Source organism: Rattus norvegicus, chromosome 1 (assembly GCF_036323735.1).
Source record: "Rattus norvegicus strain BN/NHsdMcwi chromosome 1, GRCr8, whole genome shotgun sequence".
NCBI classification, from domain to species: Eukaryota; Metazoa; Chordata; class Mammalia; order Rodentia; family Muridae; genus Rattus; species Rattus norvegicus.
The window spans coordinates 196688424-196760512 of NC_086019.1; the positions used below are offsets into that span (position 1 = coordinate 196688424).

The 72089-nt window shown below is 47.3% G+C and overlaps 1 non-coding gene and 2 pseudogenes across 1 annotated transcript; 2 read left to right on the forward strand and 1 right to left on the reverse strand.

Moving 5' to 3' along the window:
* Positions 1–18796: 18796 nt before the first annotated feature.
* Positions 18797–18877, reverse strand: Trnaa-agc75 (transfer RNA alanine (anticodon AGC) 75). Its single transcript has one exon. It is a non-coding gene; the product is annotated as a tRNA-Ala (tRNA).
* A 19470-nt stretch (positions 18878–38347) lies between these two features.
* Positions 38348–38901, forward strand: Cfl1-ps5 (cofilin 1, pseudogene 5; annotated as a pseudogene).
* Positions 38902–41265: 2364 nt separating this feature from the next.
* On the forward strand, positions 41266–41711 carry LOC108348522 (60S ribosomal protein L27 pseudogene; annotated as a pseudogene).
* The last annotated feature ends 30378 nt before the right edge of the window (positions 41712–72089 follow it).

Consider the following 72089-nt stretch of genomic DNA (forward strand, 5'->3'; position numbering starts at 1 on the left):
CTGAAGGAGGGAAGGGGACCCCCTCTTTATGGGGGGCTTGAGAGGAGGTGGTGGAGGGATAAGGAGGGGACTTGGAGAGCAGTAGGTACCCCTGGAGCCTGGGACTTCTTGTGTAATAAATGGGACAGTGACTGGTGGCAACCCTGGGACAGTCCTTGAAATTAATTCACAGGCAATCATGTTTAGGTCCACACCATACATGATTTATGCTCTCAAAAGAAGCCGGACAAAGAGTGTGGGTTTGTGATCCGAGGGTTCTGCACTCCCTCCCTGAATTTGGAAACTGAACTTCTACGTTCAGCTCCAGTCTGTTCCTCTGGAAGGAAAGGTCTCAACAGAACCTTTGAGATACAGGCAAAGAAGAGACCAGTGGGGGCCTGGCAGTGCCCTGGCTCTGTTTGTGTCCCCACTGGGCTTTCAGAGGACACCTGCCCACGGGTGCCACACTCCTGGACAGCTCTTCTGTCATCAGAACTGAGGCTCAGAGGCTGTTTAGGAAAGCAATGCCTATCTGCTTTAGCCAAGGGCAGACCAAGAAATGAAGTTGACCAATACGGGGGCTCTCTAGAGTCTTCTCCAAAGTACCTGACTCAGTGGTGATACAAATAAGAGAGAGATAGCTTCCTCCCACCCCAGCCATGAAGAGAACCCAGAGCATGATGAGAAGGACTGGATGTCAGTCTGAAGGAATACCCTAGATGGACAGACAGGCTTGTTGGGGTCATGGAGCAGCAAACGGCCCCATGGGGAAAGTAGTCTGCACACAGCAAGTGCCAGTGGGATCTCCCTGACAGGCCCCACTAGGGCAGAACTGGGGCGTCTAGGAAATGTCACTGTTCAGTCCACAGTGCAGAGCTGTAAACAATCCCAACAACAGTAATCATGGGCGCACTGTGTGCATGCTGTGTGCCAACCACACGCTCCTTTATGAGGTCACTATAACCTCTCCTAGACTGAAGTTCAGTGACATTAAGGGACTTGCCTTAGATCCAACAGGATATAGCAGGGACTATAGCTTGAATCTAGATCCTTTTTTTCTTAAACTTATTTTCTTTCGAATTATAAGTATACATACACATCTGTGTCGGGTACATGTGAGTGCTGCTGCCCGCCAAGTCCAAACAAAGATCACTGGATCCCTTGAAACAGGAGGAGTTACAGGTGCTTGTGAGTTGGCCAATGTGGGGCTAAGAATTTAACTCAAGCAAGAGCAGCAAGCGATTCTTGATCTCAGAGCCACCTCTCCAGCCCAGTGAATCCAGATTCTTAACCATTCTTTTTCCTGAGAGGGGAAAGAGGATTTCCAGCTAGGAGGAGGGTTATGAGCTGCGCTTGAAAATCGTTGCTGAATTATTCCCTCCTGGCAGCCCCACCGCAGGCAGCATTGGCAGGAAAGGTCCAGCTGGGCCGGCTGTAGAAGTCCTTGGCCAATCTAGGATTGCAGAGTGTGCTCCAACATCAACCACTCTCTATCCCACCCCAGCACATAGTAGGTATTCAGAAAATGGCTCTGGGATAAGCACATGGTCACATGGCTATTTTTTTTATTTTTCTTGGATATTTCATGCATTTACATTTCAAATGTTATCCCTTTCCCCCCTCTCCCATACCCCTCCTTCTGCTTCTGTACCCACCTCAGCACCCTGGCATTCCCCTACACTGGGGAAATGAGCCTTCACAGGACCAAGGGCTTTTCCTCCTATTGATACTGGACAATGCCGTCCTCTGCTACATACGTGGTTGGAGCCCAGGGTCCCCCATGTGTACTCATTGGTTGGTGGTTTAGCCCCTGGGAGCTCTGGTGGGGTCTGGTTCGTTGACATTGTTGTTCTTCCTATGGTGTTGCAAAGCCCTTCTGCTCCTTCAGTCTTTTCTCGACTCCTCCACTGGGGTCCCCGTGCTCAGTCCAATGGTGAGCTGCCACCATCCTCATCTGTATCAGTAGGGCCCTGGCAGTCACATGGCTGTTTCCCGTAGACTGAAAACAGCTCAGTGGAGCCCAGCTTTCCCCTTCAAGCGACGTTGAAAGAGAAAATGAGATTCTCCAAATATTCGCATGATTGTAATTCATCCTGAAATTGAAATGTGTTTTCCCAAATTACCCACTGTGGCTGCTTTCAAAGAAGCTACATTCTTGTAGACTTTAGCTTCAAGATAGAACATGTCAGATCCTGACAGTGAAAATGAAGGGTGCCCCTGGGATGCTTGACGGTAGCAGAGCTAACAGCTTATCCTCCCTGGGATAAGGCCCCAGTCAAAGAGGAGCCCCTGCTATGGGCTGGGAGAGCTCCCGCATGGCACCAGCCTCTGGGCCTCCCCAGGGCCCATCATTCTTACCATTAACCTGGGAATTGATTCAATAAATCTCATGACTTCTGATGTTCTGATACCCAGCGTGTGAGTCGATTGGACCCAGATAAAACATCTTATTCAAGCTCATATCACTCATGTGTTAAGAGATAGATAAACATGGGCTGGGGAGATGGCTCAGTGGGTAAAGTACTTGCTATGTAAACAAGTTCAATCCCTGGAACAGATCTGTAAATCCCAGAGGGACAGGCAGAGACCGGCAGATCCTGGGTCTTAACATCCAGCCCTGTTGGTAAACTGAGAACCACCCACATTCCAGAACCAGGTGCTCTCCCATCCCCAACTCCGCCTTCAGTGACTCAGTACGAGTGAGCCCATCATCCCTAACAGCCGATGCTGGTCAGATCATACACTTTTTCTATGTGCTTGGCACCTTTCCTCTTCCCTTTCTCCCCTCTCCCCTCACTTCCTCCCCTCTTATCCTCACTCAGGTGGCCTTTCACTCCCCCAACACCCATAAATTTCTTGCATGCTGTGTGGTGTGGGTTTTTGCAGCATTCCTGGGCCCTCTAGTTGCCAGGATACTATTTTGCCCTTACACATCCAACCAGACATAATCAGCCATCTCAGGCCAGTGAAAGACCTTGTCTCAAAAACAAGTAGATAGCACCTAAGGAACAATACCTAAGGTTGACATCTGGCCTCCACCATGCATGGACATATACCTGTCACCAGGGACCTAGGGTTGCCCCCTCTAGATAGCATTTAGCCCAACTGCAGGGATGATGGGTTGGGGACAGGAAGATGGTTGTGATATAGGTACTTAAGTGAGCATAAGCCTCAGACTTGGGGTGTGATAGAAGCTTAGGGAGGGTGTGGTGGGATAGTAACATTGGGCCAGGAGTAGGTACAGTCAAAGATGTCCCTCTGTCTAATTGCCACCTCTCTGGGGTGACCATCATCTTGCTTTGGTTAGGCCTTCTTCATCCCTAGTCTACGTGTTCCACTGGAGACAGGACTACATGGATGGAGAAAGTGTGCAGAGAAAGCTGAGACTGGATTCAGCATTGGCCTATGAGGAGGTCTAAGAGCAAAGCCAGAGACACACATCTGCCTTGGCTTAGAGGTGGACTCTACAGGGGCATACACTGAGAGCAAGGTGGGCTGGGCCTGTTGGGAGATAGATTCCTGAGTTCAGCCATCTCAGGAAGAAGTTCCACCCTGGTGGCAGGAGCAAAACTAAGATCTTGTTCCCAGGCCCCAGAACCCAACTCCTGTCCTGCTTCTTCAGATATTCTGTGCTCGTCTGTCAACCAGTAAAGAGGGAAGTTGTCATTGCCTAAGCTACTCCCCCAAGAAATTTGGGACACAGATAGGAATTGAAGTCTCTTTAAGCAGGGCCTTTGGCAGGCATGACAGAAAGTGAGAGGGGGCAGAGCCTTTACTCCAGCAACTGTGCCATGTACAAACAACAGTGCCTCTGACATTGTCATGGACTCAATCTGGTCACACTCTGCAGTGTGAACACCATGTAAGTCACCCTAACAGCCGAGAAAGGTGATGCTCTCAGAGTGCAGGGAGTCAGCTAATTTGAACCTCCTCCCTGAAGGATGTTTTTAAAGGATGGGATCACAAAGTGAGTGTCGGGGAGTGGGGTGGGCAGTTGCATTAACCAATCACATTTTGATGTAAGGGATTAAACAAAGAAGTTAAGATTGGTGACTTCGCCTTATCTGGGTCACCTGGTTTCAGGGTCCTTGACTCAGCTTCTTGGGGGAGTGGGGTTGCCCTACAGTAATGATGGGATCATTTAGGATGCATTCCTCCATCCTGTCCTCTCCAGGAACACTTTGCCTTAGTGTCTGCAGTAAGCCACACACAATAATGATGGGTGCTAAGAGGTACCACTGAAGACAAAACCTGTTGGGCAGCTGCAGTGGGGAGGGGCTGAGAGACCTTACGAATCTTGGAGATTTGTTTCTAAAAGTGGTGATTCCTCCTCCAAGACAGAATCTAAGATGCAGATAAATATCATCCTCCCTCCAAATGGATAAAGGTCCCTGGGAGAGACAGCCCCATCCTCTGACATCCCAAAAGGCCACCAGGGCCCACTCTCTCCCTGGTCCTCTGGAAGGTCTTCTAGTTGGTCCTATGGGATTTGTTCTTCATTAGTGCCCTCTGGTGGCGGGGTTCCTGCCCTGAGTCAAGAACTTTCTAGTATCCAGCACTTGCTTCCACACCAGGGGAGTTGGGGGAAGCTGGACAGTTTCTTTTTTTCAGACAAGGCAGTCGAGGAATTGAAAAGTGAAATGACTCCCCCAGGCAGACTTTGCCTGGTCTTGTTTCCTTCAATCAGGTAACTGGTAGATAATTTTTTAAAACGGGGGGAGGAAGGAGTGGAACTAGGCCGGGCTGGGATCTCCTCATGGACCAGAGTCTGGCTAGCTGAGCCTCCCTCAAGGGCAGAAATCAGAGATGGGTTGGCCTGGAAAATGTTACCTACTGTCCCCGAAGTGAGAGGACCCAGAGCTAAGAGGAGCAAGCAGCAAGGGAAGTGTACCCTATTTCAGGGTGACGAAGCCACTGGGAAGGAGCTCAGGGTACCCAGGTATACATAGTGTGAGCTACATAGATTCTGTGTCAAATACTTGGGAGGATCGTGTAGAACAAAAGCAGCGTAGTCAACCCAAAATGCAAATCACTCGCTAGCTTCTGCATTACCTGACAGCCTTCCTCCCACAGTGCTGTTGAGAGTTTAGGGTGAACTTGGTGCAAAACGTACTCCTTTTCCCACACAAGAGCCAGGTGGGAAAGTAGAAACATAAAAATCCAGAAAGCTCCACTAGGTAGGAGAATGGAGTTCAGATTGGAGCAGACTGGCCCTGTCTCTGGCATGTGATCCTAGCAGAGTACTTCTTCTACATCCGCCAAGCTTCTTCCAGACCCTTGGGAGAATCATTTCTTCAGGACAGACAGAAGCAAGGCCATGTTGCCTTGTGGTACCTACTAATACCAAGTGCATAGTAATAAGAGAGAGGCTGAATTTCCAGTGTTCTCTCTAGGGCTGGTGTTTTGTGTATACACATGCAAACAGGGTGTTCTAGAGCTGTGGGGTGTGTGTGTGTATGTGTGTGTGTGTCTGTGGAGAGAGAGAGAGAGAGAGAGAGAGAGAGAGAGAGAGGAGAGCAGCAACAAATTTGATTTAGACACCTAATTCCATTTAAAATGACTTTGGCCATAAATCTCCCACTCTTCCTGAAGCACATTTCAGTAGCATTGACATCCTGGGATAAGAAGTCCCCCCCTCATCCTGCAGGGTTAGCAGGAGTATGTGCACAGTGGAGGCACCCAGAGGCCCAGACAGACTAACAGTTCCCCCTTAAGCTTATGGAAGAACTGCCAGTAGCTGCTTACTGAGCTGGCTTCAGTCAGCCTTCTCAACAGCCCAGTGGCAGCCCTATATCAGTGTGAGCATCTGTGAGGTGTAGATCCCCAGGACAGCTCTCGATGCCACATTTCTGACTCTAAATAGAGCATACTGTTGGGTCTTGATGAATGACAAGGAGGCATGGTGGGGGTCATTCCCTTGGACAAGATTTCAGGGTGAAATCTGGAGCAAGCGTCCTGCCGCTGACCTGGAGTGAATGCTTGGTATACTTCCTAGATCCCCTACTTGCTGGGGCTCAAAATATGGTTAAGGCCAAAGCTCTGAGCCTAGGCATCAGGTTTGGAGCCTAGATTGGGCACTTACCAATGGGGAGCCCATGCCTCACTTGAGTAATAGATATAACAGAGATGAACATAGCAGGAAATTGTCACCGGAATGGCCTCAAGTCATCTACTGTCCAGGACCACAGGGTGATCAGTACAGCATGGAATGCTTTCTCCCCATATCCAGACAGTCTTAAAAAGTTACACACACACACACACACACACACACACACACACACACACACACACATACCACACCACACCACACCACACCTCACTTAGATATAGACACCTTACTTCCACACATAAAATCTCCCCCACCCAATGGGTCAAGTGGAGCTTTGACACAGGTGACTGGATGGTGCCACTGCACAGCCTCTAAAGCCGAGGTCAGAGTTCACATATTTGGACACTTCCCCACATCCCTGAACCCACTCTACCTCACTCACCAAGCTTAGCCCAGGATCTGAGAAGTACTTAGTCTCACACACTTGATAACATTAGCAACGCTGGTGGTACCACGTCTTGGGTTTATGACTGGCTCAAACTGTCCCTGTATCAAAGGGCTTTGAAGGAACCACCCTGGTAGCACATTGCTCCTGACACAGGGACATGGCAGAGACTCACTCCTAACTGCCTTGAACCACTTTCCATCCGGAAAACCTTTGAAACTAGCATTTAGATGTCAACCATCAGAGACCCAGCAGCCCTACAGCTCTTTGCCTCGATCCCTAGGAACAATAATAGAACAATGGCTGAACCTGGCTGCTTTTGGCTCTTCAAGTGTCCCTCCCTGCCCAGGTATGCCCTCCCTAGACCCCACCCTATAAGGTGGTGCTGGGCCACAGCACAGCAGGCAATTTCAAATCACCCCTGTAGTTTGTACCCCCAGTTCTCTAAAGTCAGGACTGCAGTCCTGGGGTCTCCTAGCCAGAGGAACTAAACCCTGGCAAGTGGAGGCTACAGTGGGGAGGGAGTCTAATCACTCAGGAGCACCATAAGATAAGAGGAAACAAAGGGCTTCATGCCCTCTGCTAGTGTCAGAAGGTCTGGGTGTTTGTGGCCAGCTAGGCAGGCAGGCCTGAGATCCAGGATCCAGTAAGACTAAGAAGAACCAGGTTGGAACCCCACTCAGCAGGAATTGCTGTGAACTGTAAATGGCAGCCCAGGGCTCACTAAAGAGCAGTCAGCAGGGAACCCGCCTGACTGGGCTGCCACTGTCTGCCCTTTCTCTCCAGCTAGCATCCAGTGAGAACCCTCGTGCCCTTTCTTCCACATTTTTGTGTCTAAGAGGTCATCAAGTCCCCTGAACCACTTATCCCAGAAACTTTCCCTATAGATGTTCAATTTCCACCAAAAGGTCCAAGACTAACCCAGCTGCTCTCTCACTTATTGGTCATATCTTGCAGGCCAGGGATCTAGGCAAGGCAGAGCTGGACAGTTCGTTGCTACCCTACAGTGTAGGGGCCCCAGTTGGTGGGACCCCCAAACTGGCATCTAACATCATCTAAACTGTTACCGTCAGTGAGGACCTTAGTAGATCCCCTGAGCATGAATATAAGGCCTCCCTAAAGCCTGGCTCCCTCCAGCGCGCAGTCACACGGGCACAACTATCTTTCTTGAGTGTCAAAGGGGAGTGTCCTGACTGACCCAGGGCGTAGCCTCTGCCAATTGATGCTTCTGCAGCAGTCTGTCCTGAAGGAGTTGTCCCAAACCCAAGGGGAGCAGACGTCAACACCACATCTTATTAGGAAGTGTCCAGGAATTTGTGGACATATTTCTGAGCCATCCATCAGCTCGGAAATGCCTCGGAGGTGCCATGCAGCCCTTGCCCTCCTGACTGCTTTCTCAGCCCAGCCACTTGCCTCCCAAAAGACTTGATTCTAGCCCAAAGGCTGGGAAAAACAAACTTGTGTCAGGCTGTCTGCCTCCAGCCCTGTCCTTCCAGGCCATCCATCACCAATAGGGAGGTTCACGGCAGCAGAAAATCAAGAAGCTCTTACCACAAAGCGGGAGGTAGGGTTTAACTACCTGAGGGGCAGCATGGGTTACTGTCCCTGTAGCGCCCTCTGCCTCTGCCCCAGTCACATTGCATACAAATTCTCCATGCCCTCTTGCTCTGTTGCCTCATGCTGGCTAGTACTCTGCTTTTGAAAGAACCCTAGAAAACTTGTATTCACCCTTCAAAACCCAGTTGCAATGTCACAGCCTCTGTAATGCCAGCCTTGTATCCATGTATGAGCACAATGCAGGTGTGGGCCGATGGTTCTTAATCTTGGCTGCATGATGGAATCTTGGCTCATGAAAAAGGAGGCCACTGGTCACTGTCTTAACTAACCCCAGCCTGGCTCTCTCTGGCTCAGTGCTTGCCTCTGTCACCTGTCCTCTCCAGTCACCTTCAATTCCAGGGCTGAAGGATTCGTGGAAAAACACATCCGCAACATGTAACCAAAACAACACCAAGCAATGGGGGGGCCTGCAGGACAGACACCTCCCAAAGAGGGGCGATTGTTAAGGCAGGCAAGGCTGCACTCTGGAGCAGAAGGCATTATTTCATGAGAACCAGGGAGCCCAGCCCCAAGCAGTGACAGCCAGAAGGACTTCTCCAGGCCATCTTGAAGCAGCAGAACTGAGGGGCTGCTCAAGCAAACCCCCACCTGCTAGGACTGCATAATCCTATGGCCTCTCCTCTGGCTCTACAAAAACCCAAGGTTCATGTCGGGGTCAGTTGACCCCTTCGCCCATGTGGCCACACTGAGTACATCTCCTCTCTGCTTCTCGCCATTGTGGTTTCTGTAATTGTCATATTGACACAGGCAGCAGAGTCAGCCTATTTGGACCACAGGAAGCAGGACTTTCGTTTCTAACATTTTGGTTGTAAAGGGGTGTGTTTTTTTAATCACATGCGTGTGATTGTTTGTCTGCATGTATGTATATGCACCACATACATGAAGTGCCCACAGAGGTCAGGAGATAACATTGGATCCCCTGGACCTGGATGGTTGTAAGTTGACATGTGGGTACTGGGAACCAAATCCAGGTCTTCTACAAGAGCAATGTGTTCTCCTAATCGCTGACCCATCTCTCCAGGCACAGGTGGAAATGTTTCACATAGACTGGTGACAAGGTGCCAAAATGTAACGGACTGCCTCAGGCGTTCAAACTCCCAAATCTCCCCCAGACGATTCTATGCACTGAGGCTAAGAGGCACTGCTATAGACCAGTGGCCCCACAGTGTCACATCTACCTGAGGAACTTCCAAGGTACACCTTTCCCCAGGATCTCCCGCTCAAGCCTATCCAATCAGAATCTCCAGGGGTAAGGTTCGGCTCATAGGCTGGGTACCTTGTAAAACTACCCCGGGGTGTCCCATCACGCTGCCAGGGTGGAGAAAACCAGAATGAATTCTAACTCCCACTTGAAAACATGACATTTGGACATAGCTCAGAGCTTCCATCTAACCTCCACCCTATAAATGACCTTTATCCCAGTGTGAACCAGGTCCGCAAGCCCGTGGTTTTACTGAGAATGTCACAAGAGACTCTCTGCTTCTAAAACTATTAAGTGAATGTGAAAGATGAATAACTTAAAGATTGATTCCATGCACATAATAGATGCTCAGTAAGTACTCATTGGATGAATTAATTAGTTAATCCATATACCTCTAATTCCACATGACACAAAATACTTCCTTCCCTCGGGAGAGTGAGTTCCTTGAAGGCAGGATGGGGACCCAGACCCAAGCCAAGACGGCCCAATGGACAAGTTGATGAGTCTGTGAACAACTGTGCAATTCCTCCTGGCTATCTTTCCAGTCTCCAGGTACGCAATGTGTTTCTAGATGAAAGGAAAAAAGGCTCGCACATCACTTCTGCTGGAAGGAAAGTGTCGGTACAACTTAATCATGTAACTCACTAATCAACTCGCCCAAGTTGTTATGCATGTTGGAGGCATTTCCATTACAGTGACCCAGAGGTCCTAGCTGCATATATACTGGGACTTCAGGCCCTTTTCACTGCCACTACAACACCCAGACTAGGTTTCCCTAAGGAGCACTGAAAGAATGTGGCCTCTGCTCTGGCATCAGAAAGAACAACAGATAGAATTGTAATAAACAGAACCACAGTCCTCGCCACCCTCCTACTGTGATTGCAGTGACCTGGTGCCCTGGTTGCAAGATTCCTCCTGCCTGGCTCGTCACCCCCATTCCTACAGCTGAAGCCCAGGGGATGCAACCCCACAGTATGGAGTGCCACAACCCTCCACACCGAGAGTGCTGGAGTCTGAAAGAGCAGGAGTCTGGACCCAACTCACCTCTTCTTAGCTGTGTGAGGGGGCAAACCAAGCCTGTGAGCCCCAGCTCAGATGACATTAGCGGTGGTGGCTGCTCCCAAAGCCATTATTCAGTGAGAATGAAATGCTGGCCATGGAGTCAAATGCCAGACCCAGCTTAAAGGAAACCTTGGGACATGGCAGGTGATGACACAGTCCGAGCCCTTTAGGCCTGGGGCTATTTTGGTATCCGAGCCACTCAGAATAAATATATTAGTTACATTTCTCACTGCTGTGACAAAATGCCTGACAGATGCAGCTTAAGGACAGGAGGGTTCGTTTCCCACTTGTGACTGGATAGCATGGCGTCAGGAGCAGGCAGCAGCTGGTCATGCTGCATCTGTAGTCTGAGAACGGGTGAGGGAAGCTGGTGTTCAGCTGGCCCTCTCCTTTTTCTGATTTAGTCCAGGACTGCAGTTCCCAGAATGGTAATGCCCACATTCAGGGTGAATCTTCACACCTCAATTAACTCAATCTAGAGGCTTGCTCACAGAGCAGTCTAGAAATTTGTTTCCATGGTGATCTTAAATTCCATCAAACTGACAATCAAGATTAAACAGCACAGGCTTGCTTATCATGCCAGGCCCTGGGTTTTGCGTCTGGAAAGTAATATCAGCTAAAGACCTCATCCTAAGATCGTGGCCATGTGCCCATACCAGCGGGACCAAGCCTGACGACTGCCTTCCACCACGCAGTCAGTCCGGCAGTCTCCACCCGCCTCACAGGATTCCAGCCTGTAACAACTGCTTATTATAACAGCCAAGAGCAATGTTCCCTCTGGCAAGGGTGTAACTGTGCCTGAGTGCTCACAGAGACTTAGAAATAGTTCTCTACACATAGACACAGGCCCCACAGAACCCTACACATGCTGTTCTGCTAGTCGGTGGAAAACATGTGGTCCAAAGGAACCCAAGTGTGAGAGCAAGTTCTCGGTAGCCCTGTGCCTGCCACAGCCAGGCTCCACCCATTGTGTGTTCTGCCTCCACTGAGGCTGGAAGGAAAGAGATTTGTATCCCCAGTCAGCATGCAGGGTAACCTTTCTCCACTAACAACCTTAACGGTCTCAGTACCCAAACACCTCACCCTGCAAGGAGGGAGGAAGAAGCCTGTGAGGTCTGTAGCTGTCCAGCATAAATGTATTGGCTTCTAAACTCACCACAACCATTTTTCCTCCTCTCTTCTACTCCTCCTCGGTCATAAAGTCACCTTTGGGTCCAAAGCAAGTTACCCTGGACCACTTCCAGGCCAAGCTGGAGATGAGGCTTTTTCCCATTAGCACTCACGAGTCCCGGTACAGATTAGTAAGAAGAGGGGACAGTCCTTCAATAGAGAGAACTCCTGGGTGCCACCATCTGCCCCATGCAGGTCTTTAAATGCAGAGGGGATCCATCTCCCAGTCAGCCCATGTGGGCAATGTAAATCTTCATCCCCAGGACCTTGGGCATGGCAGACATTCAGCAACTGGTGACCTTTTTAAAGCAGCTGGCTCAAGGGCTGATGAGATGGCTCAGTGGGTAGTGTTTTCTGTGCTAGCATGGCAACCTGAGTTCAGATCCTCAGATCCCACGTAAAGGCCAGGTTTTGCCACAAATACCTGTACTACTAGAACAGGGATGGGAGCGGCTGGAGAATCCCCAGGACCTGCTGGCCAGCTACTCTTGCTTGAGTTCCAGGTTCACTGAAAGACTTTGTCTAACAAAATAAGGTAGACATCAATAAAGGAAGACATCTGAAGTCAACCTCTGACCTTCACGCACGCAGGTACCTGTGTGCACATTCACACACATGTACCCTACATGAGTATTTTCACATGAAAAGAGATGTGGAGAGCCAACTCAGTCTTAACCAAGTTCATAGGCCCTCGGGAGAACGTTGGCAGTTCATGTCTGAAGACTGAAGATGAGGGTTTCGCTTGGGTGAGCCAGGGCCACTGTTCAAGCTCTGGGCCTGATGTGTAGAGCAAAAGTACCTGGAGCCATTTACCACCTCGCTGGGTGTCCTGGATGCACGGAGGCCACAACATGAAAACACTGGCATGCTTCACAAACCCCAGAGTTCTAGGCAGCAATTAACTACCACTAAGGCTCTTCCTTTGGGCCCTAGGAGGGTGAACTTGAACCTCCTGGGCCCTCAGAGGAGTAACTTAGAGCACCTGCTCTGAACATGCCAAGTTTCTGCCAGATCTTCTGGTTCATCTCCCAAGTTCATGAAGACCTGATGCCTGATTCACAGCATTGGTTGGTTCCAGTAAAACGACACTTCACATTGGCTTGAATATCAATGCATCTGGATGCTCCAAAGAATTGACTTGACCCCGTGTCTCTGTGCCCCTCCCCCTACCCTCCTTACTCCAATACTAACCCTCAGTGCATTTTGAGTGGCAGAGCAACATAGAGCTTCCTAACAGCTTCTCTCCTGAGGGCGGAGGCTGCCTGTGCTGTCATCAGAGGTCCGAGCTCATCTTCGTGAGGTTAAGATAACAGTGCGGTTTGTCCAGAGGCAGAGCCTGAGATGAGGGTGTGGTGCCTGCCAGGGACCATCTGACAGACAGGGGTAAAGTCAGGAAGTAGGAAGAAGAAGGGAAGGGCATGGACATGGAAGACAATATAGCAAGGCTTCCCTGTGTGGGTGGTGGGGCTGGGGCGCTGTGGAGGGAGCCTGTGCAGATGTGTTACTCTAGCCTGAGTCAGAGATGGGTCACTGGCCTGCCTATAAGGCAGAAGCTCTGGTAGAAACTTGGCATGTTCAGAAGAGCACCTCTGAGTTACTCTCCTGAGAGCCCAGGAGGTTCAAGTTCACCCTCCTAGAGCCCAAAGGAAGAGTGGTAGTGGTAGTACAATTCTGCCTAGAACTCGGGAGTTTGTAAAACATGCCAACATTTTCGTGTCATGGCACCCAGGACACCCAATGAGATGGCTTCAGATACTTTTGATCTACACATCAAATACCAAGAGCTTGAACAATGGCCCTGGCTCACACAGGTGGAGCTCTCACGAACTTTGCAGCTTGTGCTATCCAGAATAGCAGGTCCCAGAGACCCTGAGCACACAAGGAAAAGCTCCGGTGGGCAAGATCTACATAGACAGCCACTTGCACCTGCCAGCCTGAGGTAGGATGCTACCATCAGAGTCATGGATGAATGGGAGTTTCCATGGTAGATCCAAAAACAGGCAGATGAGGTCTGGTTCCCATCTCCTGCCACACCCTTCATAGTCAAAGCATGAGGGCAGAGTCCTCAACCATACAGGAATATGTGTTGGCTGCATATAACTGACAGATACTCTAATACCTCCCATCTCTGTCAACCTTGTCTTCCCAATAAGGATAGAAAGGAAAAGAGAGGGTAGGGTGGAGGAGAGGCCGTGGAAGTTAATGACTATCCCAGATGCCCAGATGGTCCTGAGATGGAAAAGAGCTTAATAGGTTAAAGGAGTGAGCACAGTCCATCCAGGACAGAGTGACTCAGAGTCAGAGGCAGGAGAAGGCAGTGGGAAAGCCTCGTGGCCATCACCCAGGAGCTGGCTGAGGCTGTCCTGGGAGTTTGGCTCACTTTACGTGTTAGGGAGCAGGGACCAAGCAGAGTCACATGCAAGTTTCACAGATCGGCTTCTGGCTATGTGAACGAGGTGGGAGGCAAGAGAGGACCCGTTATCAGTGAGAGACTGTTACTGCACCCAGGAGAGGAGTCCCAGGGGTCTCTTTTTGTTTTATACATTTTTAAATTTTATTTTGTTGTTGTTGTTTTTTTCTTTTGAGGCAAGAGCCCTCTCTGTGTACTAGTTTTATGTCAACTTGAAACGAACTAAAGTCATCTGAGAGATGACCCTATTTTCTCAATTGAGAAAATGACACCATAAGATTAGGCTTCAGGCAAGCCTGTAGAACATTTTTTTTAATTAGTAATGGATGGGGAGGGCCCAGCCCATTGCAGATGGTGCCACTTTGGAGCTGGTGGTCCGGGCTTCTGTAAGACTGAGCAAGCCAGTGAGTAGCGCCCCTCCACAGCCACTGCATCAGCTCCTGGCTCCAGGTTCCTGGCCGGCTTGAGTTCCTGCCCTTGCTGCCTTTAATGATGGGCTGTGTTATGAAACTCTGAGTTTCAGATTGCTTCCCGTGTCGTTTTTGGTCATGGTGGTTCGTTGCAGCAGCAGTAAGCCTAAGACACCATATAACCCAGATGAACCTCACATTTATAATCCCCCTAGTTCAGCATCCCCAGTGCTGGGATTACATGCCTGTGGCACCACACCCGACACACTAGTCATCTCTTAAAATAAAAAATACATTAACTTACAAACAAATAAATAAAAAGAAAAGCCGTGTCTCTTCCCAGGAAGAATAAGAGATCCCAAAAATACAGAGAAGGAAACACAGACCGAAAGGCAGAGGAACGGGATAGTGAGATTTGAGGGTCCAGGGTTTCTGGCTATGCCACTTCCTTAGTGGATGATTAACATGGGCTGCTCAACCTTTCAAAGCCATGGCTTCTTCCTCCAAAATCTTCTTCTATCATCACCATCACCACCACTATTATTACCACCATCATAATCAACATAATTACTGTTATCGTCACCATCGTCACCGTTCCCCCGTCACCAGCTGCTGCAGCAGCACAACCATCATTCATCACCTTTGCCGTCCCTGCTCTTGTTCTATCAGAGCCCATTCCACCCTGGGTTTGTCTCATAACAGTTCTGGCATCTGAGTGGGTGGGCCACCTCGCATCCTGGTCTTCAGTCCTTCTGCCAATCCACCTTCTCATCTGTGAGGTCTCTGGTCGAAAATTAAATACGACAATGTTCAAAAGCAGGGGAATTTGATCTTTAGAGTCACTAGAATACAAAGCTTTCTTCTCCCGTCCTCTCCCTCCCTCCCTCTCCTCACTGTGCTTTCTTTTGCACCTGATATCATTTTAAGTAAGGAAAAATGAAAACCTGTATCAGTAGTACGAATGTTGCCATCCATCATTATTATATTATGCCGTGCAATTTTAGATGTAAATAGAAGAACGTTTGCTTCATATGTAGAGTCATCAAAACCGCAGCTTGGATTTTATGGTTCGCACACGCAAATGTATTTACTAGAACAGTGAGATGAACAGCTCTTCTGCTCGCTGCTGTCTCTCATCAAGAGAATCAGATTCTACCGACACTCTCTCTGCCTTTGACCACTGATGCATACGGAAGGGCTGGAAGTATGGTTGACCCATCTCGCCTTTCTCTTCTGGACTCTGATCCTCACACTCCCAAGGAAGCAGATTTAGAAGAGTATGAAGGGCTCCCTGCTCCACTGAGTTGCTTGGAAAGTTACTTTCTGCCCTCCTTCTGCAATCGAAGCACATTCAGATCTGGATGGCAAGGTGGCCTCTTGGAGCTATCAGTGCCAGTTCAATTATACGGAAGCATCCTCACATTTACTGAGTGTCACTGAGTTTTCCCTCATCACGAGTCCACCAGGATTCTACGCTTGTGGAACAGGCCATCCAGAGATGATGTACAAATGAGAAGGTTATATGCAGGTAAGTCGGGAAGAAACAATGGACAGGTATGTTGCGTGAATGTGCTCCACTCATGTGCCTGCACCATGGTCCCATCAGACTTCAGTTAAAAGCACAGGTTCAAAGATAAGATTATTAAAATCACAAGCTGATGGCAAGATGAGGCTTTCCCGACCACAGGTCACAATCACTTTGTGATCGATTGCACGCACGGCGTACCCAGCAAGCATGGCGCACCCATGCCCTACCTCTACCAGGAAATGGACATAGCATTTCCATGGTGGGAGGGTGACATGAAAAGGAGCTGATAGAAATGCTTCACAACCCAACCCCCAGACCACATGAGGCCTTCATGATCTGCCAAGCCTGAAGAGTGAGCCGGGCCACCCTCGGCACAGCAAGCTGGAGGAGGAGCAGGCCTCATCTGCAGGAAGCTGGACAGCGTCAAGCTGATTGTGATTCCCGATGAGCTTGAATAACATGAAATCCGTTTTACTTGCAAAAATCAGAACTATGCTTACTAACCCAGCAAGCTCAAATCAAAATGTTTCCCTGAACAGACACTGGGCTATAAATCAACACTGTGTGATGGCTGTTGGCAGTCAACACCACCTGGGTGTGCTTCAAGCGCCCCTCTCCCTACTCCAAACTTCTGCCCAAAGAAATGGGTGTCATCACCTGTGCTGGGAATGAGATCACTCTGAAAGCCTGTATCTGGTGAGTGTTGGGGGCCAAACCATCACGCATTTCCATTTTGGAAAGCAATTTCCTGCCCTTATCTTTTCTTAGCCTGAAAGCAGATGGTCTCACAGGCATGGAACATGGGTTCAGGCTTCAGGACGCAGCCAGTCTGGGCTGGTAAAACAGAAGGACTCAGCTGTTTACAGCTCAGCTGGTAAAACAGAAAGGACTAAGGATGTAGCTCAGTTGGGAGGGTACTAGCCTCACATGTGGGATATCCTGTTGTTCAATTTCCAGCACTGCTTGATCTGGGTATGGTGGTACCAGCCAGAGGATTGGGAAGGCAAAGCTAGCCTTGGCTATATGAGATCCTATTCAGAAGAAGAGCAAGGGGGAGGGGGAGGGGGCCAAGGGGAAGGAGGAGGCAACAAGATCTAGAGGCCTAACTCGCCACTCACTGCCAGAAAAACTGGGCTCACTGATGACACAAAAGAAGCCGTCAAACATTGGGTACGCTTCCTCCAGCACGAGCAAGCGCCAACCGCTAAGAGGCCCACACAAAGGCCTTCACTCTGTTTCCGCCTTTGACTCTCACAGTCACAGCTTCCACTGTCTAAATCCTGGTGAACATCACTCCGCTAGAGGCTGAATAAGACAAAGGATAAAATGGTGACTGTATCTGTAGCACATGTGGTAAAGCCGAGGCTAGGAAGTTAAACAAACCCGTGTGTTTATGGTCACCTGGCAGAGCCAAGGATCACACCCAAGTCTGGTCCACCTCACAGCCTGGACACAAGCAATGGACACAAACGAGATCACACACACGTGACAGTACACTGTGAGCTTGGCTTTAGAACAACCATGGGAGCAGTAGCCACTTGCTCTCTAAATGGTGGCATTTCATGGGGCACTAGAGGGTGTCAGGGGAAGGAAGTGGCAGCATTAGATGACTTAGGAGTAGAGGTAGAAGGATTGCCATGAGTTTAAGGCCAGCCTGGGCTACATAGTGAGTTTTAAACCACGTTAGGTTACATAGTGAGATCCTTTCTCAAAGGAGGAAGAGGAAGATTGGGAGATGGAGGAAGAAGAAGAGCTCATAGTGTTTGAAAGACAAGGATGGAACTGAAAATCATGTTCTACAAATCAGCCATCTGAAAATCATCAGCTCCAAAAGTCCTGCCAATGAGAGCCATGTCCAGTTCAGCTAGGTCCTGAAAGCATGGCTCTGTCAGCAAGGGATTGAAGAAAGGACAGACACACAGACAACAGGTAGAGAAACGCTGGAGTTAGGTAGACTGTGTGCACTCTGATGGAGTGGCACTGAGCACACGCAACACGGAACCTTGGCAAGTTTATCATAGACAGCACAAGAGGAGGGCTATGTAGTCTCTGAAGGAAATGTCTGTAGTGATGGGTCTGCTGCTGCAAACATCCGGGAAGAGGAAGCTGCTCAGTTCTGCACACACTGCTCAATTGTTTATAACACTTGTACTCACACATACGTCAGCATTCACACTTGGACTAGAGAAAGGCTTTGCCAACTCCCCATGGGTCTGAAACCTTGGTCCTTAACATGGAGGCTCATGTCCAACAACATACATTCACTCAGATCTTCTCTGGTTCCCTACATCTGCTATGTTCTCTCCTCTGTAAGTCTAGACACAAATACAGAGATGCACACAGCACAGGTAGAAGGAAGGTGACGGACAGGAGGAGCGGGGAGGGGCCAATGAGAGGAGAGGAGGATCAGGGAGAGGCCAATGAGAGGAGAGGCGGAGCGGGGATGGGCCAATGAGAGGAGAGGAGGATCGGGGAGAGCCAATGAGAGGAAAGGAGGAACAGGGAAGGACCAATGCAAGTAAAAGAAGATGAGAAACGTGCATGAAAATGTAATGAAACTAATTATTGTGTATGCTAACTAAAAAATTAGTTGAAAAAACTATTCATTGAATAGAAATGCTCTGAAATTAGGCAAAGAAGACAGCATCTGATAAAGTGTTTGAGTTGATAGCTTTTCCCATTTTAAAGGCAGAAGTTTGCACTGCATGAGCTACGTCAACCCCACCTCAGCATTTCCATATCCTGAGAAAGAAATTCCCCAACTCTACATACTGGGAGGGCTGATGAGATGGCTGGACAGGTAAGCCTGACTAGAATTCTACCCATGGAGTCCACAGGGTAGAAGGAGAGAACAGGTATCTGAATATTGTCTTTTAACCTCCAGGTCTAATGTTGCCCAGTTTAAAATACTTTTTTTTTAATTTTTTTCGGAGCTGGGGATCGAACCCAGGGCCTTGCGCTTGCTAGGCAAGCGCTCTACCGCTGAGCTAAATCCCCAACCCCGAAAATACTTTTTAATAGACCCATTATAAACCAACTTGCCAGTCCCCAAAACAAGAAATTTAGAGAAGAGGATGAGGGGCAAGGGTTACCCACGGAAACAGCGTGCACTATGGAAACATCACGATGAATCCACTAACGTGTATAATTAGTGTGTATTACAAGGAAGAGACAGCAAGATGGCTCGGTGGCTAAAGGTACTTCCTCCCAAGCCAGGCGTCTTGTGCTTGCTTCCCATGGCCCACACGATAGAGGGAGGATTGAAGGTAAAATCTAAAAATAAATATTTCCAAGATACATACTTTTTACTACTTTAGAATCTCGTTTTAGCCTCAAAAGTGTCATCATAGTCAATAAAATACATGTTACCCTAAAGCTAAGGCGACAGATTAGTTTCCTATTGTTGTATAACAAATTACCCCAGCAGTAGCTTAAAACGGCCCAGATTCGTTATCTTAACATGCAGATGAGATGCCATGTGGATCCAGATTCCAGATGTGGCTTAGCAGGATGCCTTCGACTTCCTTAGACGTCAGGAAGGCTGTCAACCAGAGCTGCTATATCTCAAGGCTCTGCTGGGCTGAAAATCACTGCTAAATTCCCTTGTGCAGCTGCTGTCAGGCTTCTGAGCAGCATCTACCTTGGCTCAGGTGCTTTCCAGCCCATGTCCATCTGTTGGAGCCACCGTAACAAATATCACAGCCTGACATCTGAAACAATGGCCACTTGTGGTTTACTACACTGGCAGCTAAGGTATTTAAGGACTGTTTTGGGGGTTTTTGCAGATGGCCACCTCACCTTTCCTGTGGCCTTACACAGTCTTCCTTCTGTGCCTTGCTCTGTCTTTGTCAGGTCTACAATAACTTATCTCTGTAAAAATTTAGCACCAGCTGGGCAAGGTGGCACAAACCTTTCATGCTAGAACTCAGGGAGGTGGATCTCTGTGAATCCAAGGCTGCCCTGGTCTAAACAGCAAGTTCAGGGCTGGCCAGGACTATATAATGAGACCCCCTCAAAAACAAGCAAACGAACAATCCTTATTCCAAATATAGCCACATTCTGAGGTACTGCAGACTTGTACCCCTCACAAATGGGAGGGGCATGAGTCTGCCCACCTCGCTACCTGAGAGACTTCATATCAGGGAGAACATGACTCAGGAATGGGGAGGGAAGGAGGAATGGATGGAGAGAGGGAGGGAGAGAGGGAAAGAGGAGGAAGCTCATCTTTTAAACCTACTTACTGCTCTTACAGAAGACTGAGGTTTAGTTCCCAGCACCAGTAATTCCAGTTCCAAGGGCCCTGATGCCCTCTTCTGAACCCTGTGGGTATCTACACTCACATGCATGTGCCTTCACAGACATACATATATACAGATAATCAAAATGAATATTTTTAAGACACAGACAAAAAATGAATTGAGACAGAAACATTTTACTACTCCCCATACATCCTGGGCAATATTGCAGGTCTGCCCCCCACCCCCACCAAGATTCTGAGAGAAGAACTGGGCTTCTTAGAGACTCTCAGGGAGGGAACACACAGAAGCAGGCTCAAGGGGGCTGTTGGAGGCTTTCTGGCAGACTCTGAACCTAGACTGAAGGTTGACACTGGCCTCCCCTGAACAGGCAGTGCTGTTGAAAGGCTGGGGGAGCTATTCCCAGCCTTTCCATTGGAAGTTCAAGGAGAGGGAGGGGAAAGATGAAGGGTCAAAGGTCAAAGGGGATTTGGGGTTTAAAGGAAGTGTGCTCAGTGCAAGTCTCTTTCCTCTCCCTGTAGGTCCATGGCTCCTTGGGGACAGGATGGCAGCACGCTTACCCTTACATCCCTTTTCTCGTCCACCTGCATAAACATAGGTCAAAAGGCAGTCAGTCACACCACACTACATGCACACATGGTAACACCCTCACACACTTTTACATGATTCCACGTATACACAAACATGCACACGCATTCACACCATCACATGTGTACACCTGCCTCTAAATACTAGCTCAGCACGCCACACACCACACCACACACACCACACATACATCTACACTACACAGTGTCCTCCAGCATTCTGCCTGTGTCTGCATATAGTGGGTGCCTGTCAGGAGTGACTTCAGTGATGAAACATTAAGTTGGGGGCCAGCATGTCTGAGGAGCCGTCTAGTTAAATCTTTCCAGTTCCTCACCACCAGCCCCTAGTGTTTGTACAGAGTCCTCTCTCAGTCAGGCTTCTCCAGATTGGAGAAACATCCTCTTCCATAGCTACCTACATGTGAACTGCCCCAGCTGGGGTGAGAGTTAATGGCCGAGTTGTTGGTATATTTTCCATCCAGTGGTGTCTAAACCTTACGTTTTTCTTTATTGAAGCATCCAAATGGTGTCAAGGGAGCACCTGCAGAGCAAAACACCTGCTCATATTTGGGGAGTCCTCTTGAGAACAAGGCAAGCTCTGGGGAAAATACTGCACACCCCTCAGTCTTCGGGCTGCAGCTTCCACAGCCCACCGAATGGCTTGTGGAGACAGGTGATCTCTGGGGAGGAAATCCTGGGTGGATTTGCTGAGCCACGTGTCTCAGGAGTAACCAGTAAACTGCATTTAAAGAGAAAGGGACAGTCTGCAATGACACACTGTCTGCTAAAGCTGGAAGGACTCCATGGAAGACGGTTGGGTAGTGTGTTTTGAAAAGGGCTGGCATCCTTGGTCATCTGGTAGCCTGTCTGGACTCTCTGAGTCCCACCTGTCAGGCTCTCTTTCCAGGGCACTCCCATGAACCAACCAAGGAGCAACACTTCTACCGTGCCTCAGCCTGAAGTCTCAGGCTGGGGTGTGAGAAACCCCAGCAGGAACTCAGAGGGCTTGGAAACACTCATAGCGGCAGTGCTCCAAAGCCACCTCTGGGCAAGACCGGGTGTTTCCTTCACAGCAGTCACGCGAGCCTGCCATTTCTTACTACAGCATTATTCTTTATTTGTTTTCCAAATTATTCTTCATGTGTAACCCTTTTCCCTGAGCCCTTTCCTCCCTCCAGTGAAATCTGGCACCCCAAGCAGCTCTCAGAACTAAATTAATTATAAAATCATATTAATGTCATTTATACAGCAATGAAATTAATTTATTCCATACATCTGAGGGGAAGTCATCAATTATGAACCTGGACTGTAGCATTTTGTGTTACAGCACTTACAATTCTCACGAATTTTAATATTTCTCCCAGCAAGAATTGCCATAAATATCACCTGCCGTAAAGCCTTGATTTATGAATTAAGCCTAACTTCCAGGTGCCACTAATATTTAAATACTGAACATTTAATTCTGATTAAGTACATGTTCAAGGTATTTACCCCTGTATGAAAAATAAGTCTGTCCACCTCTCAGGGATGACCTTGGGCCCAGGATGTTATATATGTAATAAAATCTGAGCTGGGATGTTGCTATGATTTCACATAAAGGCTTGGTCCCCAGCGTAGTCATGTCAAAAGGTCTTGGACCAGCCATTCTCAACCTTCTAATATGACACCTGTAATACAAGGTCTTCGTGTTGTGGAGACTCCCAACTATAAAATCACTTCATTGCTACTTCATACGTGTAATTTTGCTTATTGAGACATAACGTACATATTTTGGGAGATCGAGGTATGCCAGAGGGGTCGCAACCAGTAGGTTGAGAACCGCTGTCTTAGATCTTTGGGAGCGCTGCCCTCGTAAGGAATTGTGACCCCAGTCTCTCGCTGCCTCCTGGCTGGTGATGTAGCCACATGCTCCACCACATATTCTCACTGTTACAATCTGCTGTCCTCACAGGATGCCAGACCAACAAGGCCACCTGATCTTATACTTGGAGCTCCAAATGGAGAGCTAAATAATTCTTTCTTTGTAGGCTAATTGCCTCCATCATGGATGGTAACACAGTGCTAGCAAGAGAAGTGCTTCCTAGCTCCCATTTCCCAGGCTATGTGATAAGCTTGATATAGGGTAACCTTCTCCCAAGACCTGGCCATGTCCTGGAATTCAAAGCAGCCCACTCTCATAATGAATATGGCATCCCAAGAGGGAGCCTCCTCTCACACTTCTCAGAGAATGTTAGAGGACACCCAATTCCTCATTCACGAGACCAAGGCAGGCACAGAAGCACAAGCCTATAATCCAGACGCTGGGGACACAGAGACAGGAGGGTTCCTGAGCTCTGCTGGCCAGACAGCCTAGCAAAATCAGCAAGTTCTAGCTCAATGAGAGATCCTGTGTCCAGAAATTAGATGAAGAATAAGTGAAAGAGGCTAATGTTACTAAAGTTGATCTCTGCCCCACACACTCATGAACACATACATGTACCAAAAAATAAGTATGAATGAATCTCACCGATATAACCGTGAGAGAAATCAGACAGAAAAGAATGCAGGCTGAGTGAGCCCAGTCATTTATATGACATTGACGTTCATGATCAGGCCAGGCTCAGCTGTGCTGTGAGAAGTCAGGATAAGGGTGGGTTGGAAGTTCCAGGAAGGGCCCAGGGTGGGGGCATTTGAGATGCCTGGAACATTCTGTCTCTAGATCTGGTCTCTTTACAGAGATGTGCTCACCTTCTGGGTATCATCAGGCTGAAAGCTTGTGACATATGCTCTATAATTGCAGAATGCACTTACCCTAAAAAGTACTGTTGTGCATCTGAAGTTTGAACAGAAGAGGGCCTCCTGGGCTGTGCTTGTCTGACAACTCTATTCCGTTCTCCTGCTAATGGCCGATCTGCTCATCAACACCTAAGAAATTCAGGGTGATCCCAGCTCTTGGGGGACAGAGACAGACAGGACAATCACAAGTTCAAGACCAGTCTTGGATACATACTGAGTTTACAGGGCACCTAAGCTATATAGACCATCTCAAAAAAAATTAATAAACAAACAAAAATCCTAACATGTCAGAGTGCGTTTCACATGTCCCTAAAGTTATTAAAAAAAAAAAAAAAACTTACACAACACTCCCTGAACAGGTTCTCCTGCCTATGAGGGGAGGAGAAAAGTCAGGGTGAAGTCAGTGGGCTGAAGGGAGTGTCAGAGAAGGCAAGTTGGCAAATACATTGTAATGGCTCTGTGACATGGAAAATCAATAGTTTAAAGGTCCTATTGCCACCCACTTAGGACCTATATTCAAGTTACCTGTGGGACCCTGGTAGCTATGCTTGGTGTCACCTTGACACATCTGGGAAGAGGGAGCATCAGATGCCCCTCTACCAGATGGGCAGTTCTATCACGTGGGGCATTTTCTTGATTGTTAATGTAGAATGTAGGAGGGCCCAGCCCACCTTGGGCAGTACCATCCCTAGGCAGGTGATGGTAGGCATATGAGAAGGGTAGCTGAGTGGGATCCTGGGAACAAGCCAGTAAGCAGTGCTTACCCATAGTTCATGCCTTGGATTCCTGCCTGACTTACCTCAAGGATAATCTGTGACCTGAAAGTATAAGCTGAAACACCCCCAACCCATTCCCAAGTGGGCCCTGTTGGGAGAGCTGTCTGTCTGGAAGCCTTGAGGAACTCGTAGAATCAGACATGGAGTCTCTCCAACTCCCAGTGACCTAAGCTCTTACTCTCTAGACCTCAGCCCCTTGGTATGACCATGGGCTGTGACTCACTACCCCTCATGCCTGACCATCTCGTTTCTCCCTCGATGACCAGAGCCTGCCTCTCCTGTCCTATTCCAGTGTGTACCCACACACCCTATCCAGCATCCACACCCTGTCATGGCAGAGGGTGAATGGGGCCAGATCTGTGAGAGAGCTGATTTCTGAAGTCTGTTTGAGAGACATATTCCTCATAGACACAACATACTCTGCAGATGTGCTCAGCCCTCTCCTGGACTATGTGTTCACTCTGCACAGCATCAGGCTCCAGTGTACCCAAAAGCATCTGCCTTGACAGTGACAGGCTCCAGGCCATCACAGAGGACAGAGAGACCCTGGCACTGACTCTGGTGGGGATCTACCTAGGCCCCGTGAAGAGCCATTGTCCACTGTGTATCAACAGACTCCATCACAGTGGCCTCTCCATCCTGTTGCCCCTTCCCTGGCCTCCCTCTTTGTGTAGCCTCAAAGAGTGAAAGAAGCCTCTTACCTTGGTGTCTTCACTTGGTGGTGAGGGATTTGCCTTTCCACCCCTTACCACTCTCTGTTCTCCCATATCCAACATTTCCTGCTCCAGAGCCACAGGAAGTCACCATAGGGCACAGAGTGTCTGCCATGCTGTCTTTTGAAACTTTTATGACTCCCGCTCCTTACAAAATCAAGCTCATCATCTTCAGTGTCACAGAACCTAGCCCCATTACTCCCTTGGGTACACACACACACACACACACACACACACACACACACACACACACACACCTGGGTCTCAGCTCTAGTGTTTTTGTCCCTTCCTTTCTTTTCTCTCCTTTAATGTATCTGAAATGTCTTCCTCCTGGCCACAACTCTAGATTCATCCCTAAACCTCCAGGAGGGTGGTCCACTTTGATTCCAGCTCTCTTCTATTTGTCTTTCCTCCTTCCTTTGTGAAACTCCCAGGAGAAGAAGGGGCCATCAGTCTACAACTTCAGGCCTCCAGAGCCAGTTAAGGCTCATGCCATCTTCTTCAACAGACCAACTCAGAATGTCAGGACCCTTGCATAGTGACCACTGAGGTCTTGTGCCATGTACGGTGTCCATGTTTCTGGCCAAGTAGCCTTCCCCAGAAACATTCTGGCACCCAGCCCCCACCCACGGATCCTTGAAGTACTCTCCAAGGGACAGGCAACACCCAGTTTTTAAGCACTGGCAATTACTAAGTACTTAGTATGTGCTGGGTACAGAGAGACATGAACTTTAGAGCCACATAGCAGGGTAGGGATCCCTGACCTGAGTGTAGACAGACCAAGCCCATGTCTCAGCCTCCAAGTCTGGGCAGTTAGTTCATGGCTAGACCAAAACCTTGTCTGATGCTTTCATGAAATGGGTTAGCGCCCACCCTAAGACCTAACACAGAGAGATATTCAAGAGCAAGGAAATACTGATATTTACCTTACATGATGCTATCATGGGAAACCAGAACCTCAAATCACTTGGGCCTCTTGCCCAGTTATAAGTGGCCAAGCCAGAACCTACCCAAAGCTGCACTCTCACCAAGACTACACATAGCTCCTCAGGTCTTTTCAAAGGCGTTCCTCCAACCTCTCAGCTTGAACCCCAGTAAAATACAAAGAACCTAGAGTCCCTCCTAGACTCTGGTCTCCCTCTGACCTCTCACCTACAAAATCATACATTATCAGTCAAACACAGAGGCCTCCATCCACATCCCCAGGCTTCCTGTTTACACCCCTGCCACCCTGACTCTTCCCCTCCACTTTCTATCACTGAACCTGTTCAAGTTGTACTCGCCACTGATCACCTTCTATGTGCTCTGTCCTCTCAGAGCCAAGATGGCAGACAATTCCCATCTCTCCTTTCAAGTCCTCCCACTCTGGGCTCATACAGCAGATGAGTCCCCAGCCCCATCCGCACTAGACTCACAATAGCAAAAGAAAGCAAATTGGAGTCCAGGTTAGACAGCCAGACACACACCTGGCCCTGGAGGCTCCCACCTGTCTCCAAGAAGAACAAGTACGATCACTCAGCTGATTGGGATACAGACATTCAGAGCTGACCCAGGAGAACGCCTGGCAGAGAGGGTCTGGGGCAGTCAGGCACCACCCTTCCAATCAGCAGCTGTCTCATGCAGATCCTAAGAGATGTTTATGCCTCCTCCTCTGTACCAGGCCCGTTTCTTTTTCTCAGTCTAAGGGTGAGGGAAAGTGTGAAAATATAAAAGGCATGCCTTCCTGCTTGGAGAGGAGACAGATTCATTGGAACATTCTCATGACACCAGCAGGAGACAGCATATTATATTGATGTATTGATTTGTGGACAGTTCCTAGTACCCCATATTTGGTCAGAGGGGTTTGTGAAGAAGGCCCTCACCCACAGCCTTGCTTCTCAGGTTATATCTGCATGGTATTTCATCATCAACCAGGGAGGCATGAACAGAAACAGAAACTGTAAGCCACAGACAGGAACTGTGGCCAGGAGGGCAGGAGGCCAGGAGGCCAGGAGGCCAGGAGGCCAGTCTGGACCCAAAGCCTATCACCACCCTCCTGGCCCTGCAGCTCATTAATGTTTGATACATTATCAACTTTCATTCATACAGAGGAGCCCAGCGGGAATGAGGCACGGAGCATCAGGGGGGAAATAACTCTCATTTGTTTGTTCTACAGTGCTAGCAGACAATGCCCAGCCAAGGGAGCAGGGCCTCCATGACCCACCCCACCTACCTGGCTGGAGTCTTCCAGCCCTGGCCTCTCTCCCTCTATCTTCCTGGATCCAGCCAGGACATTTGTCATCTTCAAGTTCTCAAATGCAAATCTCAGCAGCCTGACCCTGACAGAAGTCCGGGTTGTATCCCCATTCTAGACATGTTGTGTTGTTTCCAGTTGTATCCTTATTCTAGACATGTTGTATTGTTTCCAGTTGTATCCCCATTCTAGACATGTTGTGTTGTTTCCAATTGTATCCTTATTCTAGACATGTTGTGTTGTTTCCAGTTGTATCCCCATTCTAGACATGTTGTGTTGTTTCCAATTGTATCCTTATTCTAGACATGTTGTGTTGTTTCCAATTGTATCCCTATTCTAGACATGTTGTGTTGTTTCCAGCTGTATCCCTGTTCTAGACATGTTGTGTTGTTTCCAGCTGTATCCCTGTTCTAGACATGTGCTGTTTCCGGTTGTATCCCTGTTCTAGACATGTTGTGTTGTTTCCAGCTGTATCCCTGTTCTAGACATGTTGTGTTGTTTCCAGCTGTATCCCTGTTCTAGACATGTTGTGCTGTTTCCAGTTGTATCCCTGTTCTAGACATGTGCTGTTTCCGGTTGTATTCCTGTTCTAGACATGTTATGTTGTTCCCAGTTGTATCCCTGTTCTAGACATGCTGCGTTGTTTCCAGGTTCCTTAAGCCAGGCAGATGCTGTAGCTGCAGAGACCCACAGAATGCCTGAATATCAGAATCAGCTCTCTCAGGCCCTAAGCCTTAGCACCAGGAAAAGGGTAAAATTATGATGGCCGTGGGGAGAAGAGAAAACAAAAGTCGTCCCTTCAGGGACAGGACCCAGAGTGCAGCCTGATCTTGAGCGTCTCTCTCCTGTCTCCAGGAGCTGGTATGGCTGTTCCCTCAAACTGCAGACATCCCACCCGAATTCCTTCACCATGGTTCTTCCTATTGGCCTTTCATGTTATGTCCCTGCCTAAGTGTCACTTCCTCCAGGTAGCCTTCCCTGACCATTTTAGTCAGGGAAGGATGCTCTCCACCTCTCATAACACAGCATGATCCCTGCTTTCAAATTTTCTCCTTAAGGGAAGAGCTTGTCTGTCCCCCTTTCCAAGCTATGAGTTCCACAGCAACGTGCAGGAGCCTCATCAGTCTGCCATAGTCTCTGACATCACACTTTACAAACCAAAGTCAGAGGAAGGAAGGAAGGAAGGAAGGAAGGAAGGAAGGAAGGAAGGAAGGGAGAGAGAGAGAGAGGGAGGGAGGGGGGAGGGAGGGAGGGAGGGAGGGAGGGAGGGAGGGAGGGAGGGAGATAAATAGGTTAACCTTGTCAACCCTTCTCAAGGATCAGCGTTACTAGTAATGAGACCCCGACTGTGCTGAATTCTGAACCTCTAGATGTTGCAGTCCAGCCTCACCTCAATAACTAAGCTTCTAGCTGTCCAGTCCCCAGGCCCCTCCTGGAGGCTAGGAGGTTGACTGCATGTCCATGGTCAAGCAGGACAGTCCTGCTGTTCCTATGGGTAGAGGAAAGAGCCACCCACTCACTCCACTGCCAAACATGTCCATTTCCAGTGGCACTGGGGCTTGCAGAATCCTAGCTGCACCACATTGTAGATGCTGGTACAGGCTGGGGCCACACACTCCACCTACCTGTTTTGCTTCAAGCCGTCAAGAATGGGTCTGCTCAGGGGCTGGGGATTTAGCTCAGTGGTAGAGCGCTTACCTAGGAAGTGCAAGGCCCTGGGTTCGGTCCCCAGCTCCGAAAAAAAAGAACCAAAAAAAAAAAAAGAATGGGTCTGCTCAAACCAGGGCCCCATTCTCAGATCCTGGTTTAAAGGTCTTTCCTGAGGGACTATACTCTCCACATATAAAAACATTTCCACAGGCTGCCCATCTGCTGTGAAGACTGTCCATCTCACCGTGGTATTTTGAATAAGAGTATCACCCATAGGCCGTGTTGATGTATGTGGCCACATAATCACAAGGGCCATAATCTATGTAGCTGCCTGAATCCATGGAGTCCATTGAGCAGCCGAGGGCCATGTCTGGATCCATGATCCTGATGATGCTTGGGGCCATGTTAATGTCCATGGCTGGTGTTATCACCCAAAGCTGTGGGATTGTTCATAGTCTCTGTCACCACCTGAAGACATGTCAATGTCTGTGGATTGTGCTGCCACACAGGACCATGCTAATGCAGGTGACCTGTGCAGCCTCCTAAGACCATGTTTGTTGGTGTCCTTAGTCTATGCTGCCACTGAAGGCTATTATGATGTCCATGACCCATGCTTTGACAAAGGACTGTGTTATTATGTACTGCCACTGGAGACCATGCAGAAGTCCTTGGCGCATGCCAATGCTGGAGACCATGCGAATGTTCATGGTCCATGCTGTCACCAGAGACCAGGTACAAGCCCATGATCCATGCTTCTGTTGATGGAAAAGAACAAGGAAGCTACTTTTGCAATGGTATTGATGACTGCAGATGAATTTGAGAAAGAGGAACATAAAAGGCTTCTGTGACGATCCCTGTCCCCATCGTCCCTCCAAAAAAGAGTAACAGCCTAGACAGGAAGTCATCGAAGAGAATTCCTAAAAACTGTTATAAGGATGCTGAAGTGTAGCTTTCCACAGCTGATGACTTCTGGTAGGGGTGCAGGTGGAGGACTCAGTTATCTTTAGGGGAATGGCCACTGGGAGTTTGACCATGCTCCAGTGAGTTTATGAACAACACAAAATGGGCTTGTTCTCTTCCTTTCTCTCTCTCTCTCTCTCTCTCTCTCTCTCTCTCTCTCTCTCTCTCTCTCTTTCTTTTTCTTCTTTTATTGGTGGGAGGTCACAAGGGTGGGAGGACAGACATGGGAGGACTGGTAAGAGAGTGTGATGGGGTTCATGATGTGAAATTCCCAAATAATCGATAAAAATAGTATGCTATAACAAAATAGAAATACAAAATAAACATGAAATTTGAAGATTAAAAAACAAAGAATGCCCCCCATAGGCCCATAGGTATGAATGCTTAGTCATCAGGGAGTGGCACTACTTGGAAGGGATCAGAAGTTTGCCCTTGTTGGAATAGGCGTGGCCTCGTTGAAGGACGTGTGTTATCAGGGCTGGACTTGAAGTTTCAAAGTTTCAATCCAGGTCCAGTGTATCTTTCTTGTCCTGCCATCTGCAGATCTAAATGTAAAACTCTCAGCTGTTCTCCAGCCCCATGTCTGCCTCAGTTCTGCCATGCTCCCCACCACGATACAGGACTAAACCTCTGACACTGGAAGCCATCCCCAGTTAAATCCTTTCTTTTGTAAGAGTTGCCTTGGTCATGGTATCTCTTCAGAGCAATAGTACACTAAGACATGCACCTTTGAATATGGAAAACATGCTCTCCTCAGCTGGGGTAAAGACCTCCATAGTCTCTCCAGCTGGCATGAAGATGTCTTCATCCACATCTATGAGTATTTAGACCACACTCTCTCTGTCTGGTTTAAAGTCTTCCATGTTCATCTTGGATAAGATCTCATTCTCTGCATGTAGTGTGAACACTTCTACACTTCTGATGTGAATGTCTCCACACTCACCCCTGTTCAAATGGGCAGTCTGCCCTAGTCAGCTAACAGACAGCCCCTGGGATGGTTTCTCTTTCTGAATTTCACCTTAACCCCTGAGTTATCTCTTGCTCAGGTCACTCACCTCCAGTCTACACTGTGCAGACCCCCACCCCTACCATGGGGAGGATGGTAGTCTTCACGCCAGATGGGAAGAGTGTGGTAGTCTTTGTACCAGATGGAGGAGTAATGAGCTCTTTACACATGGTGGGGGTATGAAGGTCTTCATACCAGCCTCACCAAGAGGCCCTCTCTCCTTTCTGCTGTACTTGAACTAGGATGGTTTTGAGAATAGAGATGCTAGCTAACAGCCACTATACCAATCCATAGAACCTGAGATGTTTGGCAGGAGAATGGAAAGAACGCTATGAAATAAAATTAAGCCGTGATGCAGACTGGATTAGCCAGCCCATCCCTGGACATGACAGGGATATGCTGATACACGCCGTCTCTCGTGCTCCTCGTCTGCTCATTCACACCTCATTCAAACTGGAGTGGGTGTCCGGTGTTTTAAATGCAGATTCTTGACCATGTCAGCCTCAATCAGCCCTCATTGAATCTACCTGCAGCTCTTAGTACTTTACCATCTTGCTCGTGGGTTTAGATCCCAAATGGAACCCACAGTGGGTCTCCAGTCCCCACCTTCAAATGAGACTTAGATGACCAGGTTGTCACTATGTAGGGTAGCTGCATGGCTTCTGTTGGCCCAGATCCCTCCTTTCCTCCTCACTGAGCACTCAAAGCTGTCCTCAGCATTCCGATAGCATTAACAGCCTTTCCTTGGCATACTTCACCCTGATCATGTAGTCCGGCCTTTTTTCTATGTGTGGATACAACTAATCACTGTTCCATACCCTCTAGACACAAAAAGAGTGGCCTAGACCTGCCATCAGTGCTGCCTCTATGGACCCTAGTTTCCCAAGGTGGATTCCATGACTTTGCCCAGATGGAATTCACAGATAATTATCAAGACTACAAGACAAGTTCACTACAAGACTATTGGAAGCAGTTTATGTGAAATCCAATAGTAGCCAACATTCAGGGCTTGTCATGTGCAACAGTTCCATCTCTCCTAATACACAAGCAAGCTAAGAAGCCAAGAAAAACACAGGCGGAATTGCCTGTCCATCTACTCCTCACAGTGATTTGGTCACAAGATGGGAAGACAACCCCTGTACCCGAAGAGGAATTGATTGAGCAAAACTGCACCATAGCATAGGGGTCAAAGTAGAGCCACACAAATCCTTCTGCAGGAGGATCTGCAGTATCCACTCCAGGGGAGCCCACTGTCCTAATAGCACAGTCTATAAGCAGCATCACCCCTTCCTACCTGCGCCTCCGAAGGGAATGGAAGTAGGGCTATTTCTGCAACTGGAAGCTCAAAGGTACGGACTCTATCCATATCTGGCCATGATAAGCAAGCTGAAATAGTCCTAGGGGGCCAAAATTTGCCACCACACGTCATGCTCCCCGTCTGGAATTAATGTTAAAATGTTGTCATAAGTTAATTAATGCTATTAATAAGGCATGGTACAAGGAGTGCCAGGGCCCTCCCCTGCTTTAGGTGTTCTACAGGAACTAAGAGAGAGGTACTAAGTCAGCCACAGCAAGTTTCCATAAAACCAACCATGCGAAGACTCGTAAAATAGGGCCTGTCGTGAGCACCGTGAGGCCAGAGACCAAGCTCTCCACAGCTAACATCCCAGATCCTTGTCTGGCTCAAGTACTCCTTCTCTAACTCTTTGGGGAGGAGAGATCCTCTCCAGTAGCCTCCCTTAAAGCTTTCCATTAAGCTGTTAAACACACAGGACAGTGCAGAAGTTAGGACCTTGGGGCCATTTATGTCTTCCCCAAATCTTCCTTGATAAGGATGAGAACTGTTTGAATGGGTAGAAAACTCTGCTTCCTACTTAATATCCTTTCCCAGCTTGTCCAGCTCCAGCCCCCTTGTCTTCCTAGCATCTGACTTGCTCTTTTCTCCTGCCCTCTGTGGCCTATTATGTTGGCTAGTCTTATGTCAAGTTGACACATAAACTAAAGTTATCTCAAGGGAAGGAAGCTCAACTGAGAAAATACCTCCATAAGATCTGACTGTAAACATTTTCTTAATTAGTGGTCAGTGTGGGGGAGTGAAGCCCATTGTAGGTGGTGCCAAACCTGGGATGGTGGTCCTGGATTGTATAAGAAATCAGGCTAAGCAGGCAATGGAGAGCAGTCCAGGAAGCAACACCCCTCCATAGCCTATGCATCAGCTCCTGCCTCCATGTTCCTGTCCTGTCGTCCTTCAATGATGAACAGTGATATGGAAGTATAAGTCAAATAAACCCTTTCCTCCCCAACTTGCTTTTTGATCATGAGGTTTCATCACAGCAATAGAAACTCTAAGATATTGTTCATCCTCACTGGCTAGCGCTATCCACAGGACTAGCTAGGCTAGGTAAAGGATTAAACAGAGCTTTGGGGTCCTGATGGATGGAGGGAAGGGCTTCTAAAGCCCAGTGTTGGGGAGGAGCTCTAATATGGCATTGACTAGACTGACTGCCCTTGACTCAGGCATGGACATGAAGCTGACCTCTTAGCTCTGCCTTCCCAACCCTTGGCAAGCCAGTGTTCCAAAAACCTAGAAGGTGACAAGTCTCATGGTCAGGGCTCAAGGAAAGCTCCAGGAGCCATTACATTGCATCCTGAAGAATAGCCTTACACCCCACATATGTGCCCTTGGAATGGTTTGTATATGCTCAGCCCAGGGAGTGGCACTATTAGAAAGTGTGGCACTGTTGGAATAGGTGTGTCACTGTGGGTGTGGGCTTCAAGACCCTCATCCTATCTGCCTGGAAGCCAGTATTCTGCTAGCAGCCTTCAGATGAAGATGTAGAACTCTCAGCTCCTCCTGCACCATGCCTGCCTGGATGCTGCCATGTTCCTGCCTTGATGACAATGGACTGAACCTCTGAACCTGTAAGCCAACCCCAGTTAAATGTTGTCCTTTATAAGACTTGCCTTGGTCATGGTGTCTGTTCACAGCAGTAAAACCCTAACTAAGACAACCCTCAAGGGAAGCAAAATGAACAGAGGGATCCAGGAAACAAAGAATACATTATGCTTTGCACTTGAGATCTTTTTTTAGCTTCTAGAATGTTTTTCTGTACTGCAAATTTGCTCAACCACACACACTACTCAAGAAGCCCAGACCTGCTACTAATATGAAACTCTGATACCCAGACCCTTGTTTCGTCCAGTGCCCTATTGACTACTGAGGCCCCTACTTTACTGTCAAGGAGGCTACCATCTCTGTCCCATAGGCAGGAAGAACCATCCCAAACTACAGCACACAAGTCTGTGATCTCATTCCTTCCTCAGAACCCAATCTGGCCTTCTAGACAGGGATGTCAACAGACAGCCATTCCCAAAGCACAGCCCTCACCTCAAAAGGAAAGAGATATAGTTTATTCTAAAGCCAAACATGAGATGGTATGGCCTCTATACCATGTTCCAATTTGCTAACAGTTTCATGAGTTTTCAATAGTAACGGAACAAAGAAAGTCATAAATCTATGAATGTTTAAAAAAACATTGCTGGAGACATCCAGTGGGCAGGTTATGGCAAATCTGGGAAATCTGGGCTCTAGGCTTCAGATGCTACCTGATGACATTCTCAGCCTGGCTTGCAGTCTTGTTTGAACATTCCAAATGGTTTGAATAGTCCAAGGATGTTGGGTTGCTCACAGGGATGGGCGATAACTGGTTATTAAAGTGTTAAAGATAGACTTGGATAATTTGGCCCCAGACCTATAATATTCTAGCTCTTTATAGTCACAGAAGCCTCCATCTGTCAATTAGCTTGGTAGAGTCTTTATGTGGGTGCATCTTTGTTCTTGGAATTTCAGTCCATTTGTAAGAACCAGCTGCCAACATGTCCAGTGCCTCCAGACTGCCCTCGAGGTCTTGAATTTCTTCAATCACAGCAGGCAAGGGATCCTGAGAACCTCTGCACCATATTGAATCCTCCCAAAGTTCATGACTCAGTAGGACCTGGAATATTATTTATAAATACTTTCTTTTTTTTTATTTGATCAAGTTGTGATGAGATTATACTTGGTTGGTGTGAAGCCCAATTCCAATCACGGATGTCCTTACAAGAGGAGGAGATTTGGGGCCAGACCCAGAGGACAGGACCTTGGGAAGACTAAGACTGGTGCAGGCACAAGCCAGGGAATGAAGATGTTCAGAAACAGCTAGAAACTAGGAGGAAGCATCAGAAGTTCTCCCCAGAGGCTTCAAGAACAAATGGCCCTGCAGACACCCTGGATTTAGACGGAGCTGGAACAAAGCAGTTGGTGGCAGTGCCACCAGACAGCTTCCAAAATAAAATTACATCAAAATTCTGTTTTAAATAGAGCACCCTGCTTAATTCTGCATAAAACAGAGCACTTATCTGCTGTGTCACTTTTCTCATTGCTGCAACAACAAACAAAAAAAAACAACTTAAGAAATGGAAGGTTTGGGGTTGGGGATTTAGCTCAGCGGTAGAGCGCTTGCCTAGGAAGCGCAAGGCCCTGGGTTCGGTCCCCAGCTCCGAAAAAAAAAAAAAAAAAGAACCAAAAGAAATGGAAGGTTTATTCTGGCTTATGGCTAGAGGGCATGGTAGGTACATCATGGTGGTGTAGGCTTGGTGTCAGGAACTAGCTGGTTACATGGCATTTGCAATCAGAAAGCAGAGAGACGAATGTTGGTTTTCTGCTCACTTTCTCCTTTTTTTAATGACTCTGAGACTCTAGTGCATGGAGTGGTTCATCACGGAAGGGAGAAAAGTCCACGAGGCCCTGCCCCTCCCCAAGGGACGACTGGCAATTAATAACTGTTGGAGGGAGGGGTATCGGTGTCTTTAATGGTATACCCACTGGCAAGTTGTTAGTGTCTCGGGAGAAGTTCTAACCTAGAGCAAAACGAAGACCAGAGAGTTAGAGGAGACTTGTCAAAAAGAAGGTTCCGGCAGGATAGGTGGTGGATGATCGGGCCAGGGGCAGGGGATGATAAATGCACTATATAAATATATGGAATTGTCATGACCATTTAAGTTTTTAAAAAGACAAATGTTTAAAACAATAATACACTTAAAAGAGACTTTGAAGACTTTAATTTAAATAAAAAATAGAATGTATAAAGGAGAAAGAGAGGCAGAGGCAGAAATTAGACAAGGCTGGAGAAGTAATTAATAACATGGAGAGAGACATAGAGGATCCAGAATATGGCAAAGAGAGAAAAATTAAGAATGGAGAGAAACAGTGAACAAATTTCTAAACAGGGCTCTAGAGCACAGAGAAATACAGTGACAGAGAAGCTATATGGAGAAAAAGAGAGAACTTTCTGGAGCTGATTTAAAGCTTGAGTACTTGGGACTAGAGAGATGGCTCAGTAGGGAAGAGTGCTTGCTGCTCTTCCAGAAGTCCTAGGTTCATCTCCCAGAGCCCACACAGAGGCTCACAACAGACCATGACTCTAGGAACTACGACACTGTTTGCTGACTCAGCAGGCACTAGTCAAACACGTGGTACACAGACACACCTGCAGGGAAATCACCCGCACATATAAGGTAAATATATTTTTAAATTACTCTATCTGCAAAGAAGCAGGAAAACGTGCTTCTAAGCTAAAAGGGAACGCAATGAAAACAGAGCCAGACTCATGGAGGAAGTAGACCAGAAAGCATTTAACGGCCATTAGGAAGGTCTCAAGTCCGTGACTGAGCTTCCACCTTATGAAACCGGATAAAGAATGACAAAGTAAGCAGAGGGGACCCTAGGCAGCCGACTTCAGTGGCAATAAAGCATAAAAGCAAGAGGAAAAAAATCAATGAGATCAATAAAATAGATAGATCTCGGCAAAAAGGACAAAATAAAATAGAAAAGGAGAACGGGGCCGAGAGCTGGCTCGTGTCTGAAGGTGCATGCTGCAGAAGCCTGAAAACCTGAATTCAAGCCACTGGAATCCACAGAGAAGGAAGGAGAGAACTGACTCCACAGAGCTGTCCTCTGACCTCCACACATGCACTACGGGGGCGCGCAAGTGCCCATCCCACCCCCACTGCCCCCACACACAATAGTAACAAGATTAAAATCTTTTCAAGGAAAAAGATACAAATTGCCCACATTAGGAATGAAAGACGGGAAATCGCTGCAAGGCCTAAAGACAGTAAAAGGACAATAAAGGAAAACGAACCGCGTGAGCATCTTCAGGCACAAACAATCCCCAGTGATGAACTGGGATGATGCCTAACGGAAGGACTTGCTAAAACTCATCCAAGATGAAATAGTCCTCTGAATAGTCCTGTAGCCACCACAGAAACCGAATGCATAATTTAAGGAAAACAACTTCCATAAAAGAACCAAGCACAGATGGTTTCATTGAATTCTACAAAACATTTAAGAAATAAACATCTCCGTTCTGCAGTCACTTCCAGGAAACGGGAGCCCAAAGGAAGTTCCCGCCCCACATTACGATGCCAGCGCTACCCTCTAAAGTTCCCGCCCCGCAGTACGATGCCAGCACCATCCCCTTTTCAGAATTAGATGACAAGAAAATGGCAAACCCAAATCCCTCGTGACTAGGTGTGAAAGTCCTCAGCAAACTATTAGGGCGTCACATCCAGTGATATATTAAAAATGAACCATCATAACTACTAGAGTTTGGATCTGGTACGAGCCCACCAAGGGGCCTGTATCCCAGCTGGGCCTCCAGGTCAGAAGGTACTCTAAGAGGTGAACCTGGAGAAAGGTTTTAATCACTGAGGTTATGCCTTCAAGGATTTGTGAGGCTCTACTCCCCCTGCCTCCCCTCCCCCTTTCCCTCTCCCTCTCCATCCCCCTTCTTCCTGTTTTCATGTCCTAGGCATGAGGTGAATGAATGGCTTTTCTCCACCCTCCACTTCTGTGTGTTTTGAAATAACCAAGAATATCTTGAACAAAATAAGAAAGTGGGAAGACTTACATTATCCAATAGTTTAGCTCTACCAACTACATTGTGGAACATAACAGATCCACACAGACACTACCATGTTTTGTTTTGTTTTGTTTTGTTTTGTTTTGTTTTGTTTTGTTTTGTTTTGTTTGGGGGGGGTGTTTTGTTTTGTCTTTTACAAAGGTGTGAGGCATACTAATAGAGGCAGGCCAGTTCCTTCAAGCAAGCTCTCCACCTCACCTGTCACTTTGGTTCTGGCCAGGTAAGTGCATGGAGTAAGTAGGTCAGGCCCCTATACCTCCCAGCTATCAGATGCCCTGACTACAGACCGCCTCATGCATGCCAGTGGTCGTCAAAACAAGCTTTGGCAGTAGCTTCTGAGTGGAATCACAGGTTCTAGGGTCCCACCACACACATCACTGCTGGGTGGCAACAATCTCATAGCTGAGATCAGTGGTCAGGTTGTGAATAGCAACCTCTTTGTCAAACCTCTCTCTCTAAAACATTTAAATTACAATTCACAGCAGTAGTAAGATTACAGTTAAGAAGTAGCAAGAATAATAATGGCATGGGGTTCAGTCGGATCCCAGCAGCAGCTGCCGTGGTTCCGTTCTTCTGTAGCTTTTTCTCTCTCCCTTTTGTTTACGGAAACATGGCCTCTGGTGTGGCTGTCTCCGATGGAGTCATCAAGGTGTTCAATGACATGAAAGTTCACAAGTCTTCAGTGACAGAAGAAGTAAAGAAACACAAGAAGGCAGTGCTCCTTTGGCTGAGTGAAGACAAGAAGAACATCATCCTGGAGGAGGGCGAGGAGATCCTGGTAGGAGATGTGCAAGAGACTGTGGACGACCCCTACACCACTTTTGTCAAGATGCTGCCAGACAAGGACTGCCACTATGCTCTCTATGATGCAACCTATGAGACCAAGGAGAGCAAGAAGGAGGACCTGGCGTTCATCTTCTGGGCCCCCGAGAGTGAGTGCACCCCTTCAGAACAAAATGATCTATGCCAGCTCCAAGGATGCCATCCAGAGGAAGCTGACAGGAATCAAGCATGAATTACAAGCCAACTGCTACAAGGAGGTCAAGGACCGCTGCACCCTGGCAGAGAAACTAGGCAGCAGTGCCATCATTTCCCCAGAGGGCAAGACTTTGTGAGCCACCTCCAGTCCCCTGCCTGGAGCATCTAGCAGCCCCAGACCAATTCTTGGGTGTTGCAGGCTGCCCCTTTCCTGCCAGACTGGAAGGGCTGGGGGGATCCCAACAGGGGGACGACTATCCCTTCACCTCAGGTGCCTCCATCCCTGATGGCTCTGGCCTTCCCAAACTGCTTTTGATCTTCTGATACCTCTTGAGTTGGAGCAGACCAAGTCCCGTCCTAGGCACCCAGTTTGGGGCGAGCCTGTATTTTTAAATGACACCCCTACTCCTCATCCTTCCTCATCTCATGCTGCCAACTTCTAACCACAATAGTGACTCTGTGCTTGTCTGTATAGTTCTCTGTGGAAATGAACTGTAGGAATGACCATCCCTGCACCAGTTGGTTGCCCTCCCCTGGAAGCAGGACCAGTAAGGGACCTTCAATTTAAAAACTAAATAAATAAATAAATAAAAAGGCTAATTAACAAAAAATAATAATGTTATGGTTGGAGGTCACCACAATAGGAGGAAATGTGTTAAAGGACCACAGCATTAGGAAGGCTGAGAACCACTGACAGAGATAAATGCTGATAGTGGCTGCTTTTATTCACAGGCCCCCAGAGCCACCACTGTGTACACTTTTTGCTTCTGGGCCAGTTACACAGTGTGAAGATAGAACTTAGCACCCCATTGTTGGGATCAGGAAACTGACGTTCAGGGATGGGACATGGTTGGCCCAACACACAAACTGAATTCTGACCTCAGGCTTGAGAACAGACTCTAAGAAAACTTCTCTCCAGCTCCACTTGGGGCTGTAGAAGCTTGGAATGAGGTTGTTGTATGAAATCCATCCTCTGCCATGGTCACTTCAATTTCCCTATCATAGGTCATGTCACCTGAGTGACCATATGCCAGGAGAACTTTCACGGTAGCTGAGGAGCAAGGCCAGGTCTAAAGAATCGTATGAAACCTTTGCCCTGTCTCTGTGCCGCTTCTGTGCCCATGGTTCTGTGACCTGCCCATTTTCCCATGACTTCGCCAAACATGCTCTCTGCATCCAATGTTTACTTTCAAAACATCTGTGTTCCTCCAGCATGTTCTTGCAAATGCTCTCCTGGTGCTGACCGACTCCCATGGAGAAGCAAGCTGCACACCACAGCTGCTCTCTCCAGCCTCTGTTTTCAGACCACAGCAGCCTGGGGAGGCTGAAGCCACAGAATCAAGCTCAAAGCAGTGACCATGGGACTGACCATGGCTGGGGGGGACACAGACTGTATGTGCAGGCACCATAACATAACTTTAATTTTTTTCAAAGCTTACTTTTAATGATGGTTCTTATAGACTTTAACCTCCCTTCTAGCCCACCACCCACCAGAGGTAGTAGAAGAGAAAGGATACAGGGGAAGTGGGCCTGTTTAGAAAGGGTTCTTTGGAGCAGATTCCATCTGCCTTGTCAGGGAATCAGCAATTCAGCTCACAGGTCAGCAGTGACAGCTCGATCCACTCACAAACACTTCACAGATATACCAGCAGTCCAGTTTGGTAGTGTCTGAATAGCAGCAGTGGTGGCACAACCTAACAGAAACAGCCAGGCCTCAGCCAAATGAGCACGAGTCAGCAGGAAAGGCCAGGAGGAGCCAGGAGGGGCCAGGAGAAACCAGGAAGGACGCCAGAAGAGGTTCTCAGCTGTGCCTCTCTCAGCAAAGCGAAGAAAGATCAGCGAAGATGGGAGACCAACAAGGGTTGCACAGCTAACTCTATAAAGAAGCCAAGCTCTCTCCCAGCCTGTTAACTCCTACTTATACTCCCTCCAAACATCACATATCCTCCACAGGTCTTGCCTCACCACATGTCTTACCTTAGTACATGCATCTGTCTTGGCTGACATCACCCTGCCAATCCACCCAAGTCCACAGAAGCAGCAAGAAACTGCAGCACACCACCAGAAAGTTTGTGGTGCATTTCTCTCTGTGGAGTCTCAACAAATGCAGCTCAACTACGCAATGTAAGGAGGACTAATACATGTGTGTCGATGGTGAAGATTCCTTCATCTCGTGTCCTTTCACGTGCTTGCTTTGGTAAAACATCCTTTCACCTGTGTCTGCTTCAGTGAAATGTTCCTTTGTGTGTTTGCCCCAGCAAAACACCATCCAATACAACTGGCTTTCCAAAGAACCCCTAAGTTTCTACTTCACCATGGTGTCCAGGCAGGGTACTAACTCTCCCCATTGCTGAGAGCTTCATTCATTCCCTAGTAATGATGGCCACCTCTTCTGTGGTCCAGTGAACACAGTGTGATGGAAAAGAGAGCCTCTGTCTATAGCCAAGAACGTGCAGGGCTCTTCTTTCCTTTTTGCTGGGTGCTGGCTGCTTGCTGTCGAAATGGGGAAGTTTATGAAACCCGGGAAAGTGGTGCTGGTCCTGGCTGGACGCTACTCCAGACGCAAAGCCATCATTGTGAAAAACATTGATGATAGCACCTCCGACCCCCCCACCCTTACAGCCATGCCCTGGTGGCTGGAATTGACTGCTATCCCAGAAAAGTGACAGCCACCATGGGCAAGAAGAAGATCGCCAAGCGATCCAAGATCAAGTCCTTTGTGAAAGTTTATGACTACAACCACCTCATGCCCACAAGGTACTCTGTGGATATCCCCTGGACAAAACTGCTGTCAACAAGGATGTGTTCAGAGACCCAGCATTGAAACACAAGGCCAGGCGGGAGGCCAAGGTCAAGTTTGAGGAGTGAAACAAGACAGGGAAGAACAAATGTTTTTTCCAGAAGCTTCACTTTTAGATGTATTTTTGTTTTCGTCATTAAAAAAAAATTGGGGGTTGGGGATTTAGCTCAGTGGTAGAGCACTTGCCTAGCAAGCGCAAGGCCCTGGGTTCGGTCCCCAGCTCCGAAAAAAAGAATAAAAAAAAATTTAAAAATTTAAAAATTAAAAAAATTAAAAAAAGAATGTGCAGGGCTCTAGAAAGCTCCCGGATATATCATGTACAGAAGGGGGTTATCCCTGTCCCCAACCACCATGCTCTCAGGTGACCAGCATCCGGAGGAGGCAGCACAGAGGACAAAGGAGATCTTGGCAAGTCGCTTAGTGTCTGAACCACAGAGCTCTCACTTGTCAAATGCAGATAAAGATGGCAGACCTCACCCCACCATGCTGACATGGCCGTTAAACTCTGAATGAAGGAGAAAGATTTAGTCCAGCCCAGGGCCAATAGTAAGTGCACCTTAGACAATCACTGTTGTCATGAGCAACATTAGGAATGTGAGAGCAAGCAGGTCTTGCTACCTCTGAACCCTGAGTTAATATGATTGAGTACTTTTTGTTGTTTGTTTGTTTGTTTGCTTGTTTTTTACTTACTCACTTTACATCCCGCTCACTGTCCCTCCCAGTCACCCCCTCCCACAATCCTTCAGCCATCCCCTCTTCCCTCTCCTCTGAGCAGGTGGAGGACCCTGAGTATCCCCTCGCCCTGGCACATCAAGTCTCTTCGAGGCTAGGTGCATCCTTTCCCACTGAGGCCAGACGAGTAAGCCCGGCTAGAAGACCATGTCCCATGTATAGGTAACAGTTTTGGGAGATAGCTCCTGCTTCAGTTGTTCTGGACCCACATGAAGTTTGTTTTTTCAAGACAGGGTTTCTTTGTGAAACAGCCCTGGTTGTCCTCGAATTGTAGACCAGGCTGGCCTTGAAATCACAGAGATCCTTCTACCTCTGCCTCCCTAGTGCTGGGATTAAAGGTGTGTACCACCTACCCAGCTTTTTGATAGAGTGCTTCTCAATGCCCATCCAGTGTCTTGGGACAACTTGCAATCAACCAAACTAAATAGCCATTGGACTGCAAATGACCAGAGACAAGGTTACCAAGCCTTAAAAGCTCCAAGAAATCCCAAGGATTTCTTTCCCGCTTGACCTGGGCTCCAATGTCTTGCATTGATCTCAGATTAGAACTCTAAGGTTGCCTTGCTTAAGCATGAGTTGGGGGTGAGGGTGCCCCCTGCAGCAGCCTCCTTGTATCAACATTTCTGCTGTACTGTGCACAGTGCACTTTGTTATGATGGGTTTTCTGAGAGCAGCAAGAGGTAGGGGGAGCAGACACTACTTCAATGCCCATTCAATGGATGGGGAAACTGAAACAGCCTTTATAGCATGCCTTGGGGGCCATGAAAGCCCCAAAGTATGGCTTTAGAAGGCAGGATGCTCATCCCAGACCGCGGATGGTTCCAAAGGCAAAATAATCAGCACCTGAAAAACCTAGATTCACAAAAGATGAAGGGGCCGGGGTTACAGTTCAGCTGGGAGAACACTTGGCTTGCATGTGCAAAGCACAGGGTTCAATTCCTACACCACAAAAGCCAGTCACAGTAGCACACGTGCACTCCTGTAACCCCAGCACTTGGGAAGTGGAGGCAGGAGGCTGGGAAGCCCAAGAGCACCCTCAACTACATAGCAACTTGGAGACCCTGTATAAAATAATAGACTTGGAGCTGGGAGGGGCTCAGTAGGTAAAGTGGTTGTCACGCAAGCGTGAGGATGAGAGTTTGGGTCTCCAGCATCTGCATGTCTGAAACAGGCCAATCCCCTGGGCTGTCTGGGCAACTAGTTTAGTTAAAACAGCAAGTCCCAGGTCCAGTGAGAGACCCTGTCTCAAAAAATAAGATGAAGATACCTGAAGGAAGACACCCAAAATCAGCCACTGTCCTCTACATTCATATATACATACACACACACACACACACACACACACACACGAATCTACCTATGCACACATTCACATGTACATATATGTCACATGTGGATGTACACACACATGCAGGAACTGGGAAAACAGGGTGTTCAGTCAGAGCTCCAATCACATAAGATGCTGGGATCCCAGCAAAGGACTGCACAGAGATCTCCATTCACACAGCCCTTCACTATGCACCCTCTGCCCAACTCCAGCTCCTAAGGGGCACAGGCTCCCATCAGTCAGGAAGCAAATCGGTGACAACTGGCTGTATCATGACCAGGGACCACAGGCTACCAGGCAGTTGATTCCTTGTGGAGTTTGCTAGAAAGTAACCTCCTCTTGCCAGGAAGAGGATTAGCACACCATGCTGTTAATACTCTTCCCACTGTGTCTCAGTGTTACCATGTCACAACATCACCATGTCACATGGTCCCTGCATCTCAGTCACCACCACATCATACTGTAACCATGCCATGTGTCATCACTGCCTCTCACTAGCTTTCCAGGTCCAGTAAATTGGTGCTGAGAAAGAACTTTAGGAGGTGCCATCCACTCCGTTACCCACTCCAGACCCTCATGCAGAGAAGAATGCCCCCCAGACCTGGGCCCTGGGCAGGTATTCACACTGGCCAGCTATCGGGGCCCTCGGGCTGTTCCTATCAAGTTTTATGTGGCATTGATAGTTAGGTGTTAAGTGCCACCCAGAGATGTGTGTGGATCTACTTTTAGCATGGATCTCTGGATGCAGGCCAGCAGCCAAAGACACACAGCAGGTCTCCCCTGGTCCTTTTTTCAAGATGCTTTTCCCAGGCAAAGGTGTTCAGATTTCACCTTTGCTCTCAGCAGTCATTGCCAGATGGCTACAGCTCACTGCATGGATTCCTTAACATGTGAACAGCTGGAACCAGCCTCAGAGACAGCAGAACTTGATGATTTCTGAGCCATTGGCTTCCTAGCCCTCCCCTCTAGCTACATAGTCCAGGTATTACTCACTTACAAGTGTTATAAGACACCAGAGAAGAGACCTAGACCATCAGAGGTGATGAGCAGAATCCTAACCAGGACCTTCCGCTGAAGAGCCAACATAGAGAAAGTTTTTCAAAAGACGATTGTGGGCCAGGGGATTAGATAAAGTCTCCATGTTTCTGAACACACTTCAGTTTGAGCCCCAAAGATGGGCCCTGCCTTCCTGACAGGTCCTTAAAAGTGACCTTGTGCAGTGGTGGCCAGACCAGCAAGACAGACCCAAAAGACGCGCACAGCATCCCAATTCCAACTTTTGTTTACGAGTCTTGAAGGGGCAAGCACCACACTGCCAAGCATCTAGACTTCGACAGTGACCTTGACTACTCCTCACAGCCCAGGAACCATGTGCTCCCCTTAGCTAATTCCCAGCCAGTTCCTAGTGTAGCTGGGGTGTAAAATGTCCGCCATGGGCCTACGTGTTTGAACACTTGGACCTAGCAGATAGGGCTCGTTTGGGAGATTGTGGATCTGGGTCATGGCAGAGTGGGAGAAGTCTGTCCCTCTGTCTAACCCAAGTGCAGTTTATCTGTGTCACAGTCTTTATCTCTTATCTCCTTTCTGGTCCACCGGATGTAGGCAAGCAGCCTGACACTCCTGACAGGCAGCAGCGAGGGTCAGTGCGCAGCCACAGGCCCCCAGCTATTCATTTAGCTTTGGTTCTTCGGTTCTGTATATGGTAACATCCTGTCTTTTACAACAGCAGGAAAAACTGCCAAATATAATGAAGCTTTACCTTCCTTCAGCAAAGGGACATTCCCTTCTCTCCAAGGCTTAACCCGGAAACCCCCTACCTCCTAAGAACCATACAGGCTAGGGTTGGAGAGATGGCTCAGTGGTTAAGAGTATTGACTACTCTTCCAAAGGGCCTGAGTTCAATTCCCAGCAACTACATGGTGGCTGACAACCATTTGTAATGGAATCTGATGCCCTCTTCTGGTGTGTCTACTCACATACATTTAATTAATTGATTGAATAATCAATTAAACCCTACAGGCCAGAATGCAGAATGAGCTCTGGGCAGGCTCTAAACTGTGGAGAAGCATCTCCTGTACCCCACAGAGGGGAGCAAAGTGCCTGGTAATAGCACAGAGAACTAAGATCCCATGACCTTGGACCTGCAGGAGCTCACATGAGTTATCTGTCTTCAGAGAAAGAAGCAAGACCCAATTCCCTCCATGTTAAGAGTCCAGAGCATGCCCAATCTTCCTGGGACTCCAACAGAGAAAGATAAAGTCTGGGGGGAAATGCAGGGAGGGAATAAAGGGACTGAGACTGCCTGGTGACTACACAGAGGCCAAGCAGTCAGTGTCTCCCTAGGCTTTTCCTTGAGGGACAGCTTGAGTTGCAGCTTTCACTCAAAACATACAGCAGACTGCACCTAGGTTCAGGGCATGACCTCCCTGATCACCTAAGAAGCACTTGCCTAACAAAGGTTTATTTTTGTCTCCAGGAGTTGGTATGTACACATCTGGAATATACGCACTGATAAAAACATAAAAATGAAACAGGTAAACTAACGAACAAAAGGCTTTCCCACTGTAGTGAGTGTGTGGGAAGAAAATGGAGAGAGTGTGCTGAGTGGAAATTACAAGAGAGCCGTCCCCCAGTACTCACACACACACACACACACACACACACACACACACACACCATGCATAGTATGCTAGGCAGTACCTCTCTGCAAATGTGCTACACCAGGACTCACAGAGGAGAGAAGCTACCTGGCGAAGGGCAGGCAAAGTCCCTCTGACAACAGCCACCAGACCCCATGATAAACAGGGCCCTAGCCACTCTTTACAGAAAACATCTCAACTCCACGAAGGAGGTCCTATAGTGTGATTCAAAGATGGGGAAGGCAATGGAGATAGCTCAGTGGTTAGGAGCACTGGCTGCTCTTCCAGAGGACCCAAGTTCAATTCCCACGACCCACCAGCAACTCAAACCTGCCTATAGCTCCAGTCCCAGGGGATCTGACACACTTACACAGATATATATGCAGGCAAAACACCAATGCAAATAAAATAAAAGTAAAGTCAGAGGTGAGAAAGCTGAGATACAAAGGCATGTGATGGGTTCACCAACATCCTACAATTAGAGGAGCAATGGCCTAGCTCCCCAAGAGGCTCCTGGGCCCCATATCCCTCCAGGAGTACTCCTGGCCTAGACATGAGCCTCACGACCTTTCATCTTATTTGTGAGGCCAGCCTAGGCATTTCAGAGCAGACCCCAAGCTCTGGCATTCAGGGACAGGCTTGTTGCCTTTGGGAGTATGTCATCACCTGGGAGGAGCTGGGACAGTACACAGTCACTGCAGCACGAGATGCTCCCTCTCTCGGGACGACCCAGACTCTGAGCAGGCAAGACTCCCAAACTCTCACTGCTGTTGGACCACAGTGAGGGGGTCTGCTTCAGTGTCTTCATCTGCCTTAGTCTTCCATGGACAGACAGGCTATCCGGTCACTGAGATTCACAGTGCTCAAAAGTGATGAGGTAAATGAAATGGCAGCCCAGAGTGAGGCTCAGCAAAGACTTCAAGAACCATTAGTAAGTTCTCTCAACACACACACACACACACACACACACACACACACACACACACACACACACACACTGACTCAGTCTGACTCAGGTAACATCAGAACCCCAAGAAAAACCACACTAGCCCAACATAGCCATGCCTCGGATGAATGCCCCCTGCATATGGCAGGCTACCCCTGCCATAACTGACAAACAGCCTCAGCAAGAAAAGAGGCCAGGCACCACTCCCAGCTGGCCTCTGTACCCTTGGCCAGCATGGTGCCAACATTTGTCAGAAGCTACGGCCAGCTGTAACCCAGTAGTTTCTTATTATCTGTCTTCTTGGGGGCCCTATATCCACCCAACCCCAGACAGATGCAGAACAGACAGTCTTCCACTTTATCCCTGTCCTTGAGTGGTCCTAGAAAGCCTGCCTACCCAAGGCTTCTTGCAAGTAGCACACTCGTGAGACAAATGCATCCCTCCTCCCCTGTTCTCCCTGCTCTGCCCATCCTGGATCAGGCTGGATAAACTGAATGATGAAGGGAGACCTCACATTGCAGTGTCTGCCCAGAGAGAAAGTCATCTGTGTCTCTCTGAGCAGAATCACAAGGGTTCTGGGGCATTGCTGAGGCCCATAAATTGAAGTAGAGTATGCTGGGCTTGAGATGGTGCCCAGGTAACCTGATTTACAGGCCACATCTTTCCCGCCTTCTCGAATTTTCTCCAGGGTTTCTGGCTTTGCACACTCCTTGCCTTTTCATTTAGCTGCTCTTCCCTGGGCTCTCTTTTAAGTTCCCCTGCCTGAACCTTTATGTTGAGGGTCCCTTTGTCTCCTTCAAGGACCACCTTGGCCCCTCTTCTGAGTCTGTCTTCCTCTCAAGCCACCTCAGCCACCCCTGTTACAGGGACTTTCCCCACCCACCCTCATCTGTGTCTCTAGCTCAGTTTATAGCCATATATCAGGAAGGCTGCAGCCACCAGCTCTATTCCGGCCCGCCAAAGGCAATGGCCTTCAGGGCTCCTCTAAAGACTTCAGAATCCAGGGTCCTATAGATCCAATTTCCAACAGCCACAGGGTCTTTCTCTACTAGGGTTCCTACCTCTACTTCCAAAAGAGAATCAGAAGGGTGGGCAGTGCTTGCCCATACCTCAGTTCAGCAGCCAAGGGTAGCCCAAGAGACACAACTCCCCCTTTCTCAAGCACAGCTGACATTGGCAAGTTCTCAACCAAGTACTGTGGACCATGAAAGAAAACTAAATCCTCTCCCACAGAGAGAGCAGGCCAAGGGCCAGCTAGAGCTCCCCAACCTGCTCTTGGGGCCCATACCTTTGTCCCAGTTTTCTCCTTAGCTGTGCCACTAGATCAGATAAGGACTGGCTGAGCCAGCACTGAGCCCAGATGGAGAATGTCTACACATGGCCCCAAACCTACATCACAGGCCACTGATGGCTCCTGGGGCCATGATATCCACCACTGGGATACTATAAGCCCAGAGCACTGGGGTGTGGGCACACTCAATAGCTGACTCTCGAAAACTAATTACAAACTTCAGCGAAGTGGCTGCATACAAAATTTAACTCAAACAAAACAGTAACCTTCCTCTACTCAAAGGACAAACAGTCTGAGAAAGAAATTAGGGAAACCATACCCTTCACAATAGTCACAAATGATATAAAATACCTTGGTGTGACTTGAACCAAACAAATGAAAGATCTGTATGACAAGAACTTCAAGTTTCAGTTGGGGATTTAACTCAATGGTAGAGTGCTTGCCTAGTAAGCGCAAGGCCCTGAGTTCGGTCCCCAGCTCCGAAAAAAAAAAGAACTTCAAGTTTCTGAAGAAAGAAATTGAAGATCTCCAAAGATGTAAAGATTCCCATGCTCATGGATTGGCAGAATTAATATAATAAAAATGGCCATCTTGCCAAAAGCAATCTACAAATTCAATGCAATCCCCCTCAAAATTTCAACTCAATCCTTCACAAAGTTAGAAAGAGCAATTTGCAAATTCATTTAGAATAACAAAAAATGCAGGATAACAAAAATTATTCTCAACAATAAAAGAACTTCTGGGGGAATCACCAGCTGATCTCAAGCTGTATTACAGAGCAATATTGATTTTTAAAAAAACTGCATGATATTGGTACAGAGACAGGCAGGTAGATCAATGGAATAGAATTGAAGACCCAGAAATGAACCCACGCACCTATGGTCACTTGGTCTTTGACAAAGGAGCTAAAACCTCCCAGTGGAAAAAAAAGACAGCATTTTCAACAAATGGTGCTGGTTCAACTGGCAGTCACATGTAGAAGAATGCAAATAGATCCTTATATCCTTGTACAAAGCTCAAGTCCAAGTGGATCAAGGACCTGCACATAATAGAAGAGAAAATGGGGAAGAGCCTTAAACACATAGGCACAGGGGAACTTTTCCTGAACAGAACACCAATGACTTATGATCTAAGATCAAGAATCAACAAATGGGACCTCACAAAATTGCAAAGCTTCTTCAAGGCAAAGGACACTGTCAATAGGACAAGACAGCAACCAACAGATTGGGAAAAGATCTTTATCAATCCTACATCTGATAGAGAACTAATATCTAATATATACAAAGAACTAAAGAAGTTAGACTAAAGAAATAACCCTATATAAAAATGTGGTACAGAGCTAAACAAAGAATTCTCAACTGAGGAATATCAAGTGACTGAGAAGCACCTAAAATTTTTTTCAACATCCTAAGTCATCAGGGAAATGCAAATCAAAACAACCCTGAAATTCCACCTCACACCAGTTAGGATGGCTAAAATCAAAGACTCAGGTGACAGCAGATGCTGACAAGGATGTGGAGAAATAGGAACACACTGTGGGATTGCAAGCTGGTACAACCACTCTGGAAATCAGTCTAAAGGTTATTCAGAAAATTGGACATAGTACTACCTGAGGACCCAGCTATACCACTCCTGGGCATATACCCAAAAGATGCTCCACTATGTTCATAGCAGTCTTAGTTATAATAGCCAGAAGCTGGAAAGAACCCAGATGCCCTTCAACAGAGGAATGGATACAGAAAATGTGGTACATCTACACAATGGAGCATACTCGGCTATTAAAAACAATGACTCATGAAATTCTTACACAAGTGGATGGAACTAGAAAAGATCATCCTGAGTGAGGTAACCCAGTCACAAAAAAACATACATGGTATGCACTCACTGATAAGTAGTATTAGCCCAAAAGCTCAGAATACACAAGATACAATTCACAGACCATATGAAGCTCAAGAAGAAAGAAGATCAAAATGGATGCTTCAGTCCTTCTTAGAAGGGGGAACAAAACACTCATGGGAGGAAATAGAGGGACAAAGAGTAGAGCAGAGACTGAAGGAAAGAGACTGCCCCACCTAAGGATCCATCCCATATGCAGCCTCCAAACCCAGTCAATATTGCTGATGCCAAGAAGTGCTTGCTGACAGGAGCCTGATATGGATGTCTCCTGAGAGGCTCTACCCAAGCCTTACTGATACAGATGAGGATGCTTGCAGCCAACCATCGGACGGAGCACAGGGACCGCAACGGAGGAGTTAGAGAAAGGACTGAAGGAACTGAAGGGGTTTGCAACCCCATAAGAAAAACAACAATATCAACCAACTAGAACCCCTCCCTCAGAGCTCCCAGGGACTAAACCACCAACCAAAGAGTATACAAGGAGGGACCCATGGCTCCAGCTGCATATGTAGCAGAGGATAGCAGTATCTGGCATCAATAAGAGGAGAAGCCCTTGGTCCTGTGAAGGTTTGATTCTCCAGTATAGGGGAATGTCAAGGTGGTAAAGTGGGAGTGGAGGGGTGGGAGGGGAAGCATCCTCATAGAAGCAGGCAGAGGAGAAATGAGAGAGGGGGAACCGGGAAAGGGGGTAACATTTGAAATGTAAATATATAAAATATCCAATAAAATACAAAAACTAATTATTGATTAATTTTTAAAAAGACTGATTACAAAGCTCTAGCACTCTTGCCCCTGAGGATGAGGGATGCCTCCCTCCAGCTTGCAATCCCCAGAGTCCCCAGAGGCACAGGGCCTTGCTGACGCATTCACACAGCTGTTTCTGTAGTCACCTCCAAAATATACCACTCTCTCCAACCCTAGTCTAGGAGTTTGTCTCTGAACCACAAGATTGAACAAAGACAAGGGACCAGGCTGGGGTTCTGGAGGGGACAGGCTGCTTCCAGAGTTCCCACAGAGATGAGAAAAGCCAAGAGGGAAGACATTAGGACCTCAGACATCTGTATCATGAAGTCCCACTGTGAGCCTTTGAAATGGGTATTATATGGGAACTGAAGATCAAGCATACCCTAGTTCCCATGGGAACAGGTACAGCTGAGGAACAAGCCCAGCTTCTGTCTCCTCCATCATTGTGATGATTTATGGTGGAACGGATAGAAGTTGGGGAAACAGTGGACATTTCCAGGCATTTCATGAAGGTGACTAGAAACCGTCCTATTGGGTCTTTGAGTATGACAGGAATATGGTCCATCGGTAGGGAAGACTCACTTGAGGCTCATTACCCCCTTGGGCTTCCCCATGTCAAGCCACTTGGGGACACAGACAGTGGGCCAGCTCCACATGGAGCAGCCTCATCTCCCCTTCTCCCTTGTCTCAAAAAGCCCAGAGCTCAGCTTTCTTCTTTAACACTGAGCTAATGAGAAGCATATTTTACTTCCTCGGGGGAGGCGGCTGTGGGGTGGAAGTCGGAAGTGCAAACTCTGTTGCTGGATGAATCATCCCACTGCTGTTGATTAATTTTTTTACAGCAATGTTTTTATAGTTTTCTGAGAACACATGGAAGGGTAAATCTCGTCTCTCCTGTGACTGGCAATAACTGTTTGGACTAGAGTTCAAAAGGCCAGAGATGTTGAAACAGGGCTAGGCTCTGGCTGCCTTCTGGCTATGCATGGTCTACATAGACTCCTCACATTGAGACCAGACAAAAAGACCAATCTACACTAGGCACTTTTCTATGTATATAGGTAAGTCTTCTCTCTCTCTCTCTCTCTCTCTCTCTCTCTCTCTCTCTCTCTCTCTCTCTCTCTCTCTCCCTCCCTCCCTCCCTCTCCTTCCCTCTCCCCTCTCTCTCCCCCTCCCTCCCTCTCCTTCCCTCTCCCCTCTCTCTCCCACCCCTCATTCCTCCCCCTACCTCCCTCCCTTCCTCCTCAACTCTTTCCTTCCTTCCTTTTCTCTAAACCCACAGTTTTGAACACACGAGGCAAGCACTCTTCCAAGGTGCCTATTTCTGTCAGAATCTGCCACCCGTGCCTGTGGAGGCCTGGCAGGAGACCACTGTGGCATCCCCTGGGGATTGAGGTAAGCTTAATAATGGAACTATTTATAAAGAAAGGTGAAATAAAGATGTGGGGACATAGGGGTACCCAGGACTGCTACAGGGGTAAGAAAGAGAGATCCTTAGAAGCTCGACAGAGGAGGGCACGATACAGCAGAGCTGAGGCTCTTAGAGACCCTACAGCAGTGATTCTCAATCTCTAGGTCACAACCCCTTTGGCAAACCTCTAGCTCCAAAAATATTTACATTACAACTCACACCAGTAGCAAAATTATAGTAATGAAATGGCAATGAAGTAATTTTATGGTTGGGGGTCATCACAACATGAGGAATGTATTAAGGGGTCGCAGCTTTAGGAAGGGTGAGAACCACTGCCCTTCAGGGTCTCCCACTAGCCAGCCTCAGCCTCAGAGGCCATGCAGCAGGTGGGAAGGATGGGAAGAGCCTAGGACAAGCAACTGAAGATAGGCGGGCAGTCAGGGGGAAGGTAGCAGTCTGCAGTCAGGGGGAAGGTAGCAGTCTGCAGTCAGGGGGAAGGTAGCAGTCTGCAGTCAGGAGGAAGCCTCCTCTTGTCCTTCGATGTTTCTGATTCCATCCTCTCTGCCCCTCCACAAAAGCCTCAGGGAGTTGACATAAAAGTCATGATCTTCAGGGATATAGTGGCCCACAAGAGGCCACAGCAGCCTGGTGATATACCTTAGGCAAGGGAGGGAGACACAAGAACAGAGCAGCAAATGATCTCATCCATTTTGTTTAGGCTCCCACCTAGAAACCTAGTTGAAATGGTTTCTTGGCTTAAAGAAGCAATGGCAGTCAAACGATCTGCAAACGGGAAACACACAAACTAACGCATGCCTCCGAGCTCCTGAAACTCCGCAACCTTAAGGGTCTGCTGAGCATATGTTTCCAGTGTGGCTGTTGATTCTCCTGCTAGGAAAGCGTTCAGCTCAGGATGCCTCCCTGAGTTCCTGCTGAGGTGGGGCTTCCACACTAATTAACAACAGCCACTGGCAGGACACCTGCTCACCCACTAGCTGCCTCCTCGCCTTCCCTGGTCCCCTTTCCACTAGAAGTCATGTTTCTCTTTGAGACCAGCACCTCCTCTCTGTTCTCCCTTCTGTACTGGATGGAGGTGATCACTCTCCGTTCTAGATCAGGAGACAGGGTCAATCAGCATACATTCTCCAAGGTCTTCACTCTAATCAATCCTAACCAGCTGGGCCCCTTATTCCAGAAGAAAGCCAATAAAAGACCCAACCTTTCCCACCAGACACCCACACAAAAGAGATCAAGCTGAATTATAATGAAATACCTGAGGCAAGCTACTGCATAAAGAAAAGAGGTTTGTTTTGACTTGGGGCTCTAGAAGACCTAGGTCTAGGGTTCTCATTTAACAATGGCCTCCTGCTGTGAGAATTTTTGTGGGGTGTGGGTGCTGATCAATGCCTACTACTTTTCTTAAGGTTCAGTGACAAACAGAGGTATGATTCTACCATAGTTCACCCTGGGGAATCAGTGAGTTTGTTGTCTTATTTACAGAGTGTGGGTGAGGAGTTACTTGACAGGTCTGCATCCAGCATGGATGATGGCTTCCCAGTGACTGCCTAGATGGGGCTCCTGTCTCCTAGTCTTCCCCAGCCTGTACACTAACCCATCACAGAGAGTATGAGAACACACACAATTAGAGTAGGAGTTCATGTGCATGGCTGGGAAGAGTGACTTAATACTTAGGTAAGGGTCCAATGACCTCCCCATCCCCTTTATGAGAAAATATCAACAACCAAACCAGAGCCTGGAGGGGACAAACGGCCTCAGAAGGAAAGAGATAAGCAGTGTATAATAAGGGCTATGCATGTCTGTGCATAACTTCATGTGTGCATGTATGTATAAGTGGGTGCATACATGCATGCATGTGTGTGCTTGTATCTATAAGTGTGTGTATGTGCCTATATCAGTGTATATATGTGTGCATTCTCCCTCCTTCTTGCAAAGATACCTAGATCAATCCTGACTTTGTGTGGCCCCACCTCCAAACACCATAGTCATGTTAAGTTTCCACCCCCTTGATACCATTAACATGTGATTGGGGAGATTAAAACCCTGCACCAGTTAAGGAACAAGGCAGGATGAGTGGCAGGCTACATGCAAACCAGCAGCCATTCTGTATCAATGAGAGGAAAGGCTGCCTCAAACACACAATAGCAAGGATCACAAACAGACAAGCAAGACGCCAGGGCTGTAGGATTTGAGCCCCAGCACAAAAAGTGCCTGTCTCAGTTAACATACACGTGATAAGAAATCCCCTATTTTGGTGATGCCTGGGACCTTCTGATACCATACTGGTTTTAGGTGGCAGGCTGGATACTGAGGGCCAGGCACAGTGAGCCTACTTCTTTCAAAAGCAAGCTTCAAAACATGACAGCTCTACCCAGATGAGAATCAAAGCATGGATCTGCTTCTGCTGAAAGGGATGATTGGGAACAACTGAGAACCTGAGTGCATCATGGACCCAGTTGCTTCCAGGTTCTCAGGCTCCACAGTGTACAGGCAGCTATTGTTGGGCTACCCAGCCCCTATCATGTAAGCCAGGCTATTAAATCCCTGGGTGCTGGGCTTAGTCCTCCATGCTTATGCTACAAGGATTTTACCGACTGAGCCATCTCCCCAGCTCCCAAATGTAACAAATACTTTGAAATTAAATATTTAATGGATACCATTCACAGCCACAAATCAAAACAGGTAAAAGAAGAAATTGAAAAGTTTAACCTCATAGCTGAATAGCCAGGAAAGGAGGTAAAACTCTTGGAAAGACAGCAGAAAAACTAGCAAACTGTCAGAAATTCAGTATAGTTACCAGACACTCAACATGCAAATAAACAAAAGTTCGCAAGAAATACATCCAGTATGCTAATATCTATCATAGTAGCAGGAAACAGAGAGACTCCAGGAACAATCCTACAGAGGATGCATGAGATTGCTACAGAGAGAATTCAAAGTTCTAATACAGGAACAAAAGAAGATGCTAGGGTGGGACTGGGGCTCAGCACTGAGTGCTAGGGTGGCATACTTGAACTCTGTGTCTGTCTTAGGGTTTTATTGCTCTAAAGAGACCACCAGGACCATGACAACTCTCATAAGGACAACATTTAATTGGGCTGGCTTACAGGTTCAGAGGTTTAGTCCATTATCACCTTAGCAGAACATGGTGGCATGATGTGACATGCACGTAGATTAGAGAAAGCTGAGAGTTCCACATCTTGATCCCATATGCAGCAGATGGAGACTGTGTTCCACACCACATTGGGTGTAACTTAAGCATCTAAGACTTCAAATCCTACCCCCACAGTAACATACTTCCTCTAACAAGTTCACACAGCTATTCCAACAAGGCCACACCTCCTAGTAGTGCCACCCCCTGTGAGCCCAGCCTTCAAACACATGAGTCTATTAGGCTATACCTATTCAAACCACTGCATTTCACTTCCTGGCCACCATAGACTTGTAGCTATTACACAATGCAAATGCATTTAGTCAAACTTCAAAAGTCCCAAAAGTCTATCACAGACTCAAGGATGTTTAAAAGTCCAAAACTCAAAGTCTCTTCTGAGAATCATGCAATCTCTTAACTATAATCCCCTATAAAATCAAAGCAAAAAACAGTTCATGTACTCCCAACATATAATGGCACAGGATGTACATTACCATTCCAAAATGTAGAGAAGGGAAAGCACAGTGAGGAAATACTGAATCGAGTAAGACCAAAACACAGCTGAACAAACTCTAAACTCCGCATCTCCATGTCTGATGTCAGCGCACTCTTCAGATCACCAACTCCTTTCAGTTTTGTTGACTGCACCACACTTCTTTCTCTTGAACTGGTTCCACACCCTGTAAGCAACTTTCCTTGGCAGGTATCCCACAGCTCTGGCATCTCTAACATCTTGGGCTCTCTAAGACAATCCAGGCTTCTCCTTCACAGCTTCATACAATGGCTTCTCTGGGCTTCCATGAAGGGACAACCTTGCCACATGCCCAGCCTCAGGGGCTTTCCTTAGGGAGAGTCCATGCCCCTTCTATTCTTGACTCTAAAGCCAGAATAGCATGGCTGGAGTACCAAGTACTGTTGTTTGCTGTGGCTGGAACATGGTCTCTTCTTCAAGTACATCTTCATCAACATTCTGTTTTTGATGGTTTCCTTCATTGCCTAAACTTGGCTGTTCTGGAGCTTGCTCTGTAGACCAGGCTGGCCTTGAACTCAGAGATCTGCATGCCTCTGTCTCCTGAGTACTGGGATTAAAGGCATGTAACACTACCCTGGACCTAAACTGTTCTTTAATTCCTTTTCACAAGATGGAAGGGTAGCTGGGTGGGATCTTGCCCTGGGGTCTCCACTGTCTTTATTCCATTTAATATCTTTAACCTGATTATCAACTTGACCACAGGATTTATCTCCATTTCACTTCCTGATGCCTCTTTTCTCCTTGAACCATACAATTTGTAGTTTTTCTTGCTCAGCTTGCTCCTTTTTATCAAAATACTCTTCATAATAGTAAACAGTAGTGACCATACAATAGACTATACTATAGTAGGCTGTTCTCCTTTGCCAATGCAATTAATCCAAAACTCTTCACCTTAACCTCTGTCAAATATTTTCAACAATGGCAAAAAGTAGTAATATTCTTAGCCAAAATATCATATGAACACTCTCTAGGACATATACCAAAATTCTTCTCCTCTGAAACTTCCTTGGGCCAGGCCCCCACAATTCAGCATCACTGTCATCCATGTTCCTGCTAGGATGGCCCATTAGTCCCTGCTTAAAACATTCTACTCCTTTTCTAATCCAAAATCCCCAATTCCACATTCCTCCAAACAAAAGCAACATCAGGCCTATGCCAGCAATACCCTACTCCTGGTACCAATTTCAGTCTTCAGGTTTTCTTGTTGTAAAGAGACACCATAGCCACCACAAATCTTATAAGAAAAACATTTAGTTGAGGCTGGCTTGCAGTTTCAGAGGTTAGTTTGAAACTAAACAGTGACACAATTCCTCTTAAAGGCCACAGCTACTCCAAGGCCACATCGCCTAATAGTGCCACTTCCTATGAGCCAACCATTGAAACACAGGAGTCTGTGGAGGCCATTCCTATTCAAAATGCCATGGTGTCTCAAGTCTTCTTAAGAACTATTTTATTCTAATGTTAATGGGTATTTTGCCTACATGTATATCTGTGCATCACTTGAATGCCTAGGGCCTACAGAAGCCAGAAGAGGGCTTCAGATCTCCCTGAAACTAGAATTATAGACAGTTGTAAGCTGGACATCAGCTCAGACAATGTGAGTGCTGGGAATCAAACCCAGGTCCTCTGGGAAAGCTGTCAATGCTCTTAACATCTGAGCCATCTCTCCAGCCTCTCCAGCCCACTTTTTTTTAAGTAAGGCCGGTCCTATTCATAGACAGCAAGCACACTGTCTTAGGCAATTTTCATCAAGCTAATCTATAAATGAAAAGCCAATTAAGTACAATGAAAAGCACAGCAACGTTTTCCAGGGACTTTACAAATAGATTTAAAACTCCCTATGAAAAATAAAGATTCGGGGCTGGGGAGTGATTCGATAGCTAAAGTGCTGACTGCATAGGTGTGGGGGACGAACCCAAGCACCCACATAGAAGGCAGACCCAGCAGTGAACATTGTAACCTCAACACTGGGGCACAGGCAGACCCTAGGAGCTAAATATACAGGCTTCGGGTTCAGTGAAAGACTATCCCAAAATAAGGTAGAGGCTAATTTGATGGCACGTGGCTTTAATTCCAGCACTCAGGAGGCATAAGCGGACAGATGTGTATGCATGAACAATAACCTGGTCTACAAAGTGAGATCTAGGCCACCCAGGGCTACAAAATAAGATCATAAATAAATAAATAAATAAATAAATAAATAAATAAATAAATAAATAAATAAATAAATAAATGTAGAGAGGGGTAGAGGAAGACCTCCAACTTTGAACTCTCCTACACACACACACTTTCACACACAAAAGATTCATGAATAACTAAAATAACCTTTTTAACAAGCATCTAAGGGGCAGGCAGGAGAGATGGCTCAGTGCTTAAGGCACTGACTGCTCTTCCAAAGATCCTGAGTTCAATTCCCAGCAACCACATGGTGGCTCACAACCATCTGTAATGGGATCTGATGCCCTCTTCTGATGTGTCTGAGGACAATGACAATGTACTCATACACATAAAATAAATCTTTTTCAAAGCATCTAAGGGGTACACAGTAACACAAAAACACATGAAAAAAATCAAAAAGCAATTAAAATTCAGAGTCAGTTCCCATGATGGGAATGGCACTGAGATGAGAGCCCCAGAGAGGAATGAATTAGTGATTCTAGAATTTAAGCCCCTACCACAGAGATCATGGTGCAGATGGGGGCAACAGACCCAGATTCCAGCCACAGCGTGGCCATCTAAACACTGCACTATTTACTCTTGTTTTTGAGACAGGGCCTTGGAGAAACCATGCCCTCCTCAAGCTTGATATATTGCCAAGGACAACCATGAACATCTGATCTTCCTACCCCTACCTCCTGAATGCTGGGATTACAGGAATTTGCCATGTCTGGTTTTATGAAGTGCTGGGGATTAAACCCAGAGTTTATGCATGGCAGTCTAGCACTTTACCTATGATCTGCATCCCCAGGCCTCAACCATCCATACATCTGGCCATCACTACCTAGGTATTGTATAGTATGTCCTGTCATTTCAACTTATAGTCATGACTTTTCCATGTTTAATGCATATTAGCACTTATAAGATTTAAATGTTTTCTGTATGGGAGAGTGGCTGGCAGAAGCCGGTTCTAAATAGCAGCAGACTCTTGAAATCCTGACACTGAATGTAAGCATCTAAATAGTCAGGCTGTCTCTAGATAAGTAACTGAAATACATACAGGCAGCTGGGTGTCACAGCACAGGCCTGTAGTCAACCCCAGCCCTCGGGCTGGCTGTGGGGGTTGGGAGTATGACCAGTTTCAGACCAGCCTGAGACACATAAGGCATTTCAGATCCACCTCAGCTACATAGTGAGACCTTGTTTCAATAAGCAAACAAAATGTTCATTTTAAGAATAAAGAGAAATGTTGGGGAGATGGCTCAGTTGGTAAAGTGCTTGCTTTGTAGACACACAGATCTAAGCAGTCCCCAGAACCCACATCAAAAAATGCAGGCATAGTGGAAGCCCAATGCTGGAAATATAAAAACAAGCAGATCCCTGTGGCTCACTCACCAACAGCCTTGCCGCCTTGGCAAGTTCCAGGTCACTGAGAGACCAAATAAATAAATACTCTCTTTTAAAAGATGGGCAGTGCCTGAAAAACAGCCGAGGTTGTCTTCTAGACAGCACACACATGCACCTGCACACAAGTATACCTGCACACATGCACCTGCACACATGCATTCACAAATGTACACTAATACACATGCATCCACATTCACACGCACCTGCACACATGTGCACCTGCACACACACACCCATACACATGTGCATCTGCACATGTGTACCTGCACATATGTATACCTACATACACACACCCATACTGCACGTGCACCTGCACACATATACCCAATACGTGCACCTGCACACCTGTGTACATGCACACATACCCATGCACACGTGTACCTGCACATGTGTACCTGCACACATACATCCAGACACAGTGCACACTCACATACATGAGATAAAAATAAGTTAAAGCATACACTATGCTACCCAGGGTGAGCATTGCCTTCCCCCACTCCCAGTAAAACAGCCCAGGAGAAGACAAACTAAGGAAACAAGAGACACATCTGTGTCCTAGTCATCACTTCCTTTTGAAACAGGGACAGTTGGAATTCTAGAAAGAACTAAACAGATACAATATCTGTGGCATTTGGAGAAACTACAAGTGTAAGCAAGACAGGAATACAAAAAGTGATATATATATATATATATATGTACATATATAATTTCTATGTGGCTCATATCACAATATATTATATGTAACACATATTCCAAATAGCTCAAGGACTACATGTGAAAGTTAAATTATAAAACTAGTAAAAGCAAAGAAAAAAGACATTAGGTTTTCAGAATTGCTTCTAAAAAGTCACCAAAAGAACATACCATAAGAAGGAAAATAACAGATCTCAATTTCATCAAAGTTAAAGATTTCTATTTGAAAAAGAATGCCCCAGACAAGAAAGCATGAGCAAGTCACAAGAGAGTGGTTTTCTAGTGTCTGAAACTGGTAGAGAATTATTATCCAAATTATATAAGTAACCCTTACAGGTCAGCAAGCAGAAGACAGTCAACCCCGGGATGATCGTCGGGAGTAGACATGTCATAACTGAGGGACCCTGTGGTCCACTAAGCAAATGAGCAGACTCTCCCTTTCTGGGAACCAGAAACAAGGAAGTGCCCGCCTCATAGCCTCATGATTGACAGGAACCAGGTGTTATGGTTTGCAGACATTGCAGTAGGGAACAGACTAGTGCAAGTTTTTCAGGGTCATGAGGCATATTCCATTGAATGTGTGTACACTGAGGGTGCCTGACGTCACAGCTGCATATGTACCCGTATGAGAGGATTCCATGCACTCCTCCTTTGTATAAGTTAATAGGGTGCCATAAGAAGGGTACTCAGCCAGTCCTGCTTAAGATGAAGAGCAGCAGAAAATGCAGGCCATGGCTCAGGGATTTAGAAGGTTTAGTAGTTTCCTCCTCCTCCTCTTCCTCCTCCTTCCCTTTCTCCTCCTCCCTCTCCTCCTCCTCCTCCTGCCCCTCCTCCTCCTCCCTCTCCTCCTTTTCCTCCTGCTCCTCCAACTCTTCCTCCTTTTCCTCCTCTTCCTCCTCCTTTTCCTCCTCTTCCTTCTCCTCTTCATCCTCTTCCTCTTCCTCCTCTTCCTCTTCCTCCTCTTCCTCCTCCTCCTCTTCTTTCTTCTTTCTTCTTTCTTCTTCAGTATACTCACAGACTATAAATTAGAGCAGATTTGCCTACATTTAAAAAGACAATCTTAGAAATATGTCAGGGCTGAAGATGTATCACAGTTGAGAGAGTGCTTACCTCACACAGAGGAAGCCCTGGGTTTGATTCCCAGCACCATATCAGTTAGCCATGGTAATGCATGCCTGTAATTCCAGCAGGAGGCAGAGGGGGCACTGTGGAGTGTGGCAAAACCAGAACTACAAGGTCATCCTCAGCTAATCATCAAATTCAAAGCCAGCCTGGGGCACCGGAGACTTTGTCTTTAAAAAATTGCAAAACAGTATTGTTCAGGGGAATAAAGGAATACAGGCTGGTGCTAGCTGTGTAGATTTTAAGCACATGCAAAATAGCAGTAGACATTTTTCAAGGAGCTGCTATTTTAAAATAAAAGCATGATATATTGAAAGAAGATTGGAAGAACAAAGATTAATGTGCAAGGCCGGGTGGCATGTTATTTGGGAGGGGGAAACTAGAGGGAAAGCGGGAAGGGGGAATAGTGCAAACAAGAATGAAGTATCACCTGGGACAGCTGCCCAAAAGGGAGCAGGTCCTCACCCAAGCAGCTGACTCTGCTATAGTCCTGAATGGGACTCACAGATGGTGGGTCAGCACCACCCATGCCCGAACCCAACTGGAGGCTGCTCCCCACCATGGAAAACTGGTTTCTGTGAATAGAGGATGTCTCAGTTCAATCTGAAGCCCAGGTGAGAACAGAGGACCTTGCCCAGTGAAGCCTCCAGTCCTCCTGTCCTCCTGTCCCCCGTCCTCCTGCCCAGCTAGGCACCCACAGGCTCCATCACCCCATACCTGCCCACCCCCCATTGCCCCTGAAGCCCGAGCCCTCAGCCCAGCTCCCCACCCTCACTCTTGCCCTCTACCCTGAGCAGAGAGGTTCTTCACCCAGACAGAAGCCCAAATGAGATCACACAGGGAGGGGAATGGCAGTGAGGTCTAAATCACATGTTCTCAGCCATGGTCCACCCTTACCCTGCCCAAGCCTGTCAGTAAAGCTCTCGGAAGGGCCTGGCACACACTGGAGGTAGGCCTCAGGGGCCTCGGAGTCAAGAATCTGGAAAGGTGTCCTGTGTGTGGCCCAGGTGACAGCCTCCATCTCAGTTGCTCTGTGCTGTGTGCCACCAAGCGTTATTTGGTGTTAGTTATGTCCATCCTGATCATCACTGGCCAACAGAAAGGAATGGTGGATGACCTTCTAGGTCAGGGACTCCATGGAGAATTTAATAGCAAAGCGTGAACAACTCCCCTCCCTTCCTGTTGAAGCCATATGCCAGGAAACTAAGTGCTTCAGGACCTTGGGGAGAGGACATTAACAGGGGTGGCATTTGTTTACCTTCTCCACAGTGACAATCTGTACTGTGAAGGCCCCAGGACAAAGGTGTGCTTCTAAGCTGAAGAAAGGCTCGAGAAGTCAATGGAGGGAAGGAGAGGGAGAAGAAAAAGCAAGGGAGAGAGGGGGGAGGAAGGGACAGAGGCAAGAAAAGAAGGGCCATCGGTCATTCAGTAAGATGACCCTGGTCTGGGGCATGCCACTCAAGCAAAGGAGGAGGGAAGCCCCTTCACAGGGCGCTGCGTTCCTTATGCCAGTCTGGCCATAAGCTTCATGAAAATATGGAGCTAAGCGTATCTACCAGTATCTACAAGTCTCCCAGACAAATAAAGCTTACCGTTTTAAATATGAGTCTCGGTGTTTTTGTTGTCTTTGTTTTTGTTTTGTTTTAGCCATTTTGATCCCATTTTTTGTTTAATTCCCACGGGATTCCAAGTGGAACCCTTGCTGTTTCTCGAAGGGCCATCCTATGATTATGGAGTAAGTCTCCAAGAGGGCCTCCTCTACTCTAAAACTCTTCCTCTTTCTCTTAGCCCCAGCCTCCATTGGCTGTCCTCAGACTGGCCCACTGTTCCCAACCTCTGTGCTGGGCTGGATCCTCATCCGCTGCCAGGGACACCTAGCCATTGGGTCCCAGGGAAACCAGAGAATGGACAGAATTACTACAGAGGGATAGCTGAGTCCCTAAAACTCATGCGAGGCCCAAAGCAGCTCTCACTGGCTCTTAAAACAGCCCTGGAGAGGAGCACCTGAGGAGTTTATACTTGTTTACTCGTTGCAGTAAGGAAAAAGTCTCTGACAGGGGCGAAGTGCCCAAAGTCACAAAGATAATCATCCCAACCTCAAGTAACGGAATGCATGCTCTTTGCCAGGTGCATACTGCCTTCTCCTCAGGCTAGAATCTAACTCCAAGATGAGGACTGAGCTCCAGCCCACCCCTACCCCCACCAGGTCTCCAGAACACACTCCTTTCTGGCACAGCCATCCTCCAGGTTAGGAGCATCAGAAGTCCCACTCAACTCCAGCTTCCCAGGGAATCAGGGCAAAGATCTAGAGATGCCACAAGGAAGACAGTCACAAGAAAAGCAGCATCTGGCAGGAGAATCTAAAGAGGATACCGAAAGACACAGGGCATGAAGGAGACCAATGGAGAAGGGGGTTGAAAGATATTAGACAATATCAATCAGAAATCCTGGCCCACACTAGGGACAGATAGACAGATGATAGATAGATAGATAGATAGATAGATAGATAGATAGATAGATAGATAGATAGATAGACTCCAAGCAGAGCTAGCCCAGGCCAGGGAACATCCTCGTTCAGGCCAGAACACAGAATCCTCATGAGGAGTTTGCTAAATGCTTACCCTGGGTCACAGGAAGTCTGTAAGTTGAGCCATATTCGGCTCTAGCCTATACTGGGACAGACTTAATGGCCTGGGTCACAGTCGCCACCAACATAAAGTGTTCTTGTTCCCCAGTGACTTTAACAAGGTATTTATGGGCAGGAGACAACGCTGGACTTATGGGGCTGGCTGCTCAGACAATGGGGGCAAAGAGCTGGGTCAGCACAAGGGTCCAGTGATAAAGGCTGTTAAGACAGGCAGAACTAAGGAGCCATTCACTCACAGCACACTGTGCAGGGACACCCCTCCCCTGTCCTGCTAACCACCGCCAGACAGGCTCACCCTTGGGGGAACCCTTCACCTTCATGGGGGTGGGGGCATCTCCACCAGACACCTATTCCCAAGATGCCCACCACGCATACCAACACCAACTGCTTCCTTGATGTTTGTTGTTCCGTGCAGGGTCTTCCTGTACTGTCCAGCCTGGCCTGTGGTTCCTGGGAGTGCACACATGCCTGAACCCACCACCAATTTTTAAAACAAAGACCCAAACCCTTGGGGACAGAGGCTCTGCATCACTTTCTTCCAGTACCACCAAAACCACGGGAACTTTCTTCAGCTCCCAGACAACCCCACTCTCTTAGTAGCCCACACTCTTCACCACATACGAAGTCATTTGCGTTGCATTTTTGTTCATCAAAAATGAGGCTGTGATAAGGCCTCATGTTAAATCAAGCCAGCCAATGCAAAGTCACTGGTGTGTCGATTCATCTCTCAGGGGGCTGAGAGATTCCCCTCCCCCCCCGAATTTCTTGTGTATAGAGATATTGAAAACTACCACAAATAAACCCCGTGGTAAGAGACACACACTTCAATAGCTACAACTGGGCCTTCCCAGTATGGGGTGAGGGACAGTTTACAGCTTAATGCCTTATCACCAATCTCACACCACAGTCAAAGAAGCAAGCTCAGGATGGCACTAAGGCCACAGGTGACAAGTGCAGGAGTGAGTGCAGCTGGGCAAAAGGAACTGTCAGACTCCTCCCACCACCACACACACATCCACCCAGGCAGCCTCACCTTTGCCTCTCCACTCATGACACCTGGCACCATCAAAAAGGTCATCTTCAAGGTGGCCATGTGAATCAGGCCTAGAACAGTGAGTGGGGTTTTGAGAGGACAGAGCATGGCAGGAGGGACCAGAGTGCCAAGGTTATGATCACGTTTTTGGAATCCATAGAAACAGTAACAGCACCCAAATCTCTCACAAACCTCTCTAACATAGCTCCAAGCTGGTTAGGAATCTGTCAACAGTGTTATCTGACACTGCAGATAGAATAAGGCTAAAGAACAGGTTCCTTTTCTCACCAATAATCTTGTGCAGAAGCCTGTGGACAGATGAGCTTACTTGAGGTAACAGAGACAGTCGTGGATTTCCAATGAAAACGTGTAGCTCCCTTCTCAGCTCTCACAACCATCTTGAACACATGGAGCAAGTGACCGCCCCTGTGGGAATCCCTGTGATGCAGGTCCCCAAGACCCTTTTCCTCTTCCTCACTGCAGGAGCAGGATTGGAGAAGCCATGCCAAGAGACTGCTGTACTGGCTTGGGGAACTGAATCATGGTCCACATGTCCCCTCCTGATGCCCAGAGCTGTGATTATGTCCTCTTGAGTGACATACTCTTCACCTGTGCAGATGTGATGAAAGGGAAGATCTTGAACCATGAGGGTAGGGGACAAAGCCTGCATGATCCCGTGGGATTGAGGGGACAGTTTAGGTACTATAGAGGGTGGCAGGTTCAGAGAAGGAGACCAAGGACAGAGGCAGGGGGAAGAGCAAGATGCCTTGAAGAGGAGAGAGGGACCACGGACCAAGGGATGTGCAGCCAGCCTCTGAGATGGAAAAGGCAGGACGCAGGTTTTCCCTGGAGCGTCCTGGAGAAGACAACCATCAGTGGGTGGGGACAATCTTCTGACACCTTAATGTTCACCTATTACCCTGATTTTGGAACTTCGACCTACAGGGCTGTACGGTAATAACATGGGTTGTGTCAACCCACCATACTTGTGACAACTTGTCGTTGTGGCCACAGAAAACAGCCATTCCAGTGTCTGGCTTAGTTGGGAGGCATCCCGGCAAAATCTCCCAGCTCTGCTGATCTTACAAAAGCACTTCCTTTCACTAAAGCAAGATGATGCTGAGTTTTGCTCTTTGCAAACAAGTTTTTAAAAACTTCATTTTACTTCCTAGCAAGGCTCTAAAGAACGAGCAGATGACATGGAAATCCACAATTCCTTAAGCAGTGCCAGGCTCTGCCCAGAGAGGAACTTAAGGGTATGCTCTAACAAAGGCCGCCAGCAGCCTGGTCACCAGTCTGCCCTGGTGTGCTATAACCCGTCAGAGCCATCCTGGGCACCACTGAAGAAGCCTTATAGCCAAGCAGAGTGACCAAAGACCTCAGGCTTTGACAGGTCGGGTGCTCAAGATTCTGGAGTTTCCCAAGAGCTGCAAACACAACAAATTGACTTTGTGCATAAGGATGTGGTCATGATTTATTAATAAGCCCTGCATAGAGGTCCAGGAGAGGAGAGAAGGCAGAACTGAGATGACCCTGGTCAAACTGCCTCTCTCCCAGAGATGGGACTGTATTAATAAGCCCTCACTGGAGAAGGCCATTGGTGGTAGACTGTGGCATCTTCAGCTCTGGTTGGAGCAGACAGACTGACAAGTCGAGCCTCTACAGACCCAACAGCCAGAGCCTATCACACTCCTACAGTGAAACCCCTCAGTCCTGGGAATACCCAGAACAGGAAGTTGAAAGGCACAGCCCTATTCTCTGTGATGAGCCATGGGAGTCACATCTGTGGACTTCCGTTCCCCAAGCCACAGCCAAACACAGCTAACCTGGGGGACCCAGCCAGAAGGTCTGTACTCTGTGGTCCAAATGTACAGACTCAGCCCTGGCTCTGTGTCTAGCTCTGCTGTCTCTTCTCATCTCCTCCTTTTACTGGAGCTGTTAGGGTAGGCCCTGGCAGCCTTACCAAGCTAGACTCACCCGCCCATGCTCAGTGGGCCAATTACAGAGACGAGATATAGTGAAGAGGAACAGATATAGCGATCCAGTGCCCACCAAGTCCTTCTTTGGGGTATTGATTTGGGGCATAGGTTTAAGTAGAGGGCAATAGGTGTGTAAAACTAAGCAGTCTTGGACAAGAGGGGCCTTGCTTATCAGCTATTCATCCTTATCTGGACTCCAGTCTCTCCTGAAAGTTGTCTGACAATTTTAAGAACTGTGTGCAATCTCTTACTAGGTAGGGGTGGCTCCAAGCTTCTGTCCTTTCTTTCTCCCAGTATGAAATTCCTGGGAAATGTCCAATCCCTCAGAGTTTATCGTTCAGATAGTCCAACAGCTGAAGGGAGGCACAGGTGTCTCCTAAGGATATGTTCCCTCCAGGACACCTCCAGATGGGGCTCAGCTCAAGCCAGAGCACTTACCAGCTCACTGACTCGAGCTCAGTTTCTCGTACCCAAGCAAAGGAAGATAGTCCTTCACCTGCCGGCCCTTGGGCTTCGCCTCGCTCTCTTCTCCCGTCAGGATCCTTCCTATGCTCAGTTTGGGTTCCCCTAAAGGCAGCCCGGAGACAAGCCCATAGGTGCAGGGGCCAGTTATCTGGAAGGTGACCTCAAGGGAAGAGGTGGGGGAAGCAGAAAGGAGATGTGGGTTGAATTAGAATCCACAAAAAGAAATATCAACTCCTACCTACCCTCATCAGCGTGACCTGGGAATATCAGTGTAGAAGCGGCCTCTCCAGGAGAGAAAGGTGAAGAGCTTTTCCTGTCATTAACTTTTAAGTTAATGCCCTGTGATTAAGGGTAGTCCCTTATACGACACAACTAGACTGCAGAAATTCCTCTATATTATCCAGACTGGTCTCAAATTCCTGGTCTCAAGTAATCCTCCTGAGTCTGCCTCCCTAGCTCCCGGGAGTATAGGCCATTGTACCTGGAGTCCATCTAAGAAGCACTGACAGTCTATCACATAAAGGCACAGACACACAGAGAGGAGATGCGAAGAGAGGGCAGAGGTCGGTCTGATTGGTACAGCTGTAAATCAAGGGGCATTGCGCTTCCCACCAACCACCAGAAGCCACCAGAAGCCACCAAAAGCTGAGAGTAAGAGCTTGGCCCTCCCCACACATGGATCAGAACTGTGAGAAAATAAGGCTGTGTTGCTCTGAGCCCCACAGTGTGCAGCGCTTTGCTGTTATAATAGCCCTAGCAAATGTATAATATATTTTTATTTATGTGTTAATGTTATATATTATAGTGTGTATATTACATAATATATGTTATTATATTACTGTATATTACATATTATGTGTTGTATATTATATCTGTTATATGTCATATATTTATCATAATAACTATACATTATATTGCTATTATTTATGCATATATAAAATAATGTATGCAATTTATATATTTGCTACATATTGTATTTGAATTATACATTTTATAATCTAATATAATGATATATTTTATATATAATATTTAAAGTAATAAATGCATAGTCTTCATTTGAGTGTGTGTATATACATATACACATATCTACCCTAATGGTCTATTTCTCTGACTGGAATTTAAATAACAAATGTCATCTCTTAAGCCATACAACATCTGCATAAGCTGTATTAGTTACTTTTCTGTTGCTGTGATAAAACTAAATGACCCAGGTAACATAAAGAAGAAAGAATTGTTTTGGCTTACGGTTACAGAGAAGCATGGCAAAGAAGCAGCAGGCATGGCGACAGGAACTGGATGTTGAGCGCTCACATTCTGAGCCATGAGCACAAAGCAGACAGTGTACTACAAGTGGTGTGAGCCTTCTAATCTCAAAGCCCGCCCCTCAGTGAGGAACTTCCTCTAGGAAGGCTAAACTACCTAAGTCTTGCCATACAGAGCCAGCAACTAGGGAACAGTATTTAAATGGCCAACACTATGGGAACATTTCTCATTCAAACTATCACGTGTGTCTTGGAAAGGGCCAAGACCCTGTCTCTGCTTTTCTTTCAACCAGGGATATTTGATAATAATTACAGGGATCTGCCAATCTGATGCATGCAGGAGCCTGTGACCGTCTAGTACTGTTTGAAGGCCAGGTAGGGTAGACTATGGACAGCAAAACTATCCATGTGCCAGTTCTAGAAGCTTCTGGGGCTGAGTACAGAAACAGTGTCCAATACCAAGTGGAGCCAATACCATGTATGAGACGCCAGTACCCACTGGAGGCCCTAGTTTGTCTCCCTGGGTCCTGCAGCAACTTTGAACAGCTTTGCTGTGGAACCTCCAAAGCTAGCTATCAGATCCATTCTGGGATCCTGAGAACTGGCTGATTTCCTCTAATGCAGTTGTGTTTTGCTTAAATGAACAGAATTAGCCTCAACTGCTTGCAGCTAAGCTCCTTGATGCTATGCAGTCCTGTGCACACAGTACTTTATACTTTGCTTGCCACCCCTCTGACTCTAGGATTCTGTTAGGAAACTGTAGAGTAGGTCCTGAACAGAGCTGAGCTTGCCCCGTTCCAGGAAGGGTATAGACTCTGCTATCCATGAGCAGAATAAAGGAGCAGTTTGAAGTGTAGGCTTGGGTGGTCGCACCTGGCTCGGGATGCTGGTTGCTCTCTATAGCTCTCTTCTTGCGTGAGTTATGCAGTGCAGTATGTGAGTCACTCTTCTCATTAGTACAGCAGAATACATGACATAGGACAATGTCATACAAGACATCGACAGAGCATTCATATACACAAATCTTTTTTTTAAAAAAATGGGTTTTCCTACTTAATTAACCTAATTTATAAAACCTCTCACAGTTATGCCCAGAGGTTGCCTTCTACAGGATTGCAGATTCTGTCAAGTTGACAATATTAACCACCACACCTGGCCTCTCTGAACTTTATCTATAAATCACGCATGGTGATAGAGCATGTCTTTCCTGAGCTAAGTTCACTTATGATTTATTGAGAGATAGGCACAGGTCTCCAGGGAGCTCATCAGAGTTTTCCCATGAACTATCTAGGGCTGGTGAGATAGCTCAGCAGGTAAGGGCATTTGCCACCAAGTCTGACAACCGGAGTTTGATCCCAGGACCCACTTGGAAGAAAAAAGGAATTCCTCAAAGTTATCCTCTGACTTTTACACACACACACACACACACACACACACACACACACACACACACACACTGTTGCTTATGTTTTTTGATCTTAGCCATCCTCATCCTGACAGATATAAGATGGGATCTTACAGTAATTTTGATTTGCAGTTTCCTGATGACTGAGGATGTAGAACGTTTCTTTAACTGCTTCTCCACCGTTAGGTACTCCTCTGTTGAGAATTCTTTGTTTAGATCTGTATCCCATTTTAATTGGATTTTTTGGCTTCTGGTGTCTATTTTCTTGGGTCTTTTATGTATTTTGATAGATAGATCTGTATATATATATATACATATATGTATATATATGTATATATATATATAGGGAGAGAGAGAGAGAGAGAATCTTTGGATATATTTTGGAATTTTGGATATGGAGTTGGTGAAGATCTTTTCCCATTCTATAGGCTGGTGTTTTGTCCTTTTGATGGTGTCCTTATCCTTACAGAGGCTTTCAGTTTCATGAGGTCCCATTAATTCATCATTGATCTTAGTGCCTGCAACATTAGTGGTCTGTTTGGTTATCTCCTGAGCCAATGTGTTCAGGGATAGTCTCTCTTCTATTAGGTTTGGTGAATCTTGTTTTATGTTGAGGTCTTTGATCCACTTGGACTTGAGGATGTTTTTCTTTCTTTCATTGTTAAGAGTGTCTGTTCAAGCTGGTTTGGGTAACAAAGCTAAAGTGCATCCCACTGTCAGCAGCCATGTTGGCCATGGCATAAGGAATGCCTCTTGGGATGGTGAAGAGATGGACAAAGGACATGGGTCTCCATCTCCAAATGCCGGCTAGGAAATGGGATTCAGACAACAGCCTTTAGCTCCTGGATCCTTCTGGGCCTGAAATCTAACATACTGCTGATCTTTTCCATTATAGAAGCCAATCAGTCTTCTCTTCATCTGAAGCTGGTTGAAGTTAGAGTTTTTCATCTCGATGAAGTCCCTGGGTGGGATTAAATGAGAAAGCCCAGAGAATGTGCTGAGCATGGATCTCGAGGCAGCCTGTGGAATCGTCTCTTTCAGGGTTCTTAAGGATACCCAGCAGCCTGTCAGGACTGAAACCCAGTCTTAGAAGCTTAGGTTTGGTCTGGAGCACTGGCCACACGCAATTTTTTTATTCTGTTGTGGAAATTTTCCCATGTCATCAATAGTCTTTAAAAGCCTGATTTGTAATGTGCAATAAATCCGAAATGAGGCTTTTCCATTTTAAAAATTGCCGTCCTCCAATCATTGACATCAGAATTATTTTCCATTTTCCACTTTGTAAGTTAGACCAGAAAAGCAGGTTTGCACCCAAACCCCTGGCTGCACCACGGATTGTTTTCCTGGGATGAGTTTCCACTTGTGGAACGGCTGACTACAGACATTTGGAGCTCCCGAAACCTGTTAAGATGTTCAGCTTTCGGCTGGTATGCCCTTTAGCCACCTCCATTCCTCTGTTAACAGATTCTCGTGGGCAGGAATTCTTCCACTGCCACCATTAATTCAGTGCTGTGGGCCAAGAGCTGTGGTAATGCTCTACGTGCCTTTCATGGTTATGACAACCAATCACACAGGTAGGATTATTGTCTGACTTTGGAGATGAAGAAATGACCTCATATTAAGTTTGTGGCTTGCAAAAGGCAGCAAAAGTAAAAAGCCTGAGGTGAGATG